Source organism: Barbus barbus (genome assembly GCF_936440315.1).
Source record: "Barbus barbus genome assembly, chromosome: 3".
Lineage (NCBI taxonomy): Eukaryota > Metazoa > Chordata > Actinopteri > Cypriniformes > Cyprinidae > Barbus > Barbus barbus.
This window is the reverse complement of record NC_136731.1, coordinates 43,399,284-43,470,020: the sequence shown is the minus strand read 5'-3', so window position 1 is coordinate 43,470,020 and position 70,737 is coordinate 43,399,284. Positions and strand designations below refer to the sequence as shown.

Genomic DNA, 70,737 nt, shown 5'->3' with positions numbered 1-70,737 from the left:
TCCGCCGCGTTCCCACCGCGGTCCGTGACCGTCGTGAATCTTCTCACAGATTACTTCTAAACTCGACATTTTTCACGTTAAATGACATGAAATTGTGTCAAGGGATTATTCTGGAGGCGTTGTATCAGTTTAAAGCTACTAACAGGTTAAAACGATCTGAATTGAAACGCGCGCTGTGTGACAGAAACGATGCGCGAGGGCGTTGGCGCGCCAGTCTGACCAATCAGAGCGAGGTCTTGAGACCCGTTAACCAATCAGAGCGAGGTCTTGAGACCCGTTAACCAATCAGAGCGAGGTCTTGACACCCGTTAACCAATCAGAGCGAGGTCTTGACACCCGTTAACCAATCATATCGAACTATGGACAAATACATGTTTGAAACGTGCATTTGGGTGAATAGTGTAAAAATAACCATGTACATTTTGGGGTGAGATAAACTAAAACAAAATAATGTTATTTAAGTAATAAAATGTATAATTTAGTTTTTTTTTTTTTATGACACGTACATTAAGATGGTTTCAGCGTATATAAGAGGAAAACATGAGTATTTTTCACTCTCAGAATGAACTGCCTCCATAAATTCATACTTTATACTTCTCATAAATAAACAGAGAACATTCAATCAAACCATCATCATCTATCGGACTGTGCATGAACTGTTTATTGTAAATATCATTCATAAAGTGCTTGGCATTAATCCAACTTTGCATCATATTGTTGTCGGTTTTAAAAGTAATAAACTACTTTAGACTGCTGTTCAATGCTGTTCCCATTTAATCCCACGGAAAAAAACGTTTTCATTTAAAAGCTCTAAAATCCTCACTGACTGGTGTTTTAGTGCACTTCCTCCAAATATGGGGGAAAAATAAAGGGTCTTGATTACATATGTGCAGTTTCACATGATTAGTGCAAATTGTGACATGACCAGAGCAGTTTACTTCCTGTTTGCACCTTGAGCTGATGATGACTGCATCAATAAAGCTCCAAAACAAAAGGCTGGTAAAGTATGTTAACATAAAGATATCACAAAGATTTTTGGTACACGTGATCTTTAGGGTGTCTAGTATTAATATATGCTTTCGCATATATTCAGTTTGGTTGTGTGTGGTCATAGAGTGAGTAAACATGTTGATGGTGGGATAACAACTTAGGATACAATATAAATCCAATGGCAGTTTCTAGTGAAAATGACAATAAAATAATGCAATGACAAACTATTGCACTAAATTAAAAATTTAAATGTTACAAAAAATGTACAATATTGATGTTGTAATACTGGTAGCACTAATATCAAATTTTGATGTAATATTGTACAAAAAAGTAACAATTTTGAAATGCGGTGATGGTTGTATTATTTAGTCTTTTGCCTAATAGTAAGCCTAGAATGTGATTAAACAGTTTAAAATAGCTGGGCTAAGATATATAAAAAAATTTATGACTGCAGAAATATGTTAATTCAGTTCTCACCTTATCCCACCGAGCATAACACAACTCCCCCCCCCCCCCCCCCCCCCCCCCCCCCCCAAAAAATACTAATGACGCATCATTTGGGTATTTTCATCAGAAAAATTTGGGATTAAAGGGTTAAAGATTTCACTTTATCTAAAACTCAGGTAAATAATGAGGAGAATAACAACGTGCATTAAACGGTAAAACTGCTTGCACTACAAACCAGTGTGTTCATTAAAATAACATGATAAGACAGACCAATTTTCAATATCAAGCAGCAAAACAAACAGTTTTTACAGCTAAAAATAGCCTGACGCGGATGAGACCGGAAACTAGATCCATAAACTTTACAAACGGCCACGCCCATTTTTAGGCTCACCTTTATAAAGGTGTCTAGACAGAGACTTTGGCAAAGGAGCATCAGTAAAATTCACACAGACAGTCATGATCACGACTAAGATTTCTGCTCTGCTTTGTGTTGTCCTTCTTTAGCCTTCACTTCGAGCAGGTAAAATAAATGATTCACCTTTTCTGTGTTTACCAGAGAGATCGAAAGTGAAAGTAACACGTTTTCAATCGATCTGAAACGGCATACTAACAACAGAATTCAAATGTGATTACAAATGTATGCTAACATCGTACATGAATTATTTAGATAAGATGTTTCAGAGAATCACAGGTCTGGCTTGATGGTCTATTTTTTTCTGCTGAAATCAAACTGTGTTTAATGAGCTTCACACACTTGATGTTTTATCTCCTTCACTCACCTTTAAACTTGTCAACAGCTTTACATTCGTATTGCATTGCTCTTCATTGCAGAGAAACACTCGCTGTATTACATTTACACGGCTTTGTCCAAACCTGTCGATCTTCCGGGCATCTATCAGTTCACTGCTATGGGTCTGCTAGACGACAGACAGATCGACTATTACAATAGTGAGGACCAGAAGAAGATTCCCAAACAGACCTGGATGAAGGAGAAACTGCAGGAGGATTACTGGGAAAGAGGAACCCAGTCCAGAAAGAGCAAAGAACAGTGGTTTAATGTGAATATCGACATTCTGATGAAACGCATGAGACACAATGAATCAGGTGAAGTACAGTCAAAATAATCTGCATGTGTAAAATCACCATATTATTATATTTTCATTATTGTTAAAACATTTTGATCCATCTCCATTTCAGATCTTCATGTTCTTCAGTGGAGAACTGGTTGTGAAGTTGAGCAGCAGGGAGATGAAGTGAAGTTTTCCAAAGGCATTAATGAGTACAGCTATGATGGAGATAACTTTCTGTCGTTTGATGATAAAGAGTCTCAGTGGATCGCCCCAGTTGTAGAAGCTCTACCAACCAAGAGAAAATGGGATAATGTGCCGATTCTAAACCAGTACACCAAAGGCTACCTGGAGAAAGAGTGTGTGGACTGGCTCAACAAATTCAGAGCATATGCAGACGAGGAGCTCAGAAACGGCTGTGAGTAAATGTGTTTGTTTGATGATGTCCTGCTGACATAGAGAGAAAACTGACTGATGAACCGTTTCTTGTGTCTTCAGCTCCTCCAAGAGTTCATGCATTTGCAATTAGGTCAATCAAAGACAAATCCAAGCTGAAACTCACCTGTATGGCAACTGGTTTCTACCCCAAAGACATGACACTGCTCATTAGGAAATATTGCTTATTTCTGCCTGACGATGAGATTGAATCCACAGGAATCAGACCAAACCATGATGGGACCTTCCAGATTAGGAAGAGTGTGGAGATCCAGGAGGATCAAATATCAGTATATGATTGTTTTGTCGCTCACAGAACCCTCAAAGAACCAATTATCATCATATGGGGTAATTAAAGCTCTTTTTTATTTTTTTTTGCTATTGAGATCCTTAATTAAAACTACTTTTTGCATTTGTTTAGATGCTCCTCCTCACTATGTCTGCCTATTACCAGTGACTGCTACAGGTTTGATTACAGCAGTAATTGTAGGTGTGTTTTTGCTGGCAGTTGTTCATCTGGTTTGCATCTTTAAGAAGACGGGGATTATTTGTGAGTAGTGACTGATTATGATGAGCCTCTTTTCATTTTTTTTTGCCGTAAAGGAATAATTCAACCTGGGGGTCTTTGATTTGAGTCCCAGCTGAGCCTTTCTGTGTGATGATTGCATGTTCTCCGAGTTATTTACATTAAAATAAAAATAGAGTGCAAAGAGTATACAAAAATTGCTATATCTATCACATCCATTTGAAAAACAATAGTTGATTAATTTTGGTGTTTCACACTGACTTCATTTATATAATTATGAAATATTAATTGCAATCATTCTTCATAGTATCAACTGATGTCTGTCTGTTATGGGATTTATTTATTCTTAAATGCTGCTTCTTTGTTTTTGTTGTATCCAGCTGCGACAGAGGTTTGCAACCAGTATTTTATAAACAGTTTCATTTTCTGAAACGTCGCCGGTAGAAAAACAACATACAAGTTATGACAGTGATGATCTCAGGTGCTGATTATGTGCTTTATTTAAAAGTTAAAAGCCTCTTTTGTGAGTTTGAATATCATTTTGTTTGACCTGTATAGAAAAATGTATTTACCTCAAACTATGAGCTCTATGTGAACAAACATGTGTTTACAAATTCCTTGGTGATGGAACTGTATCAAAGATGGTGCAGTATGATAATGTCTGTGCTTATCTATAAATGAAATGCTCCTGTATGAGTTTTGCACTTGACAGATGAACAGGCTACACACTACCTACAGTATGTCTTGTTTGTAAACACTTTGAGAACAAATAAAAACAACTAGTTAACAAACTGTTTATTTTGAATGATCATAAATTGACAATTGTTGTTTTAAAATGTAATTACTCTAGGCTGTGTGGTGATGGACATTTATTCATCTGATTCAAGCAACTTTTCTGTTCATTCACTGTAAAAATAAATTCCGTAAAATTTACGGTAAAAAAACGGTTACCGGAAATTCTACCGTAAAAAATAACATTTTAACAACATTTTATGTAACATTTAAAATAAATTTACAGTTTTAAGTTTAATTACAATACCGTAAATAATAAAACCTTTTAAATAATGCAGTGTCATTCACACAAGCACTAAACACCATCATGGTGAGACTCATTAAACTGAAATATACAATAAACATTAATTTGATGTAACATACAACCCGAATAAACATAACTGATAAGAAAAAACTAAGAAAAAACATCAAATTCAAACGAAATTTTAAATGCAACGCAGGGAATTCTGGGAACGTCAGTTTATGGTTTTTCCCTGTACATTTTACAGGAACTTACCGTTAACCATTAAACAGGTTTTTACTGTAGCATTTTCACAGTTTTTTTATCGTTAAAATCACCGTAATTTTTTACAGTGTAATGATAATATAAATAATGACTTAATAATTGTAAAATAGTATGCAGTGAACATTTTTTTGGCGTAAGATTACACTGGGTCGGGGCTTCCGGTTAAGATGGCGGAGTGAGCGGTTGCATATTTTTCCCTCTCCCGTCTCACATTTCGATTACTTCACCCACGCTCGACCAGCTTTATTCAAAATAGCACCTAAAGTCATTTCAGTTAATCAACCATGCCCAAGCCCTCTAAACAGAGCAAGACGGACAATCCTCGGGGCTTTATCGAGGATATTTCGGATACTAGCGATGCTAGCGCTAGCAACGATCCCATGGCTAGCCGTGAAGGCTTGCCATCTGGATTTACACAGGAAGCCTTGTTCAAACATATCTCGGACATTGTTTCGCAGGAAGGTCGGCGCACTCAAAAGATGCTGGATGATTCTTTAGCCAAGCTGGAATCTGGTCTAAATGCAAAAGTCGACAACATCATTAAACGCATTGACGAGATCGCTACGGTTACCGACTCCCTCGTGGCCCGCCAATCAGAAGCTGAGACTCGCATCTCCGCTTTGGAGGACGACATTACACCGCTTAAAGTAAAGCTGGCCGAGCTTGGAAAGCTCAATACTGCACTTTCGGAGAAGGTTACGGATCTAGAGGGTCGTTCCAGGCGAGATAACATCAGGATTCTTAACCTCAAGGAATCAGTTGAAGGATCCGATCCTATTCAATTCTTTGAATCTTTCATCCCTAAGTTGCTTGATCTATCGGTTCCTACAATCGCTATCGATCGTGCTCACCGAGGATCTGGTGCTCCGGTGGCAGGGTGGCCGCGCCCTGTTATCGTTAAGATTCATCGCTCCAGGGATGTCACTACAATCCTGTCTACGGCCAGACGCAGGGGTCAACTTTCTTTCGAGGACCAGTCTATCCGAATCGCTCCAGACATTTCACCTACAGTTCGTGCCGCAAGGAGAGCTTTCAACCCGATTTGTGCTGAACTTATTAAAAAGGGCATCCATTTCCAGATGATCTTTCCTGCTGTGCTGGTCTTTAAGATGAACGGCGTGCAGAAATCTTTTAAGGATCCGAAAGAGGCCGAAAAGTTTTTAGGACGGTAACATGCGTTCATATCTGCCTTAGCTCATGTTGAGGGCTGTTTTTGTTGTTTTGTGCAAATTTATGGTCGAAGATTTATTCATTTTGGTTTTATTGTCATTGGGTGTTCAGTATATTTATCTGGGAGAGTGTTTTTATGTTTTTGCTCTTCGCCGTGAAGCTCTGTTGTTTTATTAAGCTAGGATATTCACTACACCCTTTGGGGGTTTGTTTCTTTTCGCCTCTTTTTTAGATCCTAGTTTTTCTTTGGCTTTTTCAGGGGTTATAGTCATGGGTACGTCCATTCTTCTCCTTGTTCGATTTCGGTATAGTTCTAACACCGGTTTTTCCAAGCCTGGCCAGTATTTAATTCCTTCTTATCCTTTATGTACTTTGAGTTTCTTTTTTCGTTTTGAGATAATCTTCCTTTCTTTGCTTGCCCAATTTTTTACCTTTTTATTATATTATGATGACTGATGGTGTTAATCTGAATGTTCTTAGCCTTAATACAAGGGGCCTGAATAACCCAGCGAAACGTGTTGCTATTCTAGAATTTTTGCGGAAAAAAAAAATTAATATAGCCCTGTTGCAGGAGACACATTTATTAAAGAGAGATTCCAATCGTATGTCGAATCGTTTTTTTCGTGTTATAGCTTGCTCTTCAGCATCAAACAAATCTAAGGGTGTAGCGATTTTATGCCAACGCAATCTTCACTTTAAGCTGCTGGACACCTGGGCGGATGACAAGGGGAGAATAGCGGTTGCGAAAATTAATATTGGAAACTGAGATGTTGCCTTGATTTCACTTTATGCTCCTAACTCGTTCGAGAAGAAATTTTATGATCAGATTACCAAAACTTTGCTGGAGCTTCCCAGCTTTAAATTCTTAATTGGCGCTGATTTTAATGCTGTTGTTAACCATCTGGTCGATCGGTCAGGTCACTCTGAAAATTTAGAACAAAAGTATGCATCTGAAGCTCTACGCTCCTGGATCGGTGACACCGGTGTGGTTGATCTTTGGCGTATGTTAAATCCGGATGTCGAAGATTTCACTCATTTATCATCTAGGCATAAATCTTTCTCTCGTATTGATTTTATTTTCTCTTCTAGGGGTTTGTTTCACAATATAGCTATGGTTAGTCTATTGCCGTTGGCATTATCTGATCATAAGGCTGTGATTGCTTCTGTGTCGATAAACTCTAAGCGGGCTAGAGCCCCTAGATGGCGCTTTAATACCACCCTTCTTCGTGATGAAGCATTTAAAACTGAGTTTTTGAACCAATTATCAGTCTTTGTGGATATAAATAAAGGCTCAGTTGAGGACCCCAGGATCCTGTGGGACTCTATTAAAGGGTTCATCAGGAATTTTACGGTGTGTTTTGCCTCTAACTTAAATAAAGCCCGTTCGTCTAGAGTAAACAGCTTAGAATCTAAATTTATGGTGCTGGATGGGCTTTTACAACAAAATTATAGTGACGATATCAAGCTTCAATTTGACGTTGTAAAGAAAGAGTTAAATTCCATTTTAAAACAACGAGCGGAGTTTCTTATACATAGAACTAGACAATTTTATTACTTTAATGGTGCCAGGCCTAGCCGTTTACTCGCCCTCAGATTGCGGGCCAGTGAACAGTTCTCTGATATCAGCTCAATTAAATCAAGAGATGGTAGTATTCTGAGTGAACCTTCACAGGTTAATGCCACCTTTCGCGATTTTTACGCTGAGTTATATAGCTCAGAAGTACCGCACAATCAGACAGCTTATGATAGCTTTTTAGAAGATCTTCAGCTTCCTAAACTGTCTGAAGTTGATTCTGCAAATTTAGATAACCCTATTACAGTTGATGAGCTCAAGGAGGCGGTCTCGGCTATGTGTATAGGCAAATCCCCTGGGCTGGATGGAATTCCCCCAGAGTTCTATGTAACCTTTTGGGACAGTTTAGGCCCCTTATTATTTGACATGATACGAACTGCGCTCGAAAGAGGCTCCTTTTCGAGAGATATAAATATTGCGGTAATTTCACTTTTGCTTAAAAAGGATAAAGACCCTAATGACTGCTCTAGCTATAGACCTCTGTCCCTTCTTAATGCTGATTTAAAAATTTACGCTAAAGTGCTTGCTCTTAGACTTCAACCATTTTTATCTAAGCTAGTTAACAGTGACCAGACAGGTTTTATAAAATCTAGATTAGCATCTGATAATGTTAGACGGTTACTTCACATAATTCATGGCTCATCCTCACTGGCTTCGCCTACTGCTATTCTCTCCTTAGACGCTATGAAGGCCTTTGATCGTCTGGAGTGGTCTTATCTGTGGTCCGTTCTCGAGACAATGGCTCTGGGTCCTCATTTTATCCGCATGATTAGAGTTTTGTACGCTAATCCCACAGCCATGGTACTGACAGGCAAAACCTGTTCTTCTTTGTTTGTAGTAGCCAGGGGTTCTCGTCAAGGGTGTCCCCTAAGTCCTTTTCTTTTTGCTCTATCGCTGGAGCCATTAGCACAGTCAATCCGTACTGATAAAAATATTGCCCCCATCTCAATACAGGGAACTAATTATCATATTTCATTATATGCTGATGACGTTCTTCTCTATCTAGGTAACCCGTCTCAATCCTTACCCAACATTTTGAATAAGTTTGACCGTTTTGGTAAGATTTCGGGTTATAAAATAAATTGGAACAAATCAGCTCTTCTCCCTCTGAACGGCGCGCTGAAGAGCACGGCGCTACCCGCAGACATTCCTATGGTTAAACAGTTTAAATATCTAGGCATCACGATTGGAGATTCCCTGCAATTTATTAGTAAGAACAACTATAATGGCATTCTTTCAAAAATTTTGTCTAACCTGGAAAATTGGTCTTCACTCTCTAATTCTCTTAGAGCACGTATTTCAATTATTAAGATGAATGTTCTCCCCCGCATTAACTTTGTGAGTTCTATGCTCCCGCTGGCTCCCCCTTGTCGTTTCTGGGATAGATTGCAGAGCTTAATAACCAAATTTGTATGGAACGGCAAACGACCACGCCTTAGAATTTCTATTTTACAGAGAAATAAACTCTCTGGTGGGCTTGCTCTTCCTAATTTCAAGTTATATCATTGGGCTTTTGCGCTTCGTCCCTTGATGAGCTGGTATGATGCTGAAGAGGATATTTCTTGGCTTTCTCTGGAGAGAAACTTAGTGCTTCCGCTCAAACTGAATGAAGTTTTATTCGCCAATAAACCTTCAAATAAATGTAAAATACGCTTTGGTCCCCTAATATCTTACGCTATATCAGTTTGGAGAACGGTGGAAAAAGCGTGTGGCATCCTCTCTAACTGGAATCCCTACTCTCCTATTTTTAATAATCACAAACTGCTCGTTGGGAAGAATCCTATTCATTTCGGTCAGTGCAGGCATTGGTATGATAAGGGGATTCATTCACTGGGTGATATTATGGGTGACAAGGGCCTACTTAGCTTTGAAGAACTCCGCTCTCAATTCAACCTGCAGAGTTCTACATTTTTCTTTTATTTACAGTTGAGGGCTGCCATGAAGACTTATGGGGTCCCTTGGTCGGCCTCTCTGAAAGATCATCCTTTATTAAGAGTACTATGTTGTTCCCTAGGAAAGAGAGGTTTAGTTTCTAAGTTATACCGGTTTTTTTTTGGATAAAGTATTTCCTCCTTTGATACTGGATGCCTCTTGGCGAACTGATATTCCGAACCTCTCCCCGGACTTTAAGTGGGATCATGTTTGGTCTATGGTATCCCAAGCTTCTAGGAACCCGGACCATCAACAAATTAATTTCAACTTTATCCACAAGACTTACATGACACCGCGCAGACTATATTGTATGAAGCTGAAACCTGATCCATATTGTACGTTTTGTAATACGGGTGAATTGGGTACATTTTTTCATATGATTTGGGAATGCCCGGGGGTTTCTAACTTCTGGAACATGGTTGGTGAGAATCTGTCCACCTTACTTAATATTTCGGTGCCTTCCTCCCCTTCTGTTCTGATCTTAAACGATCTATCTGATATTCCACATAAAATTCAGAAGCGGGTATTTTTAGCAGGGCTAACAGCGGCCAAGAAGTTGGTTGCAACGAGGTGGAAACCTCCACACTCGCTCAATAAAAGACACTGGGTTCTCACTTTTATGGATGTTGTATATATGGAGTTGTCCACTGCACGCATCCATGGGGCAAGGGAAGATTCCATCAGTTTCTGGGCTCAGATTTTGGAGAAACTAAAAAACATGCTGTCTTAAACTGAAGGAGTTTCAACTTTTTTATTATACGCTGGTCTTGGGCTTTGGCTTGGTGGGTTTTTTTTTTGTTGTTTGTTTTTTTTCCTCTAGTATTACTTCAGGATGGTTTGACGGTTTTATAGCTTTTTAAGGTTCTCTATGGTTATATTTATGCTATCTGTATAATCTATGATACACTCTGAAGTATGCTTGATGTTATTTTAATTTCTTTTATGTTCCTTTTGTATGTTTTAATAATAATTGTCAATAAAAAATTGTTCAAAAAAAAAAAAGATTACACTGGGTCAGGCAATTTAGTCATTCGCCGCATCAAAAAAGCCTGAAGTTGCTCTGTTTTTAATTGTTCATGTTGCATCTTACTGTTTTGTCAGTGCTTTCAGACATATTTGCACTATATTATATTGCATATATTAATTTGCTCGTTCACTAGTAGTGGTATGCAACATATTTTATGTTCACCTGCAGTGTTGGGCTAGTTACTCAAAGAATATTACTCATTACTAGTTACTCCTTTCAAAAGTAATATTGTTACTTATTACTTTCTAGCAACAGTAATTAGTTACACTACTAGTTACATTACTTTTTCTTCACACCCCACAGAAGTTGTAACTGTGTATCTTCCACATAAAATTCTTCTAGAATGTTACTAACAACATATTTCTTCCTCATCATTCGACCAAAATCCACTTTGGATCGCAGTCAGAAGTTATTATAAACACTCAATAGTGATCGATAATGACATTCAAGTAGAAGTGGTGTATTAATCTCATTAATTGTCACGTGTAGCTTGAAGCTCATTGTAATTTCTCCTTTACCCATTTATAATTATATTTCATTATGTATTTGATAAAATCACATAAGTTTGTAAGAAACGGTTTAGTTTTACAAAAAGATGTTGAATTATAGTACTATAATGTAGCACATGCTGATCAGAGGGATGTGGGTGGGATGTAATGCCAGAGTAAAGTAATACACAACAGTGTTCAGATCATCTTTTTTCCTGACAAAATCGATATAATGCAATATTTCTATTTTGAATGTAAGCTTTTCCATATTCCAAGCTTGCCTGCTGCACCGGGGACACCACATGCATGTGCAAGTCCTGAAAATTATGAAAATTAATCTAGGAATTATTTGAATGTTGGATTTTAATGGCGCGCGTGCACATGAATGTGTGACATCAGCGGCGAACAGCCAATCACAACACAGAGCAAGTGTGATTCACTTCTTGCGAGAGAGCCAATTTTGATCCAGTTTCAGTTTGAAATTTCTAACCCGGAACATAACCTGCCCCGGAGCAGTGTAAGTTACTATGGCAAAGAGCACAGCTAAACGCCAAGCCACTTTCATGGTACCTAAAAACCCAAGATTGGTGAAAACTAAACTGAAACTTACCTGGCTAGCCAGCTAAACCGGCTTCATGATACAGGCCCCAGATAAACTTTTACCCAGTGGGCATCTGCTAGCTGGGATATGATAATATCCCTACCTGCTACAGATTTACCTTTTACAAGGCTTGGTCTAACATAAATATTCATAAGCTGAGTACAAAACAAAAAACATTGAGAGGAAATGGCACAGCCTTGTCTGATGCCATGTTTAAAATAAAACCTAGAAGATGAACCTCCTTTAACAGAACTGTTTGCATTCTTCTATGCATTGTTTGCATAGCTTTAGAGAAGAACTCTCCAAACCCATTTTTTTAAGGCAGCGGCTATTAGCACTAAGTGTAAATAGCAGTATTTTTTTTTTAACGATATGCTATTAAGTGCAAATAGCTACAGATTCTATTTACACTATGTTAAAATAGCAAGATTTTCTGCTATTTATACTACTTATTGCAAATAGTGGCAATTATCAGCACCTCATTATTGAAGTACATTATTAGATTAGATTAGATTCAACTTTATTGTCATTTATGCAGAGTACAAATACAGAGCTAATGAAATGCAGTTAGCATCTAACCAGAAGTGCAAGAATATAGTGTTTTATATACATATAAGTGCAGAGTAAATGAAGATATGATTTACAGAATGTACAGTGGAATTGTTATATACAGTATTGAACGGAGTATATACAGAATATAAAATAGGAATGCAATGTAGGGATTGTATGTACATTATGAACAGAGCAATGTGGGATTATATATACACATTATGAACAGCAGAGACGTGAGAACAGTGGTAATAAATAAATAAATAAATACAGCTGGATGAGTGTGTGCAAGTATTGATAGAACAATGTATTCTATGCAAAATAACAGTAGTGCAATATTTTATAGAAATAGTTTACTGTGCTTTGTGCAGTAACAACAGTTTATATTGTAATAACTTTAACAATGTGCAGTCTGTGCAAAATATGAGTAGTGCAAATGCATGTGTGTAAAGAACTGTGACCAGTGCAGTAATAAGCAGGTGCAGGTTAGATTGGTGGTGTGGCGTTCAGAAGTGTCACAGCCTCGGGGAAGAAGCTCTTCCTGAGCCTACTAGTGCGAGAGCGTAGGCACCTGTAACGCCTGCCGGATGGAAGGAGGGTGAAAAGTCCATGGTTGGGGTGAGAGGCATCCTTGATGATGTTTCTTGCCCTGCCCAGACAGCGCTTATGATAAATGTTCTCAATGGAAGTTAACTGGGTGCCGGTGATCCGTTGAGCAGTTTTCACCACCCGCTGGAGTGCTTTGCGGTCAGATGCGGAGCAATTGCTGTACCATACTGAGATGCAGTTCGTGAGTATGCTCTCAATGGTACAGCGGTAGAATTCCACAAGGATCCTGGGATTCAGGTGAACTTTCTTAAGGCTCCTTAAGAAGTAAAGGCGCTGCTGTGCCTTTTTGACCAGAGTGGAGGTGTTATGGGACCAGGTGAGGTCATCAGAGATGTGGATGCCAAGGAACTTGAAACTCGACACACGCTCCACTACAGCTCCGTTGATGTAGATGGGTGTGTGTGCATGACTCCTAGTCCGCCTGAAGTCCACAATGATCTCCTTTGTCTTCTGGGTGTTTAGTTCTAGATTGTTGGTGGCACACCACACAGCCAGGTGCTGCACCTCATCCCTGTAGGCTGATTCATCGTCATCCTTGATCAGACCTACCACCGTGGTGTCATCTGCAAATTTGATTATGGTGTTGGAGCCATAAACAGGAACACAGTCATGGGTGAAGAGGGAGTACAGGAGAGGGCTCAGTACGCAGCCCTGTGGCACGCCGGTGTTCAGGGTGATGATGGAGGAGGAGAGGTTATCTAACTTAACGGACTGAGGTCTGTTAGTCAGAAAATCTAGAATCCAATTTCAGATGGGTGTGCTGATTCCAAGCTGGCTGAGCTTGGAGATCAGCTTGGAGGGGATTACAGTATTGAATGCAGAACTGAAATCTATGAACAGCATTCTCACATGTGTGTTTTGACTGTCCAGGTGGGTGAGGGCAGAGTGAAGTGCTGTTGAGATGGCGTCCTCTGTTGGCCTATTGTGGCGATAGGCAAATTGGAATGGGTCTAGTGTAGCAGGGAGACAGGATTTTAGGTGGGATGCAACTAGTTTCTCAAAACACTTGGCAATGATGGGGGTGAGTGCAACAGGATGGAAGTCGTTAGGGACCGAGGCAGTGGAGTGTTCCGGTACTGGTACGATGGTGGAGGTTTTGAAGATAGTGGGGACAGTTGTTTGGGCCAGGGACAGATTGAAAATGTCCGTGAAGACCTCAGCTAGCTGCTCCGCACAGGCTTTAAGCACACGACCAGGTATTCCGTCAGGGCCAGCTGCCTTCCGTGCATTCACCTTACGCAGAGTGGAGTAAACATCTGATGTGGAGAGTGTGAGAGGCAGTTCACTGGGTTGATGCTCAGCTTTGAGTGAGATCTCCTTATTATTTTGATCAAAACGAGCATAAAAGTGGTTGAGCTCGTCTGGGAGGGAGGCAGAGCTGGAGGGGGGCACAGAGTTAGGTGGTTTGTCATCTGTGATAGATTGTATGCCTTGCCACATACGCCGGGGGTCTGAAGAATTGAAGTGATCTTCAATCTTCTGTTTGTGTGTGAGTTTGGCCTGGCAGATACCCTTCCTCAGGTTGGCTCTGGCTGAGCTGTAAGCCTCCTGGTCTCCAGACCTGAAGGCTGCATCTCTTGCTTTGAGCAGGAGGCGAACCTCTCTGTTCATCCAGGGCTTCTGATTGGGGAAAATTTTTATTTTTTTGTGTGTGGTCACTCTGTCATGGAGCACATTAACAGTTGTGTGAGCAGAGTTGGTGTAAGTGTCAATGTTAATCTGAGAGTTTGTGGTGGCCTGGGCAGCAAACTCACTCCAGTCTGTGTGTTGGAATTGATGTTGAAGAGTGGAGTCAGCACCTTCCAGCCAGATTTTAACAGTCCTTATTGTAGGTTTCACACGTTTGATGACTGGGGTATACTTGGGGAGCAGGAACAAAGAGAGGTGATCAGACGGGGGAGGGGTGTGACTTTGTAGGCATCACTCACATTAGTGTAAACGTGGTCCAATGTTTTATGTCCCCTTGTAGTGCAGGAGACATTTTGATGAAATTTAGGGAGAACAGATCTAAAAGTGCAGTGATTGAAGTCCCCAGCAACATTATTTATAACGTTATAAAACAGTATGCAATAATAATGTATTGAGTGTAAATTATAGTTTTAGCTCAAATTATTAAATGGATGCCACCTTATTTGGACAAAAGCCCTCCTTACACCTAGCTCTACCCGATACTTTTATTTTCAACTTTTTGATTATTTCCTTCATTTTATTGAAAATAAATAAATGCCTTTCTGATGCGATATGAGATTTGAAAAGGGAGAAAAAAAGTTTGCAGCAAAAAGCATACGCCACTGAAACAGATGCTGAATGAGCGTCTTTTTTCAGTGTTGACTATCCCAATCACACGTTAGTGGGTGGAGTCAGTGTACATAGCCTTTGCCAAAAAGATGGGTTATTTGCATTTAGTTTTCTTAATGACCTACATCAAAAGCATGCTCCACTGTGTTGAAGGCTTTATAATAAAAATTTAAGAGAGGTTGGGTTCAGTCTTGCTTTTTTTTTTTCAAGATCAGCGCAGTCGGTGGAGAGCAACTGCGCTCGACTGCAGAATCCGACACGTGCGCCTTGCGCTCGCGAGCAAACAAGCCTGTTGACTGCCTATACTCTCTCTCTTTGTATTACTAGGCTTGTTTGAGATGAGCAAAATCTGCGCAGAACCGATCACCGGTGATCAGCGCGAGATGCATCTTGCGCTGCAAAGACTGCAAAGTCTTTGCAAAGATTGCAAAGACTGCTCGATCCTGCAGGTTTGCACTACACAACATCAGAAAGATCAGGCCCTTTCTGACAGAGCACGCTGCGCAACTTCTTGTCCAGGCCCTTGTTGTTTCTAGACTGGACTACTGCAATGCTCTTCTGGCTGGTCTGCCATCAAACGCAATCAAACCTTTCAGAATGCAGCGGCACGACTGATCTTCAACGAGCCCAAAAGAGCACATGTTACACCTCTCTTCATCTCCTTGCACTGCCTACCAGTGGCAGCTCGCATCCAGTTCAAGTCACTGATGCTTGCGTACAGATCTACCACAGGCTCTGCACCCTCCTACTTCCACTCACTATTACGCACCTACATCCCCTCCAGAAGTTTGAGATCTGCTAGTGAGCGACGCCTTGTGGTACCATCACAGAGAGGCTCAAAATCACTCTCCAGAACATTCTCGTTCACCATTCCTGGCTGGTGGAATAATCTTCCCACCCCTATCCGGAACGCCGGATCCCTGGCAACCTTCAAGCAACAACTGAAAACTCATCTCTTTCGGCAGTACTTGACTTCATCCTAAACTCAAAAAAAAAAAAAAAACTTTCCCTCTATCTTTCTCTCCACCTACTAGCTTGTACTTATTTGAACAATGACTGAGACTTGGTGTTACGAACACTTCCTCTGTCTGACTGCCTCTTCAAGATGAATCGCTTTTTGTATTCCCCAATTGTAAGTCGCTTTGGATAAAAGCGTCTGCCAAATGACTAAATGTAAATGTAAATGTAATGCATGCCGGTTAGAAATGTGTCCGAGTGCGGTCCGCCTTGCTCTGATGTCATGCTGACGTATGTCAAAAATCTCTCGCGAGCGCAAGGCGCACGTGTCGGATTCTGCAGTCGAGTGCAGTTGCTCTCCACCAACTGCGCTGATCAAAAGCATCATGGGAAACGACTTGCTGACGACACAGCTTAATGCTCATTGGCTGCGAATGTCATCTGATATTTTTTCCCCTTAATCCTAAGAAGTCCATTAGCTATAGCCTAATACTATTTACTTTTTCTATAGTACTTTATTAGTAATTAGGACATGTGCTTTATTTATTTACCCTTTTATTTTTATTTTCTTGGTTTGAAGTCCTGTTTGTTGTACTTTTCTCTTTATGTATTGTATGCTGGTGTTAATTTTGTACATTTACATTTTTGTACAACATTATTCCATTAAATAAATTAGTCAATCCATCAATACATGCATGCATAGGCTACATCTAATGTGACGGTTTTGCAATTAGACCTCATGTTTGTGTGTTTTTATCTGAGATCTTTATCTGGGTATGTCTTATTTCAGGAGTGGAGTAAACAAAGCCCACACATGCATGATAATTTCTTAATTTAAAATGTGTTTTTGTTTCATATTAATTTTGAATACTAATTTGCTGTACACACTTTTCCTAATCATTAAACATGAAATTCAAATTTACATTAAGGTGACAAACAATTGTGCAATATATTTATATGGAATATGTTTCATGTAAAAATTTAGATTTTTTGGGGGGGGTAAACTGTCCCTTAAGTAGGATACACATAATTAGGTTAATCAGCTGTGCCATATCCCACTCTGAAATGTTTAACCCATAATTAGGGATAACAGTGTAAATTTAGTGCAGCATCTGTGTGCTCCTCATTTCTCATTAAGGCTTTGATTATAAAAGGCATCCACAAAGTGCGATAACGAACGCGAACGCGATCTCTTCCATTGCTGACGTTTGCAGTCCAACAACACAACGAGATTCAGGAAGTGTCCGGCTTGCCTGCACTTTTTTCACTCCTCCCCTCACTGCAGCCGCCTACTCTCGACTAAATTACAGGCGAGTCAAGGCGCATCTCAAACAAGAGGGGGGGGTTTCAAGATGGCGGAGTGAGTGGTAGCACTTTTGCAGGCTCCGGTAAAAAGTTTATTTTTAGTCCTTGAAATGTAATAAACTAGTGTAACAACCTCTTTACTAAACCGATATTTAACGTAGTGGCAACATTTTATTTGTTTTTTGGAATCATGTCCGACCACAACTACAATTTGGCTGCTCTCCACGAGGCATGTGACGATTTGGACATTGAGGGAGAAATGGAAGCAGAGCAACATTCATCCAAAGAAGACAAAATTAACAAAGAACATACGCCGATAAAACAGCCAAATCCAAAGAAACAGAGAAAACAAAGTGAAATTGAGGACGTGAATACTGGCGCTGCAATTCTTCATGCAGTACAAGCTCTGACCAGAAAAATGGACGAGCAGACAGAACTTTTGAAAAGTTTCGACAGACGTATTGAAGCTAACACAACCGCAAACAAAAAAAACCGAGAAGAAATCTGCGCGCTTCAAAAACAAATAGGAGGCCTTCAGAGAGAAAACAGCTTGTTAAAAGAAGCATGTGCAGAGCAAACCCGATATAAAAGAAGGTGGAATCTGAGGATGATTGGTCTCCCTGAAAAGGATGGAGAGGACACGAGAGAAGTTGTCATCGGGATACTGACAAGAGTTGTTCCAATGTCTGTGGAGCGGCTGCGAGACACCGTAGACACCGTTCACCGGCTGGGAAGGAAAGGCGATGCCGCTACCTCAAATAACACACCGAGAGCGATCATCATTCAGTTCGGGATGAGAACGGTGCGGGATGAAGTGTGGAAGAAGTCGAAGGATGCGAGAGTGTGTAGAGACATGCACATACGTTTCAAAGAAGACTTCTCGAAAGAAGACCGGGAGGCGCGTGCAAAGCTGTGGCCTCTGGTCCAAGAAGCCAGAAAGACGGGTAAAAGGGCATTCTTAAAGGAAGGATATGCGCTGATCGATAACCGGAGAGTGGACCCCAATTGATCACTTGTTTTGCTTTCATTTGAATGGCTGTCAGAAACTCAGCCTGCACTCACGTTTGACTGAGAAATTTATTTTTTATTGTTGGTTGACATAAATGCTCCGATATGTAAGTATCAACACTACCCGCACTTTGTTTGTTAATGCATCACCGAACATTCGGGGTTGAATAAGTCGATGTTATGATCGGAGCATGATAACCTACGTTGATGACTCCAAATTTTTATTTTTATTTTATTTTTATTTTTTTGCACGCCAGCATATGGCAGATACTGATTGCTTACTTTGAATACCTGTTAAATGTTTTTAAAGCTGGTCATAATGTGAAAATTTTATTTTATTTTTATTTTTTTATTTTATTTTATTTATTATATTTTTTTTGGTAGTCTACTAACAATAGCTTTATGGCTGCCAAAATTAAAAAAAACACAACAAAGAAGACGAAGTTGATTCCATATCTAAATAGACCTTTGTTACAATAGCTGTTCGGTTTGTAGTTTTCCTTTACTTCCTCTATAGTGTATAGAGGATTAGTTACACTAAACATGTAGATTTAGGACTAATGACTCATTCCTGCGCATCGTTAACACTCTTTTGCGCACTGTTTATAGGTTATCTACTATCACCTAAATGTTTTCCTTTATTTCTTTAAATACTAGGGGGTTGAAAGATAATGTAAAACGTAAGGCTATTTTTCTTTTCTGTAAGGAGCAAAGGGCTAATTGTGTTTTTTTGCAAGAAACCCACTCAGATGAAGCTGACATAAAATTTTGGAAGTTGCAATGGGGAGACTCTATCTTTTTCAGTCATGGAACATCACGCTCGGCAGGAGTTATGATTTTGTTAAATAGATTTCCTGGGAAAATTATTGACCATAAAAGTGACCCTACCGGCTATTGGATAATGGTCGCAACAGAAATTAATGGTATAAACTACATTTTATTATGTGTGTATGGTTATACACACAAAGGCTAATTTAATAGATTATTGGAGAATGAAAAACCCAACCAGAAAACAATTTACCTGGTTTAACTCATCTAATAATGGCCAGTGCTCAAGATTGGATTATTGGTTAATCTCAGACAATTTAATTAATGAGGTAAATAGATGTGAAATTTCAGCATCACCCCTAACTGATCATTGTGTAATATCTCTGACACTTTCTACAGGCAGAAGAGAGAATTGCATAAACCCCATATGGAAATTCAATAATACCCTCTTGGAAGATACTGAGTTTTGTTATGAAGTTAAACAACTGGTTAAAGAAGTAGGTGAATTGGAAGTGTGTTTTCTGAGTGAATGGGAATGGTTCAAATTTAAAGTGAAGCAGATAGCTATTAAGAGAAGTAAGCAATTATCAACACTCAAAAAGATAAGACAAAGGGACATCACCAGTCACATTAATAGGTTGTGCTGTAAAAATGATTTGACACTGGAAGAGCAGACTGAATTAAACAATCTACAGTCCCATCTTGATAATATATATTTGGAAAAGGCCAGGGGAGCATTTATTCGTTCAAGGGCTCGTTGGATCGAAGAAGGGGAAAAAAACTCTTCCTATTTTTTTAGTCTGGAAAAACAAAGACAGACGAAGAAAAAAATTCGGAAGTTAAATATAAATGATGTTATTGTTGAAAATCAAGAACAAGTAAACGAAAAAATTCAAGCTTTTTATAGTAATTTGTATAAATCCCTTTTTTCTAAAGAAGATTGTTGTTTTTTCTTAAATAGGATTCAGGGGTTTAAAAAGACAATGGATGATCATTTTAAACAGTCTATGGAAGATGAGCTAAGAATTGAGGAACTAGACTTGGCAGTTCGACAGATGTCTAAGGGGAAATCACCTGGAATAGATGGGATAACCGTGGAGTTTTTACTTTTCTTTTGGAGTGATATCAGGGAAATGCTCTATAATGCCTATTTAGATTGTATCTCAAAAGGTAATCTTTCTCCCACTATGAAACATGGTCTCATCACTCTAATTCCCAAACCCAACAAAGATAATCTGTTATTGGATAATTGGAGACCAATTACCTTGTTATGTAACGATTATAAATTATTGGCACTTGTCTATGCTAATCGTCTGAATGAGGGATTATCACATATTATTGATGAGTGTCAATCAGCTTTCATGAGGGGTAGAAATATACATAATCATACCAGATTGCTTCTTGACATGCTTGATTATCGAGATCTCATTGATACAGATGCCTTTATTTTATTTCTCGATTTTTACAAGGCATTTGACACTGTTGAACATGCCTTTTTATTTGAAGTCTTAGGTTTTTTAGGTTTTGGGAACAATTTTTGTAAAATAATTAAGATGTTTTATACTGACATATATAGTTCTGTGTCCCTGAATCCTGGTATGACTCCTAGGTTTGAGGTGCTCCGCGGTATTAGACAAGGGTGCCCGATTTCTCCCAAACTGTTTATTCTAGCCACCCAATCACTTATCATGTGCATTAATCACAACCCCGATTTGCATGGGATCTCTATATTTGACAAAGAATTTAAAATTAGTCAGTTTGCAGATGACACAGCAATCCTTTTAAAGAATAAATTCATGGTTGATGTTGCCCTTGATTCAGTCTCGATGTTCTCTAAAGCGTCAGGATTAACTCTCAATGTTAAAAAATGTGAGCTACTTCCCATTCACTCGTCATCGGATTCCATCATCTCTTCAATCGAGGTTAAATCTGAAGTGAAATATCTAGGAATAGTTTTATCTAAAAATGCTATCAGAAGGGAAGATGTTAATTTTTCTGACCGATTAATAGATATGAAGAAATCTTTGAGTCGATGGCTTACCAGAGACCTCACTATCTTTGGTAGAGTTACTCTATCTAAAGCAGAAGGTATTTCCAAAGTAATTTATCCGTGTCACTCCCTGTATGTTTCTTCCGGTAATATAAAGAAAGTCAACTCAATTATTTTCCAATTCCTGTGGAAAAATAAAACCCATTATATAAGGAAATCTCAGCTGGTTAAAGAGTATGATATGGGTGGTATCAAAGCCTTGGACTTTGAATCAATGTTTGGGACCTTTAAGATTAACTGGTTGAGAACATATCTATCACAATCAGATTCTATGTGGTTTCACATTCCTAGACATCTATTTAAAAAAGTAGGAGGGCTTGATTTTCTTTTGCAATGTGATTTTGAGGTGACCAAAATTCCTGTTAAATTATCAAACTTCCACAAACAAATTCTCCAATATTGGAAAATGATATTCACCCATAACTTTTCTCCACATGGATCCACCTTATGGAACAATAGGGTCATTATTATCAACAGAAAATCATTGTTCAGGTATGATTGGTATGAAAATGGCGTTGTGTTTGTGAATGATATTATAGATGATAATGGTAACTTCTTTGAATATAAAGCTTTCTTAGACAAATATAATTTAAAATGTACGAATAGAGAATACAGCAAGATCTGTAAAGCAATACCTGTACCATTATTACAGTTAATTCAAAGCACATTGTTATATTCAATAGTAAGACCCTTACCAACTTTACCAAATTTAGTTATTAATGACTGTAGTTTAGTTGACTATAAATGTAATAATAAATATATTAATGGTGTTTTGAAATCTAAATTGTTTTTTGATTATGACAGAGGATTGTGTGTACAGGTTCCGAATATGGTTGCATTGTCCATAGAAAAAACACATTTTAAATTCATCAAATGGCCCATTTCCCCAAAAGTCAAAGAGACTCACTTTAAAATAATTCATAAGATATATCCGGTTGCTGATTTTCTTAGAAAAAGATTCAAATTTGTTGTAGACCCCTGTGTTTTTTGTGAGATGGCTGATGAGACTCTGGAACACATGTTCTTCTTTTGCCCCGTGGTCAATAGTTTTTGGTCCGAGTTACATAATTGACTGTCACTTAAGATTGATAATATCCCTAACCTCACCTTGTCACACATCCTCTTTTATATGGATAATGTAGATTCATCAGTATCAGATTTAGTCAATATGATTATTCTTATGGGTAAATATCATATTCATTGCAGTAAGTGGAGATGTTCTAAGCCTTCCTTTGTTTGGTTTATAAATGATTTTAAATTGTTTTTTACCTCACTGAAAAAGATCAAATCTACTAAAATTGCAAGGAAAATGTGTAGTGACATATCTAGGAAACTACTGTTTTGATTAATCTCCCCTTGTGTGTGTGTGCAGCTCCAAATGGTAATTTTCTTTTCTTTAGCCTTTTTGCCTGTGACTTGTCTATTTTGAAGTAGCTCCCCCTTGTTCTTTTGTTTTCTGTTGTTTTCTGCTTGGTTAGTACTGTTTGTATAGTGACAACATTTGTATATTGGTATGTATATTCTCTTTCCCCTACGAGAGTTTTGTATGTTGTTGTTTTTGTCAATAAAAAAAAAAAAAAAAAAAAAAAAAAAGCATCTCAAACAAGCCTAATGTAGTCTTGCTTCACCACTTCCGCTCAGATACGGATGATGTCGTCGTTCTATTTTCTTATTGGTTAAAAACCATCCGTCATTTTGTTTGCAACCGGTTTTCTGCTGCTGGCAGTTTCTGCGTCCGGACCGTGAAGGAACGACGTAAACACCATAAAATTCACACATGGCTTTTAAATAATGGGCACATGTGTCGCGAAACTCTTTGCTCTACTTTGTGTTTTTCTTCTTTATAGGACTTCGCCTTTAATTCAAGCAGGTAAAGGAAACAATCAGAAAAGAAAGTGAAAGTAACTTTTGAATTTGAACATTTGTATGCCCATGGATATTCTAGAATATTCTTTATATTCTAGTCAAAATCTCAAATCTGAAATCGCATATGATAAATAAAGGTGTTGGTAACTAGGCTGCTGCCATGTTGATCAAAATTTACGTTAAGTCTCCCAGAGAACGTATAGATCCATAAGATTCAGTATATTTGGGTGTTGCTGAAACTTGAGACTTCATCCATATGTTTTAACTGTTTTCTCGTTCAGAAATGTAACACTCATCGCATCTAAAACTGTGTGTAGTTGTTTAATTCTTATTTTATTTCTCTTCATTGCAGAGAAACACTCGCTGTATTACATTTACACGGCTTTGTCCAAACCTGTCGATCTGCCGGGCATCTATCAGTTCACTGCTATGGGTCTGCTAGACGACAGACAGATCGACTATTACAATAGTGAGGACCAGAAGAAGATTCCCAAACAGACCTGGATGAAGGAGAAACTGCAGGAGGATTACTGGGAAGAAGACACCCAGTCCAGAAAGAGCAAAGAACAGTGGTTGAATGAGAATATCGACTCTCTGATGAAATGCATGAGACACAATGAATCAGGTGAAGTACATTCATACAATTTAACTTGAACCTACATGAATTCATCATATTATATCTTCATTATTGTTTTCTCACCAACATTTTGATTCATCTCCATTTCAGATCTTCATGTTCTTCAGTGGCGACATGGTTGTGAAATTGAGCAGCAGGGAGATGAAACAAAACACATTAATGAGTACTGCTATGATGGAGAGGACTATGTGTCTTTTGATTATAAAGAGTCTCATTGGGTTGCCCCAGTTGACACTGATTTAATATCCAAGTGGAAATGGAATAATGTGCCGATCTTAAAACAACACACCACAAGCTACCTGAAAATGGATTGTGTGGACTGGCTCAAGAAATTCAGAGAATATGCAGATGAGGAGATCAGAAAAGCTTGTGAGTAAATGTACAGTATTTATATTTGTTGTTTATCTGCTGATGATTGATAAACAAATTCCTGTTTTCAGCTCCTCCAGATGTTTGCGCATTTGCAAGGAAATCCAGGGTTCTACGCCAAAGACATGATGATGACCATGAGGAAATATCGCACACCTCTGCCTGAAGATAAGATTAAGTCCACAGGAATCCAACCAAACCATGATGGGACCTTCCAGATGCAGAGCAGTGTGGAGATTAGTGAGGATGAAAAAGCAGAATATGATTGTTTTGTGTCCCACAGAACCCTTACAGACCCAATTATCACCAAATGGGGTAATCAAAGCAGTTACATGTACAGAAAGATCACTTGATGAATTAAAAATAAATTTAAGTTGTGAATTTCCATTTTCCCCATTTTTTGTGAATTTTTATAGATGGAAAATGCCTGGACTGCTCACGAGACACTGTCAGAGTTAAGATTGCAGCAGGGATTGGAGGTTTCCTTCTGGTATTGGGTGCTTTAGTAGTATACATCACAAAAAAGAACTGGAATAATGGTGAGTAGTCACTAATTAAGGATGATCCACACATTCTTGTTTTTGGTTTTTAATCGTAATTGCTTGAGACATTGGGATAGACTCCAGCATTCCTGTTACTTTACATAGGACAAGCAGTATAGAGAATGAATAATTTGCCCAAATATTTACTCCTAAAAGTTTGCTTTTAAGTTCCACTGGGGAAAAAATACAACATACAGGTTTGAAACATGGCAACATTTAAATTTTTGAGTGAGTTATTGCTTCAATGAAAAATATATGACTAAAATACAGGGGCCAAGCACACCAGAGGCAAAATGTGGAGTATAGCATGACGCTGAGCATTAACTAATTATTTAGTAACGGCAGCAATGAATAATTAGACATTTTAAGATAATTTTATTAAAAAAGGTTGGAAATCATAAATACAGTAACTTATAATATGATTTAATGGTTTAGAACTTTTGACCAATTTTAAATTAATGTGGTGTGTTCTGTGTCAGGTGACAATGACACACATAAAGTTTGGTGTCAGTATGTCAAAGCTTTGCAGTTACAGCCTCAGCACATTTGTTAATGCAGTAAATGAGTGTCTAGTGTTCTGGGAATCGAGGCTTTCTCTGATTGGCCAGCTATCCAGAGCGTTATGATTGGCCGAATACCTCAAGCGTGAGACGGAAATGTTACGCCCCTTACCGTATTGTGATGCTGTGTCCTGTCGCGACGACACAAAAACAATAAAACCCATTATAGTGTTGTCACGGTATCAAAATTTCTGTATTCGGTACTGATACCAGTGAAAATCCACGGTTCTCGGTACCAATTTCGGTACCAAAGAAAAACACAAAAACATGCCAATTAAAAAACACACTATTTTTATTAATAATTTTTCAAGCAAAAATAAAATGTACAAAAATCAGTGCCATTCTTTATACTTATTTAAAATTTTGTTTCAAGTTTTTCTGCAAGTAATAAAAGTATGAAAAACAGTAAACAAGTTTCACCCAAATTTAATTTGTCTTTCAATAAATGAAATTTAAAGACATTTTATTTTTTGGTAAATAAAGGGGATTTACTATTAAAATTAAAACATGGAAGAAATATTGTGAGATTATTTCTTAAAAATAAAGTTTTATTTCATTAAACAGTAATGGTAGTATCACATACATTCTACTAATAATAGTAATATATTTGTGGCACAATGTCTTTTAAGTAAAAGCAAACTTTTATTTTGACGGGTTGCCTTGAATACCTTTAAATTGACACTGGTTTTACTCAAATTAAATGGTAAAATGCTTGTGAAGTAACTCTCAGAAGAACAGTTCTGGAGTTGTTGTTTGTGTATTTATGTCCTCATTGAGACAGAAGATGCTGAAATCACTGCGAGCGTCACACGCACTTCAGTCTATGTTGTAAACAAAACCACGCGTCTCTGCTATTCATTCATTCACACAGAGACACAGATCATGCAGGATTCATATTTGAATCGACTTTTGCGGCTTAATATTTACAGATACTAGTCCATATGTCGATTTGATTTAAGTGTAAAGACCTACTTTTGATTAATTCATCTAAACTTTGACAAATTCCGTGACATTCCGTGTTAAACTGTAAATTCCGTTTTTATAACTGGAATCCGAGATTCCGTCCACGTTTTCTGCATCGCGGAAATCATAGGGCCGTACGGGTCAAGAAACAGGTACTTGAAAAAACCTGGTACCGTGGCATTTTCATTTTTTTAGTACCGACTTGGTACCGAAGTACTGGGTCTTTTGACAACACTAACCCATTATAAACGAGGCATTTGTTGCATTCAATGAGGACATAATTACTGATTATAATTACTCATACGGTTGCTTTACGCATTGTGCCGCGTAAACATAACACCATGTCTGCATGGTAGAAACGACAAACAACAAGCTCTACTCTATATTGCTCAAAACTCGCGTTTGAATAGTCAGTAGCAAATTCTTTAAATATCGAAATGTACTTACAGGCTGTGAGACAGAAGCACCAGACTGTCCTTGCAAAGTTGGAAATGCCTCACTTTATAGTGTTCACATCACAGCCATTCATAGTGTTCACATTGTAGGCTATTCTCCCAGGTTCAGGAAACAGTCCTCCGTAAAATGCACTGCACACACTCAAATATTTGTGTTGTACTGTTTTGGAACAGTGTTGTAAATATAACTTAACCACTGATTTCTAGTTGTGTACAAACAAAGTACTTTCCCTTTCACAACGAAGCACAGCGTTTCCAAAACATGGCGCTGGCAGCAGCAACAATACTACAGTGAGAATAATATTTCCCCCTTCTTTCTTTGCGTATACATTTGGTTGATGTTATGCAACTCTTCCCACATCGTGATGTAGACATGTGGGGGCGTGTTTAAATGAGCTGTTTTAGGGGGGCGTGGTAAACTCTTAACTTTTATAAAGAATATCTCTTTGGTTTTGAGACTTTAGTCTTTGCAACTTTACAGATCGTATCTATGCACAAACAGCTTGTAACACTCCAAAGAGAAAGGAAAACATGAAGTCGCATCATATGACCCCTTTAAGATGATCTGATTCAAAATCAAACCACCGGTCTAGGAGGAGTTAGAAAAGGAGATTTTTAAAGTAAATCAAAATGGCAGACTGGAAACTTTTTTAGTACCTTCAGGACATGGTGTCAAAAACATGTACTGAGTTTCACCAGTGCATTAATAAAATACAGCAGTAAAGGGAAAATTAGTCCATGTTTTACTCCCCCCTCAAGGCATCCTATGTGTATATGACTTTCTTCTTTCAGACAAATCTGTAACTTCAAACTGTAATTTCAAAATCGATACAAGCATGATCCGTTAAAGGGGCAGGAGAAATGGTACAGGAACTAATAAAGGAAATTAGCCAGTCAGATATAAGCCAGAGGTCTATTCTAGATTTTTGTGACATGCTTAAAACCATGTAAATTAAACCATGTCTGCTTTAAACCATGTAAATGAGGAGACATTATTTCCATGGACGTGTCTGTAAACATCTAGCAAATCAAGGTTGCTACAAAGATCACTTATAACTAAATTGACATTGAGTCTCGGGGGGGGGGGGGGGGGGGGGGGGGGGATCTATATGAGTGCCGATCAGGGGCCTCATTGAAATCTACCTGGACACCTAAAAACTTTAACATTGTTTAATTTGTATCTTTGTTCTATATATTTATTTGTGCTATTTACACAGTTTCAAACAGGGCCCACAGGTACACCCTGCCCCAGGGCCCCGCAAACCCCACCTACGACCCTGACCCTCAAGGAGCAGACACCCCTGTTTTAGGTAATAGTTATTTATACATTTGTGCAAATAATATTTTTTAAACAAATGTCTCACGCCCTTTAGTAGTGTAGAGATTGTTGATTTTCTTTTTATTGATAACAGTTAAACACACTAACTCTCTGGACTCTGAACATGACTAGATATTTATTCACCTTTGTTAAATGTGTACAAAATATTTTGTCTGAGAATAGTCAGCACCAACAGTAATTCACGAGTTCGCCCTTGCGTATAATGAACAGAGTTTAAGGTTTATGCGTATTTGGCGTGCTGTCCGGGGAGAGGGCTCCGAGCTCTGTGAATTACTCCCGAACCCGGGGCACTCCTCCTGTCTGGGGAGAGGGGTCCGAGCTCGGCATTTAGCCCGGACCCAGAGCGCTCCCCCCCGAGCTCCTCCCCACGCTGGGGTAGGAGCGGGCTGATGGTGAGGAGTTGGGGTGGAGGTGGGATGCTGGAAACTGTAGAGAGAATGAAGGTAAGATGGCTTGGTCTATTTATAGAAGTTCTCTCTCGGCTGATGGGATAGACTGAGTGATTGCTGATGGTGAATTGGCCGTGTTAATTATCCGCGCGTGCTCCTCCCGAAATTTGTTAATAAAACATCACGATGTGAGAACAGTTTTTCAGATTAAAAAAATGCATCACCGGATCATTTATTTGCCTGGAATGTTGGTGAATACTTATTTAACAGGTTAATTTATGCAATGAATTGCACTTTCTCCTACAGACCAAGAAACTGATAGTGAAACACCAAACAGCAGTGCCACAAGCTCAATGGAGCCCATTCTCCAAAAGGTATTTCAAATGGAATTGCAGTGCTGTTTAGACACATTTATTCTTTTTTCACAAGTTCTACATTGAAGACAGGGACTATTCTGCTTAAGTCAAGCTGATTCCACGTTTATGAGTCAAGGACAGCAAAATGCTTAGCCTTTTAATGGGGTATTAAACTAGTAGATAGGAAACCAGGTGCAGAGCTATTGTTTGAATAGTTGTGAGTTATGAAAATGATGCATGCCATTGAAAAGATTGTAAATTTATCCCTAAAAGCATTGTTTTCATTTTTGTTACGTTTAATATGGTTGCAAACCTGAGATGAGTTTGATGAGTCGCAAGTCCCATTAAACTCTATTGGTAATGACATAACTTGTGACCATAGTTGCTTTTGGGAAATGTACCTCTGACCAAGGTCTTTAGGGCCAGGATATGGGTAGCAATAATGTACCACTCACCCGGTAATATGACTCGTTTTAATATTTAACAGCTTCCAGAGATAAATAACAATAATTTCTGTCTGTTTTCCAGAATGAGGCCTCCAGTGGTGACAAACCAAAAGATAAGCATTTAGAAATTAAGCTGAGCAAGAGACCTGTTAAACAGCCACAGCTTTAAAGCACATTCAAAATTATTAATGCAAACACATTTAATTATGTACACCTAATAACCACTTAGTAAATTGACGTGCACAATATGAAACAAGAGTGCAACATGGGTATAAAAAGTGCATTCTGAAGGTTTCTTTAGAGCTATGTAATTCACAAAATACATTTCACACTGTGCAGCTGGGAAAAATGATGCAAGTATTTCTTTGTCACTATTGTCTTTCTGCACACTTCTTGCAAATAACTGTTTTATTAATTTTTTTTTTAAATGAAACCATCTACATGTTACAGTTTTTGTTGCAGTTCTGGCACACTCATCCCAACATACTGTGCTATACACCACATACATTTTACATCATATGTTTTGCAATGCAGCGGACACACGTGACATTGCAGTGCCTTGCCATCACGAAAGTTGAATTATTACTGAGAAAACAATGTAATTGTAATGTAATAGTTTTTTTGTTTTTGTTTTCTAAAGTAACTATGCCTTTATTTTTCTGTTAAACTGATGTGTAATTTGTTCAGAGACTGGTATTCACAAACATAATGAAAATATTGTTAGATCTTTTACATTGGAATGTCCTTGCAAATGTTTTATATAGGTCTCTCTTAGAGGAGACTGAGAGACAGTAGCAGAACACAGATATGCAATATACATGGCAAACATTAATTACCCTAATTGTGAAACATTACACAAATTCAAACATGGAAGTGACAGTACAAGTGTCATTGAATATCATAGGCTGAAACAACAAGTTGTATGTATATAGATATAAATCTCTGTTGGCTGACTTCCTGATGGAGGCCTGTTTGGGGTGATACACATTGGTGCTATTTAATATGTAGTGCTGCAATAAAGTGTTTTATATATATAATTAAATTTAGTGCATTTTTTATTATCATACTACACATTATAAAAAAAACAACAGCAACATAGTCTAGAATATACTGAACACGTATAACACATAAGATCAGGCATCTTCCCTGTACCTGAAAACAACAGCTTTTCAATTGAATATTTCAGAATTTAAATCAGTTTTCTATTATTATTGATTAATTTATATTGCATATACAGTAACATCAGCAAGAAGAAAAATTACAATAATCAAAAATGTATAATAGTATTAAGTCATTAAAACAATGAAAACAGGTCATGTGACAATTAACCACATCACAGAACCCTTTGAACATGTGAATGTTTTGTTAAAATATTCTTAATTATTATCAGAGCTGGACAGAAGTGTAAAAAGTACTCACAAATTTTACTCGAGTGAAAGAACAGATACTCAGTGAAAATTATACTCATTTAAAAGTACAAGTATTTGGCCAAAAACATACTTGAGTAAAAGTAAAAAAGTACAACTTTAAATTGTACTCAAGTATTAAAAAAGTAGAAGTAAAAGTAAAAGTAGAAGTAAAAATAGTTTAATTTAGCTCCAAGGGAATCATTTATGATTTTATAGGGATTTGAACAGAATCAGTGTTACGGCGATTCAGTATAACAAACTCTGGATATTAAAATCCAAAATATATTGACAACACTATTAAATAGCACAGTAACAAAATCGGCAGATTAAGACATTAACTTGTGAGCAGGAAACACAAGATACTTCTCTTTTAAAATATAAATCAGATTTTATTTATATAAAGACATAAACTAATCTAACACATGAACACAAGCATTCACACATTCACACGTTGCAGAAAGAGAGAAAGAGAGGAAAGGATGAGTGATGAAGATGCGAAATCCCAAGTTTACAGCAATATGTTCAATTGCATAGACCTTAAGAACATCAATCACTTATTTAACCCTTCGCTTTGAGTTTCTCAATGAGGCTAAAATTTATATTAAATGCACCTGATTCAGTTAGAACTTGGAGGCGTTACTTGCTTGCATTGCCTGTGTTAAGGGGTTTCCTTTGTGTCGTCGTTGCAGACAAGGGGTTCCCCGAAGTTGCTGATTGGCTGAGAGTTCAGTATTCTTTGAAGTGATGTCTTGGGCGTTGGTTGAGGATGCGGAGTTGAAGTCTAGTCGAAGTTTGAAGCGAGTGCAGTCGGAGCTGGACTTTGTAGCAAACTTACATTAGAACACGAAATTTCACGGAAAGAAAAGAAACTAAAGTAAAAGAATAAAATAAAAGGATGTAATGAGACTAAGTTGTTTCCCTTCTCATTATGGCACGTGGGCCAGAGCAGAAGAGGAGAGAGAGAGGGACGAGAGAGGAGACCAAGAAAGTGTAAAAGATCTAAGAGAGAGAATTTTACGATGTCCTGAGTTTTTAAACTCGGCTTCTAGACCGTCCCATCTGGATGTCTTGACCAATTAGATACTGTCCTTGCTTGGGGTATTGCTTTGTTTCTCCACCCCTCTTACAGGCTTTACTTTACAGGCTCTTGCAAAGTAAACCTTTTGATTTCCATAAGACTATGATGCATTAGACAAAGAATTGATTGGAAGAAACATTTAAAGCATGCATTTTCAAACTCATAGATACTAAACATGAATTGGAATCCCTCAGCTATTCAATAATGATTAAAAAGACATACTGAGTAATTAAAACAAGGATATTCAAATGATCAAATGGGTTACATACACAATATGCAGTTATGCATAGAAATTATTAGTTTCATTAAAATTGAAAATGAAAGTCTTTATGTGGTTCTATGGAGAACGAAGGCATGTTCTTTAGACAAAGGAATGTTGGTTGGTCTGTCTTCTATGTGGGGGAGAATTCAGTCTAAGGAAGCTTGTGAATTCAATCGTGGAACACGTGATGGCCATCTCTTTGACAATCAGTCTTGATTATTTGCAACAAATTTGACAGTCTCCTTCTTGAATTGGAATTATCAATAAGTGTTCTTTTGTCTCAGTGTTGCAAGTTGTTTGGTGAAAGAGGTTCGCTAAGTTAGGATTGCTTGCTTCATAGATTTATGACGTCCTGTTCCTTACGGCCTCTCTGCATTCCAGCTCCTCAGGTTTCAGTGTTCTGATGCATCTTAAAATTGTCTGATTCAGTCTCTGATATCCTACATCTATATAAAACTTTCATTTATCAGATGAACACAAACTAAGAGTTAAAATAAAATCATCTCTCTTTGTATAATGCAAGTGTAGGGGACATCCAAAAATGAATGTGACAGCAACTCATACAACCCCTGTTAATGAATCAGTGTCTTCTTAAATGAAACGATAAATACCAAAAATACAAATGCCAATATTTTAAACTTGACCGTCATGTTCACTTTTTTGTATAAGATTCTTCCCTTCAATGAGAGATCATCACGCTGGAGCCACATATTTATTTTTTTCTGAGTACTCTCAGTTAATGGATTAAAATTTAAGGAGCTTCTTTCTAATTAATTTTTTGTTATAATAACACCTAAATAAGATACTTGATCTTTGATTTGAATATTACATATTTCTGACAAATGACATTCTTTGATGGACATCAGTTCACACTTTGAGAGGTTCAAGAACATGCCTGATGCTTTGGAGAACTGCTGGATATACTTTAATGCTAAAGGAACTTGATTAGCATCTTGCAAAAAAAAGAGTGGTATCATCAGCAGCTGACTGATGAGTATCTGTTTGTCAGCAATAGAGATAACATGAAGACCACTATTAGAAATATAAGAAGTGAATATCTGGGAAACTAGTCAAAATAAATAAGGGCATTCCAGCAAATCACTATAATCCAATAAGTCTAAAACTAATCTAATATTATTCATTATATGTCGGTCCCTCATAAATCCAGACTGAGTCTCATCTATAACAATATCTAAACAATCTTTAAGTCTTTTAGCAAATATTATGGCAAAAATGTTATAGTCATTGTTAAGGAGTGTGATGGGTCGCCAGTTGTCTAAATTGATAAGATCTTTCTTAGGTTTAGGATTTAAAGTTATGATAACTTGCATCAATGTAGGAGGTAAAGCCTCTTTTTCAATGCTTTCTCTAAAAACCTGAGTTAAAAAGGGAGTAAGTTCATCAGCTCAGCTGTGAGTCCATCACACCCTGGGGACTTATTGTTTTTCAAACTCTTAATTGCTCTTTGTACTTCCTCAGGAGAAACAATGCTATCACAAAAAAATCTATCACTTTCAGATATAACCTTAACATAATTAACCGAGTCAAGAAATGAGGACGTTGTCTGCTCTGAATACCTTGAACTATAACGATTCTTATAAAAATTGGCCACTGTAGTTTGCTATTTCCTTTGGATCTTTAACCATTTTGCCATCAACACAAAGTTGTTCAATTGTTGAGAGGGTAAAATTATGCTTTTCTAGCTTAAAGAAATATGCAGAATTGAGTTCTCCCTCTTCGAGCCATTTTTTCCTGGATCTTATATAAGCACCCTTTGGTAAGTACAATTCATCCATTTTCATTTGCAAATCTGCAATTTCAGATTTTTCCTCTAGAGACATGCAATCAAACTTTTTAGACTGAGATAATTTCATGATTAGTTTGTCTTCAAGAACCCTTCTTTTTTTGGCTAAAAGTGTTCCAACTTTTCTTAAATAAACACCTGTCTCAAACTTAAAAAGCTCTAATTGGTGCCAAAAGAATTTTGAATTGTGGCTGTTTTCCAATATCTAGCAATTAAATCTTTAATTTTATCCTTTACATCTGGTAATTCTAACTGTGAACTGTTCAGTTTCCACAAAGAAGCTCTGCACTGGCCTGTTACCTAATCTGCCATTAAAGGGGTATTAATAAAGATAGTTTTGTGGACGGTCAACGGGGTACATTGATTGCCGACATTCAGAACAAAATTTGACATACATTTTGATATGAGCCGATAATCAATATGAGATTGTCTTGAACCACTTTTATTGGCCCAAGTAAACTCTAAATTGTTAGGGAATCTCTCTCCAAATGTCCACCAATTCAAACTTGTCTATTAGGTCTAATAGTGCAGGACTAGAACAAGCAGTCCTTTTTGGAGGATATCTGTCCAAAGAATTATTAAATGACACATTAAAGTCTCCTCCTAGAATGAAAAATGCATTAGGAAATTTATTAGACCAATATGTAAGCTTCTCATCTACTTTGTCAAAAAAATTTAATTATCCGAAGAATTATTGTACCCATATATATTTCCGAGAATTACAGTTTGTTGGTTAAGTGAAAGTTTTAGAGAGAGAACTGTTTGATGAACCTATGCCTGTGTTTTCAGCTCCTCCAGAGGTTCATATTTTTGCAAAAAGGTCCAAAACCAAGCTGAAATTAACCTGTATGGCAACCGGTTTCTACCCCAAAGACACAGTGTTGCTCATTAGAAAAGATTGCACATCTCTGCCTGAAGATGAGGTTGAATCCACAGGAATCAGACCAAACCATGATGGATCCTACCAGATGAGCAAGAGTGTGGAGATCCAGGAGGATGAAAAAGCATAATATGATTGTTTTCTTGCTCAGAGAACCCTCCGGGAATCAATGATCTCTTTTTGGGGTAATTAGAGCAGATACACATACAGACAGAAACATCACTTGATACCGGAATAAAAATAAATGATGAATATAACCCCCCCCCTCTTTTTTTTTTTTTTGCTTGTGATATTCTTAATGAATTATAACTATTTTTAAATTTATACAGACAGAAACTGGACTGCTCACCATAGATTGACCTAGTTATGATTGCAGCAGTGACAGGAGCTGTGCTTGTGCTGCTTATAGTCGCTGGTGTAGTGGTTTACATCTTAAAGAAGAAAGGGATTATTGGTGAGTATAGTGACTGATGGTGATCCTCATATTCTCGATTTCTCATGACAAGTAATGAATGAATGAACCTAAAAAGAAAGTTCTGCCATCATTTACTCCCCATCCTGTCATTGCAAACCCTTTCAAAACCTAATTCAAACTTTGGTTAGTCGTCCAAACACAAGTTAAGATATTTTTTTATGAAACCTTCACTTTATGTGTTGAACTGATTTAATTAAAGCTTTAAATCACGTTGGTTGACACACAAACATATTCATACGGTAAACACAGAAGCTAATGCTAAACTAGCCATGAAAGAACTATCTTCTGTTGTTAATAAGCTGCAAAAAACACACCCGGATGGAGTTTTTATTATTGCTGGTGATTTCAATCATGCCAGTCTGAGAACTACTCTCCCCAAATTTTATCAAAACGTTGCTTGTCCTACAAGAGGAGACAATACTCTTGATCATGTTTATACAAACATCCCTGATGCTTACAGAGCAACTCCCCTCCCCCACGTTGGACAATCTGATCACCTCTCCCTGTTTCTGCTACCCAAATACACCCCCATCATCAAACGTGTGAAACCCACATTGAGGACTGTTAAGGTTTGGCTAGAAGAAGCAGACTCCTCACTACAGCAGTAGTTCCTGAACACAGATTGGAATTTGTTTGCTTCTCGGGCCACACTGGACTCCCACACAGATGTTAACACCTACACCAGCTCTGTTCTACATCATATCAACAGATGTGTTGACAAGGTAACCACCCATAAAGTAATTAAACTGTACCCCAATCAGAAACCCTGGATGAACAAGGAAGTCCAGATCCTGCTGAAGGCACGTGACGCCGCCTTCAAATCTGGCGACCGTGAAACCTACAGCTTATCCAGGTCCAATCTGAAGAGGGGAATTCAATCAGCTAAATACAATTACCAACTGCGCATTGAGGACAGATTTAAAAACAATGATCCTCGGCGAATGTGGACAGGCATCCATGCCCTCACAGACTATAAACCAGCAAACATTACACCCCCAAACAGCAATGCCACCCTCCCTGATGAATTGAACAACTTTTATGCTCACTTTGATCGTGGAAACACAGAACCAACCATCAAAGCTGTGCTCACACCTAACGACCTGCCGCTCACACTTTCCACCTGTGACGTGTGCGCCACCTTGCGTAAGGTAAACTCACACAAAGCTGCCGGCCCTGATGGCATCCCTGGCCGAGTGCTTAGGGCCTGTGCAGAACAGCTGGCTGAGGTCTTCACCAACATTTTCAACCTCTCTTTGGCCCAAGCCATTGTTCCCAACTGCTTCAAAACAGCCACCATTGTACCTGTACCAAAACATACTGGTGCAGTGGCCCTCAATGACTTCCGACCAGTTGCTCTTACTCCCATCATTGCAAAATGTTTTGAGAGGCTGGTTCTTTCCCACCTGAAAACATGCTTGCCCCAACACTGGACCCATACCAGTTCGCCTACAAATCCAACAGGTCGACTGAGGATGCCATTGCCTCAGCTCTCCACTCTGCCCTGACGCACCTAGACAGAACCAACACATATGTCAGGATGCTATTCATTGATTTCAGTTTCGCCTTCAATACAGTGATCCCATCCACACTGATCTCCAAGCTCACTGATCTTGGTATCAGCCCCTCCCTCTGTAACTGGACATTGGACTTTCTCACCAACAGACCATAGTCTGTTAGGATCAATAACCATACCTCCTCCATCCTCACCCTAAACACTGGGGTACCACAGGGCTGTGTGGTGAGCCCAATCCTCTACTCCCTTTTCACCCATGACTGCATACCTGTATATGGCTCTAACTCCATAATCAAGTTTCCAGATGACACCACGGTGGTAGGCCTGATCAGCTGCAATGATGAGACGGCCTACAGGGATGAGGTCCAGCATCTAGCAACGTGGTGTGCCAACAACAACCTTGCACTCAACACCCAAAAGACCAAAGAGCTGATTGTAGACCACCGGCGGACTAAGAAGGACCACACACACACTCCCATCTACATTGATGGGGCCGAAGTGGAGCGTGTGGCGAGCTTCAAGTTCCTTGGTGTCCATCTCTCTGAGGATCTCTCCTGGACCCTCAATACCTCCACCCTGATCAAAAAGGCACGACTGTGCCTTTACTTCCTTAGGAAACTAAGGGAAGCTGAACTTTTACCGTTGCACTGTTGAAAGCATACTCACAAACTGCATCACAGTGTGGTACGGCAACTGCACTGTTTCGGACCAGAAAGCCCTCCAGCGGGTGGTGAAAACTGTCCAATACACCACTGGTGTCGTGCTCAGTGTTGGGTGTAACGCGTTACTGTAATTAAATTACTTATCCACTGAAAAAGTAAAGTAAGGGATTACTGTTAATTTTTAGGTAATTTAATTACAGTTACTTATAAAGTACTTGCGTTACATACAGTAAATAATTTCAACAGTTCTAAAAGCAATATTGAATTTGAAATCTAAATTTACCGTCTAAAGATATTGAATGCAGCGGCTTTAACCCTCCGCGTGCGTTCACTTTCAGATTTTCCTGATTCACAGAGAAACCTTAAATACTCAAATCAGGGCCGGCACCAAGAGGGGGCATTCGCGGGCAGAGTTACGGTGCCCCCCACTTTCCATCCTCTCCCCTTCTTTCTTGCTGAACGTGATCGTTTCGAAAGCGAAAGTGAAACCGGTAAAACAGCGCACATAAGAAAGCGATTGCACGCTTTAGCGAGCGTCAGAAACTGCACGCAATCACAGATTGCACGCTTCCCATCCCACCCCGAACCCCCACCACCACCACCCACCACACACACAAAACGTGATTTGTGCCCCCCCCCCCCCCAGAAATTCAAATGCCCCTCTGATGGAGGTGCCCTGGCGCCGGCTCTGACTCAGATACATATAAGACTAAAATCAATAGAATCTAAAAATCTTGAAGTGTCTACTTGACACTTGAACGAATTCAAATTAAAAACTAATGTTTCTGATTATGCAATCCGTATGAAACTAAAGCAAGGTACAGTCTTTCCCGTGTCTGAGCTCATTATATGCAGTCACCTGCGCGCATATGCCCTCACCTAGATACAAAAAAAGTAAAATATTAAGAAAAAAAAAATCATTTTTGAAAGAAGACCTGCTATGAGAAATTTACCTCATAAGAACAGCGCGATCTGACATTATTCAGCAGAGAAGATCATTTCTGTAATTTATTCTTTCCTATATTAGTTAACGTGTTATTTTGACATAAACCTGTACAGATTTTACTAGTTGGGCTTTTCCTGAACATCTTGCCAAACTGAAATGTATTGTTTAACTTTTAAGCCTTTTTGTTATTCAGATATTTTGCAGAGTATTTCTATTTGTTAACCAAAGGTGGTTACATTTTTTTCATAAAAATGTTTAAGTATTACAGTTGTTTTAAAGCTAAAAGGCTAAACTATTCTACGTTTGACTCGAATTGAAAGAATATAGAGTTTAATTTCTATTAAGGTTTGGGATTTTAAGATGTAGCCTAATTAGCGATTTGAATAATTAAGTTACTTATTGAGTAACTAAGTTACTTTTCAGATAGAATAATTAGTAAAGTAATTTAAATACAATATTGATGAAGTAATTAGTAACTGTAATTAATAACTTTTTGAAAGTAACTTACCCAACACTGGTGTCCTGCTACCCTCCATCAAAGACATTTACCACAAACGCTGCCTAAGGAGAGTGAAAAGTATCATCAAAGACTCTTCTCACCCCCGTCACAGACTGTTCACTCCTCTCCCATCTGGGAGACGTTATAGGAGTCTTCGCTGTCGCACCAACAGACTCAGGAACAGTTTCTTTCCCTCAGCTGTCAGCCTACTGAGCTCCAATTTCAGGCGCTGAACACTACATCCAAGATGGACCACCTAATGGTTAAAAAAAAAACAAAAAAAAAACTGCACTGTTCAACAACCTGTCTGCACTCCTCACTCACAATGTTCTTTTATTTCCTGCTATTTTGCACATTTCTGATATTTGCACATTCCCTTGCATATTTCTACCTCCGGATGCCGTGAAGGTCATTGGCCATATATGCTACTTACATACCTCTCTTTATAATGCACCTTCTGTTAATATTTCCTTGCAACCTAAATTGTATGTACAGTCATTTGTACTGAGTTAGTCTCTGCCCATCTACCTCATAACTTGCACTTTATGTCATAAAACGTAATGTATATACACATTTTTCATATCTATGTATATACTTTGTTATTTGCACTTCTGGTTAGATGCTAACTGCATTTCATTGGCTCTGTACTTGTACTCTGCACAGTGACAATAAAGTTGAATCTAATCTAATCTAATCTAATCTAATCTAATCTAATCTAATTTTGTGTGACACATTTTAGAACAAACCTCATTGGTTCTCGTCTGTGCATGCTGCATGTAAACCAACCAACAAACAATCCTCCATGTTTACCATATGTGAAGCTCTCTGTGTTTATATGTGAAGAAAATTAAAAAAATCTGTTCATCATATAAAGTGACCGTATCTCTTCACAAGACTTGAATTAAACCACTCAATCTTCAATGGAGGGACTAACCTCTGCGGTTTCATTACAAATGTGTTCATTAGTGTTTGAAAGACTAACCTTATGCGTTTGTAACAGCATCAAATTAGAAAATAATGACAGAATTGAGATTTTTGTGTGAACTGTCCCTTTAGATCAGCGGTCAAGTCACCTATATTTCTGTAGTGATTTATTTAATAAAATTTGTTTGAAAGCTGCTTCACAATATTAAACATCTATGATGCAAATTTCAAATATGAGGCAAACCCAAAATCTGACATAAAGCAGCTCTACAGAAGATAATAATGTTGTTAGTAAACTCCTCTCAGTTACAAGTATGGTTCATAAATGTCTCTGTGATTTAGTTTAAGGCCAGATAAAACAGCAGTGACGTTCTCAACAGCGCTGACTAACACAAGAAACACTGTGCAATGAAAAATCACGTTAGAAAGCTTTTACATGGATTTACTGTAGTAACACTAGCTGCACCATGTTATTGTGGCATGAAAAGTGGGATATGCATATGGAATTTTATTATATCATTAATGAGGGCATGTATTAAATGTATCAAAGAAGTAATGGTTGTCGTTCCGACAAAAATATTAATTTAAAACCACAATTAATTTTCATTCAGGAGAAGAAATCTACCTTTAAACTTGAAAGAAATTAGGATTTGACAGTTATCGTGATCATTATCATGCAGTTTTGACTGATACAAACAATTTTATTGTGATCATTTTTTGGCAGTATTACCCAGCCTTAGACAAACCCCAATTAAACACACCTCAGTGTCTTCAGGATCACTAGAAACGTCAGGCAAGTGTGTTGAAACTTGATATCTCATATCCTGCTGCAAAACATGACAGTTTCCTTTTAGACTGAATATTGATTTTGGGCATGACTGGGATGCACCAGTGAATGGTGGGATATTTTGCTATTAAAATGACTGAAGAACAGCACAAGAACTCTATTTTGTCTGGTTCCTCGGTATCAACTGATTGAGTTTTAAATTTTGCGAAGTACATTTCTTCTGTAAAACACTTAAGTGTGGATGGAGAGTGATTTGAAATGAAAACGCTCTTTTTGAATATAGTAGCTCAAGAGAATGCTGGAGTTTCTCAGAAAAAAAGGGATATATAATCACAATATCTAATCAGTATTATGCATAATGTAGATTATGTTGATTTGTTTTTTTTATCCAATGATCCAGAGTTAATCAGACACTAGCTCATCTGACTCTGAACATGACTCCTATTTAGATATTAATTCAGCTGTATTAAATATTGAATATAATTTCTGAGAATAGCACTGCACTGCCTTTGTGCTTGATATTATTGTGGTTATTATTGTGATATTATTGTGGTTTAGGACAAGCCACTGAATTGAATGCAACTGCAGCTAATTCTGAAGAATCCTAGCTAAACAGATGCTATCTTAAGCAATTGATTTAACCATTTATCAGGCAGTTTTGGAGTGGATTTATGCCAAAGCACTATAGATGCACATTTCACTGTTTCTCCAACAGGACAGATGACAACCGCTGATCTGTGGATCTTCAAAATGTGGTAAGTATATTGAAAATCAGTGAGTTTTGACACACTTCTGTTTCTCCACAGGCTATAGTGCAGCACAAGTTAAATATAATTTACTTTACTGCGTCCAATAAATAATTCAGTGACTCTTTATGTCTGTGTTTCAGTATTAGGACTCCAGTGGTCTACAGAAACAAAATCACCACTTCAAACACAAGAGGTCAAATCTGATCCAAAGTTAGAGGAGGATTTGTAATGAAAGATTGGTGGTAATTGTCATTGTCAACACTAATAATCCTGACAAACATTATATTTTGGGGAGTTGGCTTGTAAATGGTTGAATTATATTCTCTCCGTTTCGGCCTCATGGTTCATGTAATCTTTTTGTTTTATTCAAGTAAGTTTAATTGTTATTTTGCTACATGTAGAGACATACAAAGGAACGACATGAGCCTCACAGGACCACGGTGCTGCATATAGACAAAGAATAATATATAGTATATGTTTACAGTATATGTATTACGTACTTACGTAAGGTGTTTACACATGTAACAACACTACAGGAAAAAGTGCAGTAAGAAACATTCAGGGCAAATGGAAACAGTGCAGCATTAATAAGACAGAAGCACTTTGCTCGAGCCATTGATGTTTTTATACCAAGTGCTCAAAGTAAAATATGTTTATATGAATAGAGCTGGGCCCTGTACCATGAAGCTGGTTTATCGGGGTTTTCCAATCTTACTATTATTCTACCTCTAAAGAGCCAGACTGGACACACTTACAGCATTTCTAATATTATGGCAATAAAAATAAACCAGAGCCTACTTGGGAAATGATCGCACATGTACTCTATAAAATATTGCCTAATGTACTCTTGAATGTCTTAATCTGTGACATACTGTTTCTGTATATACATTTGTTGATGAATTTTGTTCTTTTACACTGACTTCATTTATATAATTACAAAATGAACATTGTAATTGGATCAAATGAATTTATGGTATCAGCGGATGTCTGTCAGTATTTCTGCAACATCAAGGCTAGAAGGACAGCATGCAGACTATGACAGATCTCAGGTGCTGACTGTGCTTTAATATTAGAAGTGTCTGTGAGTTTGAATATCATTTTATGTGACCTTTAGCTGTAAAAAAAAAAAATTGAATTGAAATTTTTTTTTAAGGTTAGTGGTTGCAATCCATTTATTTTAGCTACATTTAAATACATTTAGTTGACTAATGTTTTTTTTTTTAATGTAGCAAAATTGCTAAAATTAATTAACCACTTACATTTAAAAAAAATAGCATAATTGTTTTTCAGTGCGGTTAAATGACCTCAAATGATTAACTCTGTGAATAAACAAGTGTTTACGAATTGCTTGTTCCTGAAAGAGTTTTGCACTTGATTGCTGAATACACACTACCTACAGCAGCCGGAAACATTTAGAGAACAAATAACATATATATATATATATATTTTTTTTTTTTTTGGTGCATTATTTGTGTGTTGTTTTGTATTGTTTTTTTGTGTGTGCTATTGGGTCCCCCTTGAAAATGAGATGTAGCATCTCAAGGGGCTTTCCCTTAATAAATTCAAATATAAAATGAGCCAACCAAGAAACCTACTTGGCAGAAGAATTCATATTTATTTATTTGTTTTATATTAACTTTTTAAAATTATTAATTGAACATTGAACTGTTAGGCATATTGTTGTCAACATCTAACTTACTATAACTTTGTGAAAGAATTGTTTAATGCATAAATATATGATCATTTATTCACTGAACACTGACAGACTGAAACACTTTATGTAGGTTAAGTCTCTCCACTTCTGTTTTCTGATTGGTTAAAACATCCGCATTTTCTGTGACTGTAGTTTCTGTTGCTGAGAGCGTTTTTTTGAGAGCAAGGATTTAAAAAGTAGTAATTAGTCATATTTACTCATTTAAAGGCTTTCAGTCATGGGAACGAGAGTGGCGACGAAGATCTTTGCTCTGCTTTGTGTGTTTCTTCTTTATGGCGCTCCGCCTCTACTTCAAGCAGGTAAATGATTTCAAGTTTCTGCAGAATAACGCAACTGAAAGTAACGAGATTTAAAAAAAAAATGCATTGCAATGCAATAACGGAAGTAATTCAGTTTGAGAACAAATGCATGCTAACTTCGTATGCAAAAAAAAAAAAAAAAGTATAATAGGCTATAGATAGTTCCAGCCTTTTTTCTTTTCTAACATATACTAAACTTCCAGTTATAAGATTGCAGATGTTTTGAGTGTTTTGTGCGGGAGCCGGCGCAGGGTAATACAAAAACGCACACAATGAATGCCAACTGTAGAAAGCAAAAGACGGATTGACGATTTATTTATTTGTTTTATGTCCAAAAAGAGGACATGTCCTGAAAAAAAGAAGGAAATGTAGAGAAATCTAGTAAATATGAATTCAATCTTATTTAATCCTCCATATGATGGTCCATGTTCTTAGGTTATTAATTAAACAAATAAAAACAAGATCTTCCATCTTGCATCTTCCATGGGTGTGCTGGATGATTAGGGTGAAGTCAGCTAAAATGGGCCACGGTTTGGTAAATTACTTATAGTACCATCAAATAAGCTATGCATGAGATCTAATGACATTGTTATAAATTAGCATGGGTCTCTTAAATATATTTATATTTTTTAAATGTGAAAAAGTATAAAAGTTTTAAAGTTATGAGAGTATGAGCAGGTACCTTCTTGAACCACGGCACAATATTCAGGTAAAATGGGCCAGCTGTTCAGTTAAAATGGGCCAATATAAAAAGAGAACAACCCAGGTAATTTCAGCTTAAATCATTTTATTTTTAACAATAAATTGACACTATTGTCACCATACATGTATTTTATAAAATAGAAAATTTAATGAATATTTAATTAAACGATGCAATTAAAAATGAACTGATCACGTTGTATAGATGTGTGTTTCTGTGCATTGGTGTCTTTTGTGTGCATGTGTATGCTTGTATTTTTTTTAAAAGACTGTTAAGATTTTGTATGGATACATATCTACAGTGAGCCTATAAACCTATTTTCACCCTCAATTTCTCTGTGTGTGTGTATGCAGCCCATTTAGCTGAAAATTGTGGCCCATTTCTACCTAAAATGACCTTTTTCACAAAAATCAAAGTTTCTTTTATAAATTAAACTTTTTTTTTAATTATTATTTGAAAGAGCATGTCAAAACATTGTTCATAAACCTTTGCATTGTTGGTAAGCTTACTTATAATTGCTTTAGTACCCTTTTTACTGATGAATGAAATTTTCTATGTCAGGCTCAATTACCTTACAATTTCTCTGACAAACAACTCAGGCACGTTAAAAAACTCAGACCAATAAAAATGATTTTTACATGTAGCAACAATGCAAAATCAGTTATTGTGATTTTCTGTAAAAAATTAAAGAGATATGATGCTACAACCTTATTTGTCCCATTTTACCTGATAGCCCATTTTAGCTGATTTCACCCTGCTGGCATACAGAGGGGTAATGTAATGATATCGGAGCAAAGAGGTTAGAGAACATCTGAAGAACATTAGTTCTCTCATCTAAAGTAGGCCTACTGCTACAATGTAGGCTACTGTCATTACACTGTAGGGTAGAGCGGGGGGGGGGGGGGGGGGGGGGGGGTGGGGGGAAATACCCCTATTAAGGACTGTGTAATTTATTTTCTCTAAAACAAATGTTAAATTTGTTCAGAAAAGTTATAATAGTTTTAGTGACACTGACATAAATTATAAACCAAGTATGAAAAATGTTTCATGTTATTAGATTTTTAACAAAAATTTAATTTGTACCATGTTTTACCCTGTAAACTGTAGGTCAGCTTCCTGTATGGTCATTCCATGCACAGAACATACACACAATTGGAGCGTATGAGAAAACAGGTCTTTTAAAGGTCAGACAAAAAAAAAAAAAAAAAAAAAAGGTTTTTGATCAGAACACTGGTTTGGGAAATTGAATCAGATGTAGAAAAACTGTCACTGCTTTCTCCTTCACTTTACTCACCTTTAAACCAGTGAATAGTTTTACATATTTTATTGCTCTTCATTGCAGAGAAACACTCGCTGTATTACATTTACACGGCTTTGTCCAAACCTGTCGATCTGCCGGGCATCTATCAGTTCACTGCTATGGGTCTGCTAGACGACAGACAGATCGACTATTACAATAGTGAGGACCAGAAGAAGATTCCCAAACAGACCTGGATGAAGGAGAAACTGCAGGAGGATTACTGGGAAAGAGGAACCCAGTCCAGAAAGAGCAAAGAACAGTGGTTTAATGTGAATATCGACATTCTGATGAAACGCATGAGACACAATGAATCAGGTGAAGTACAGTCAAAATAATCTGCATGTGTAAAATCACCATATTATTATATTTTCATTATTTTTAAAAACATTTTGATCCATCTCCATTTCAGATCTTCATGTTCTTCAGTGGAGAACTGGTTGTGAAGTTGAGCAGCAGGGAGATGAAGTGAAGTTTTCCAAAGGCATTAATGAGTACAGCTATGATGGAGATAACTTTCTGTCGTTTGATGATAAAGAGTCTCAGTGGATCGCCCCAGTTGTAGAAGCTCTACCAACCAAGAGAAAATGGGACAATGTGCCGATTCTAAACCAATACATCAAAGGTTACCTGGAGAAAGAGTGTGTGGACTGGCTCAACAAATTCAGAGAATATGCAGACGAGGAGATCAGAAATGGCTGTGAGTAAATTAATTTATATTTGATGCACTGCTGCAGATGGAACTAATTGATAAACTGATTCCTGTGTTTTCAGCTCCTCCAGATGTTCATGTTTTTGCAAGGAAATCCAGTGATGAATCCAAGCTGAAACTCACCTGTATGGCCACTGGATTCTACCCCAGAGATGTGATGATGACCATTAGGAAATCTCACACATCTCTGCCTGAAGATGAGATTGAATCCACAGGAATCAGACCAAACCATGATGGATCCTACCAGATGAGGAAGAGTGTGGAGATCAACAAGGATGAAGAAGCACAATATGATTGTTTTGTGACCCACAAGAGCATGAAAGAACCAATTATCATCAAATGGGGTAGGCCACCTGAAAGCATTAATTCAATTATGATATGCATCATAAAGCTTTTCAGATATTAACCAGAATTCAAACATTATTAATGTGGTTTTCCAGGACAACAGGAGGAAACTAGTGAATCAGTCACTGTCGCTTATCCTGAAGTACCCATGCTTGAGAAAGACTCTGCTGGTATGTTTCATCTATTGCTTTGTTACCAGGCAAATCTCAGATTTGAGTTTTAACTCTTCATTGTTTCTCCAACAGGACGAGAGAATGCTGGCGAAGCACCAGACAGCAGAGCGGCCGTCTTCATATTTTCTCTCTCTCTCATATTTCATTTCATCTGGATATTTTGAAGCACTTCCTCAATGGACTCAAAGACACCTTACAGCATCATCAGCAGATTGTTCATTTATTTTCTAATACATTATAATCAATTTAGACTGACTATATTAATATTGATTAAACAGACTATAACTAATCTCACTAATTTCATTTTGGCCTATACATGGTTTCACTAAGGGCGTTTACCTTTGTAAGACAAACTGAGTATTATTATTTCTTCCCACTGTCAGAATATGATCAAATTGAATAACTAATGTCTGCTATACTCTTTAATTATTTAAATTTTTGAATTACTATATTTGTAAACATTTTGAGAACAGCAAATAAAACCATCATCTAACAAACTATATCTTTGTGGAAGAATAGTTCATTGTAAATATATCATTGATTAATGTCCTTATGAACACTGAACTGTTTGATAATAAACCGCTTTTGTGTTGCTTCACCACTTTCTGCCCAGACGCAGATCAAATTTCAATGATGACGTCATCGTATTATTTTCTGATTGGTTAAAACGTCATCCGCTATTTTCTGCAGCTGCTATTCTGCTGGAATGCGTTCAGCGAAATAAAATCAGTCAAATTCACATCGTTCAACATGCAAACTAGCGTCACAACGAAGATCTTTGCTCTGTTTAGTGTGTTTCTTCTTTACGGGACTTTGCCTTCACTTCAAGCAGGTATGGTTAAAAGCATCTGCGTTTATCAGAGAACGAAAGTGAAAGTAACGAGTACGCGTCGTGATTTAAAACATTTATGGCGACAGAAATGAAATGTGATAAATGCATGCGAAAATCATACGAAATATAAAAGTAATACGAGTTTTGTCAACTAAAAACTCTTTAACTACCATCTAAACAAGACTTTAGAGGCATCAAATCACCAAAGACTTAGATCCTACTGGATAAGCAGATGCATTTGGACAAAATAAACTGAAAAATGGAAATTCATCAAAAGAATGCGTTTCCCAAAAGCATTGCTGGCTAACTGGGTTATTCTTCATTTGTGGTGGCAAGTGGTGTCCCTCTATTTTACAACAGTTGAAATAAACTTTAAATACCAATAAATTATAAAATGTTTGTATTCTGTAGGGTAAACACAACTTGTGCACTGTTAATAGTTAATTATTATTATTTTTTTTAATACATATTTAATTGAGTTTTAGAGATTGCATTAGTTACAAAATATGGATGTTCCCACCTTACATTTAGAGAGGTATCATGGCATGGAATTGCAACAATATAACATTTTTAACACAAAGTGGTTATATTGTGAATAAAGATTTGATTTAACATGTACAATTTTATTAAAAAATACATATTTTGTTTTATTTTTGTGTCACACTTTATTAGTGTCTGTGGTGTTATGTTGATAACTTGCAGATTTGACATATTTTAATCAAAATTTGAATAATTACATAGTTTTTCCACTTTTTCCATTAAACACTATTTCAAAAATGTCCCCTGATCTTGAAATCATCATGATGGCAGCCTCCATTTTAGAAAAGTCTGGATTTAGGTCGATTTTACAGTCTTTTCTGGTAACACCACAGAGCCTGTGTAGTAACTTGCAATATAAAGTCTGTGGTGTTACTTCAAAATGACAAAGACATGGCTGTGTCTCCAGTGTTTGATTGAAATTATTAAAAAATTAAAATATTCTTAAGCTTTCATTTGAATGGATATAGCATATTAAACTAATTTTAAATGCAGAAATATACTTTATTAGAAAAAAACAAACAAGCCTTTTTACAAATTCTGCCTCTCATTTTCCACCCCAATTGAAGAATGACCCAAGTATGGTCGTTAGTTGCATTGAACTCTTATAAGGAAGATTTTTACTTGTTTGTTTTTAGTATTGTGTTCATATTTGGAATGTTGGCTAAAATGTCTCTCCAAGCATTACAGGTGTATATATTATGACTGTTTACCTGCTTTTTCATTCAATTTCATCACAAAACTGTGTATAGTTGTTTATTGTATTGCTCTTCATTGCAGAGAAACACTCGCTGTATTACATTTACACGGCTTTGTCCAAACCTGTCGATCTGCCGGGCATCTATCAGTTCACTGCTATGGGTCTGCTAGACGACAGACAGATCGACTATTACAATAGTGAGGACCAGAAGAAGATTCCCAAACAGACCTGGATGAAGGAGAAACTGCAGGAGGATTACTGGGAAAGAGGAACCCAGTCCAGAAAGAGCAAAGAACAGTGGTTTAATGTGAATATCGACATTCTGATGAAACGCATGGGACACAATGAATCAGGTGAAGTACAGTCAAAATAATCTGCATGTGTAAAATCACCATATTATTATATTTTCATTATTGTTAAAACATTTTGATCCATCTCCATTTCAGATCTTCATGTTCTTCAGTGGAGAACTGGTTGTGAAGTTGAGCAGCAGGGAGATGAAGTGAAGTTTTCCAAAGGCATTAATGAGTACAGCTATGATGGAGATAACTTTCTGTCGTTTGATGATAAAGAGTCTCAGTGGATCGCCCCAGTTGCTGCAGCTCTACCAACCAAGAGAAAATGGGACAATGTGCCGATTCTAAACCAATACACCAAAGGTTACCTGGAGAAAGAGTGTGTGGACTGGCTCAACAAATTCAGAGAATATGCAGACGAGGAGCTCAGAAACGGCTGTGAGTAAATTAATGTGTATATGTTTGATACACTGCTGCAGATGGAACTTATTGATAAACTGATTCCTGTGTTTTCAGCTCCTCCAGATGTTCACGTGTTTGCAAGGAAATCCAGTGATGAATCCAAGCTGAAACTCACCTGTATGGCCACTGGATTCTACCCCAGAGATGTGATGATGACCATTAGGAAATCTCACACATCTCTGCCTGAAGATGAGATTGAATCCACAGGAATCAGACCAAACCATGATGGATCCTACCAGATGAGGAAGAGTGTGGAGATCAACAAGGATGAAGAAGCACAATATGATTGTTTTGTGTCCCACAGAAACTTCAAATCAATTATCATAAAACTGGGTAGGTAAACTGAAAGCATTAAATCATTAGTTAAAGCACAAGTATCGTAATGACCTTGAGTTGTCATTCAGAGTTCAAACATGCAGATAGTTTTCCATCTTTACTCGTGTGTATGAAATATTATGACCTAACACTTTGAGATTAAATGCGTATTTCATTTTCATTTCATTATTTATTTATAAAGCACATTTAAAAACAACCCAAGGTTGACCAAAGTGCAAGGTTTCAGATGATCAATAATATCTTTACAGGTCTGAAGGGTAATTAAATCAAACATGCTCCAAATAGAAGAGCACCTAGTTATTTCAGAAAGAGCATGAGAAGTCACCAATGATTGTGGTCTTGACCATGTTGTCTTCTCAACAAAAAACGACAAAGTTTTGGACATAGGAGATCAGACACATCAGGATGTAAAACAGCGTCTACAGTTGAAAATAAAACTTTTGGTCTATGGTGATTTTTTGAGACCATTTCAGAAAGAAATTTAAATTTAGCAGACTTAGCTGCTTTCTGGAAAACAGAGAGAGACTTCCTTAAAATGTCATAGGACACCTGCAACCTGTCCTTATTCCATTTGCGTTCTGTTCGACTACATTTTTGTTGAAGTGAATGAATGTTGTTAACGATGCTCAGGCAGGTGTTACTAAAAAACTTAAAATATGCATCAGCATCAGAGCTTTCTGAGAACCGGTTTGTGATTGACAGTTCATCAGTTGATTATTATTGTGTATCATTGTTGTGTTTTCCAGGACAAGCTACTCAATCATTGAATGCTGAAACACCTGCTGGTATGTTTTTATTATTTACCTGCAAATTTCAAGTAGATTCAAACCACATCAATTTGACATTTCACTGTTTCTCCAGCAGGACGAGAGAGAGCTGGTGCAACATCAGATAGCAGTGTGACTGGCTCTCTGGAGAAAGTCATTCAGAATGGTAACTCTATTTTAAATTAAATATCAGTTTGTTTCTGTTTCTACATCGGAGAAATCTCATTTACATTCAGGGCAGCTTACAAGAGTGTTTTCATGTTTTTGTGCATTTCATGCATGTTTTCATGCAGAAGGTTGTGTGCCACTGTGCTTGTGTGCATCACGTATATGATGTATACACTGACCAGCCATAAAATTAAAACAACCTGCTTAAATTGCACAAAATCTCATGTTAACCTTGAGTACCTACAGTATAGAGTGGTATAGCATCCTTCATATCTCCATAGAGCCTTTAGTTTGATCAGATTTATAAAAGACAGACACTGCTTTACGCTTCTCTCTGAAAATAGCCGAGCTCCTGGAGGCACGCTGCGGGTGGAGCTAACGAGTCACAAGCATCTATGCACCGATTGCCAACAAAACACAGGAATTTGATGCAGATTTACTTACCGCCTGCGGTTCCTTATTTATGACTGGGATCTTTAATCGCTGGGGCCGCTCCATCTTTCAGTATCAAACGATGTGCAAAACCAATGTCAAACTGGACCTTGTTTATAAAGCATTCGTCACTGAAATGACAGCAACAAACAAACAAACACACTTGCAAAACTCTGTTGCTGCCCTGGAAAACAAACTGCATCCACTGGTCCCATAATGCTTGATTCTTTGGAAAGCTGAACAACGTTAACTTTCCCTCACAACCAAAAACACAGTCCTGTGCAGTGCTGCCGACAACTTCCGTAACCTGAATGAAGCGTGTTGATGGGAGCACTCTGGGAGAAGGACCCATACAAGGACTTCCGCTCTTCATGACGTCATGAAGGGCCATGCTCAAAAAACAAACAAAAAAAACCTTTCAGAAACTTTTATATGTAACGGAGGCCAGCTAGTAGGTGCTGTGCAGGTAAACCTCACTCCCCTGATCTCAAGAGACGCACTAGCGACTGACGCTAGTGGCTGCAGTCTCTAGCCTCCATTTTAGTCCCCCCGCCTCCCACGCTGGAGATCTGGGTTTGAGACCCACTCGGAGCAGGTGAGTGGGACCCGTTACATATGAATCCAGAAGGAGTATATTTGGCACAGAATTACTACATCATATGTCCAAATCGTTGTTTGAAACTTTGGCCATGTTTAGCATAAGAATCCAACTCTTTAACAGTGTAAATATCTCAGAAATGCATGACGGTCCCCCTGCTGCATTATAGCATTGACTGCAGAAGATCTCTGAACTTGTCCTTTGGTTTCAAAGACACTGAGATATTAGTAGCAGATCCTTAAACGTCCTTTGAGTTGAATTGTGAGGCCTCCATGGATCAGATTTTTTTGGTCCAGCATGTCCCAAAAATGCTCAATTTCATTCTCTTCCATTTTGTTTCCGTGTTGCATTCAGTGTTTTTTTTTTTTTTTCATGGATCCCTTCGACTCCTGATTTCCTCCTGCTCCAAAGATCTCTCGAGGGCCATACAAGACTGTTCCTGGAGATAGCTAATTTCACCAGCTACCTGGACGATGCGCTTTGTGCGTTCTATGACGCTAGCCTGAACACTGCTTGCAGAGCGCCGTCGTCCGAAGATGGCCCTCGGGAGGATTTCGATGCCTTTGTTGAGTAGATATTGGCTAGAAACGGATCTCCGTTCACCATCTGCCCTGAGGATGATCTCGCCAATTCCACTCTGGACCCAGAGTCCAGCCCACCATCGCCCCGCTGCACGGAGCCTAAGCCAGAGCCCACCAATGACGGAGAGCCCAAGCCCGCCGCGACCGACGAGCCATCACCGCACAGAGTGACAGAGCAGAGGATCGCTGCAGAGCCGGAGCTGCATATGACGTCAGACCAGGTGCGAGAGCTGTCTAACATGCCCCCCACGAGAGCTCCGCCCACTGCGCCATGGCTGAGGCTGAGTTTAATGTGGATCTGGAACTGTTGTTCCTGATTGCAGCCCTGCTAGCCTGAAGGCTCAAAAATTCCTGCCCGCCCGCCCACTCCTGCCTCCTCAACCGCTGTCGTTTGGCAGTCCATCTGCTCTCTGAATATATTGCAGGAGCAGGTGGGTGTGGAATATAACATTGCGGGAGAGGGACTAAAAAAACAGTCTCATAGACCTCTACCAGGGATTCTCCATCCACGCCAACGATGGAGACTGGCAGATCTGCAGAGCTTGCACCGTACAGATGGTGGGCTGAGGACTCTTTTTTCACCCGCTGTTCGCTCAGACTAATTTTCTTTGCGACCGGAACTTTCCCGCAAAATGTAGGTCTGGTTTCCAGAGTCTCACATTTAAATTTCCGCTACTAAGACAGAAATGGGCTAACAAATAAAAGTGTAGTCTGCACAAAATTTTATTTGTAATTTTATTTGTCTTGTCAAGACACAAATTTTTTTTAACATTTTGCTGTCAACAGTAGGAAAAAAGTGTCACAAAAAAATAAAAATGTAGGTTGCACAAAAATTGAAGCTATTTATTTTTATTCGTCTTTTCAATATACAATATATTTAACATTTTGCAGTTAACACAGTAGCCTAGGAAAAGTGTCGGAGAGAAAAAAAAATGTAGGTTGTACAAAAATAGTATCCTATTTATTTTCATTCGTCTTGTCAAAATACAAAATTCGTTTGACATTTTGCAGTTAACACAGTAGGAAAACTGTCGCAGAGAAAAATAAATAACTAAATATGACATCTGTCATTTAAAATTATAGGCTAAGCAAAATATAAACAAAACCGAGTTGAACATCCTTCAGAGACAGCGCATCCACACTTTGTTCCATTATTGAGCTCTGTCACTCATCAACAACCTGCCTGTTCTGTCTGAGGGCCGTTTATTTACCACCGGTACAGCCTGCTCTGAGGACTATTATGCACAAGCTGAATACAGACCCCGCAAACAAAATGCATGATGCAAAAAGCAGCGGCCCTGCGTGTGGCACGTGCATAACAGTCCTGAGTGCAGGCTGTACTGGTGTTCAATAAGAATGCGTAGGCTAAAGCGCAGATATGCTGTTCTGAAAGGAAGTCAGGAACAGAATATTGTTAGACCCCCCGCTCTCGTTCAAATTTCACCAGAATTACCGACCGCTACTGCCTTTTATTCGGAAATTTAATCCCGCGTCGCAAGAAATCTCGTCGAGTCCCGTGGGAGAGCCGCAGGAATGCAGACCTCTAATCCCCAGACTCCGCACCGGCCTGTCGACCCAGAGCCCTCCGCATTGCAGGCGATCCCACCCACCCGACACACAGCTTCTTCAGTCTGCTGCCATCAGGGAGGAGACTGCGGAGTCTCCAGGCGAGGACCAGCAGACTGAAGGACAGCTTCATACATCAGGCTGTCAGGAAGCTGAACTCCCTCCCGTCCTTGCCCCCCCTCCCCTCTTTCATCCCCATTTAACACAGCAACACACTAGGAAATCTGACTCTGTGACCCCCCCCCCCCCACCGACCAACAAACTGTGACCGGCACCTGTCACTTGTGCAGCACTGGCTGATCACTACCCATCCAACATTGACTGCAAATTACCTCTTCGGATAGTCTGACAAAAACTATCCGAACAGTCACTTCAACTTGTCACTTTAACAGACTGATAAGCTCTTCTTGCACTACACTCATAACAAAACAAAACATCTGCACAGTTTTGTTTTTGTACATTCAACTGGTTTGCACTCCATCTATTCTGCCATGTGCCTTATGCACTTTATCTATCTCTCTTTTTTTATTTTTCTACAATGTCCTCAGACTGATAAGCTCTTTTGCACTACAAATATATCTACACAGTGTTGTTTATTTAACTGGTTTTGCACTCTATCTGCCAGGCGCCTTATGCCACTTTATCGATCTAATTCTTATTTTTTTCTACAATATCCTCATTTGTATATTTGTATAGTTGTATGTACACATGTTTAAACTGTATTTATCTGTATCTGAACGTGTTTAATGTTAACTGTATGCACCAAGGGTCTGAGAGTAACGCAATTTCAATTCTCTGTATGTATGTGCTGTACATGTGGAAGAATTGACAATAAAGCTGACTTGACTTGACTTGACTGTATTACTAATAAATAGCAGATTACACAATTGTCAAAATAATTAGTAGATTGCTTGATTAGCAAAATAATAATTATTTAAGCCCTAGATTAGTTAAAACATTTCAGAATACAACTACATTTTTGTACTTTTTGTGATTTGACAATTTCCTAAAGTATTAATACAAGTATCTGTATTTTGTCTCATCTCGTGAGATAAGTGAATTGTCACACCCATAGTGGCATTAAGTGGTGATATAGCTCATCATTTTCCAAGTGTATGGTATAGCTTTCATTCTTCAGGTCAATCATATATTCATGAAAAAAAAAAAAAGCAGTTTGAAAAAGGAAAGCAATAACTTTGCCATAGTATCCTTTCAAATTTGAAAGTCATTGCATTCTTAGCATGTGCTGCACTTTATTTGTGCCAGTTTGTTTTATTAGTCTATTTATTAGAATTTGAAAGATAATAACAACATTGTGGGATATCACAATAAAGTGAGATCTGATTTTACTCAATGAAAACCAAAACAGTAGTGCTTGAAAAGTCCTTGAAAAATTCTGGAATTAAATTTTGCAGTATCTGTACGAACCCTGTTTAAGTTATCTGTTCTTGGAGCATTTTAATGTTTTTTTGTTGTTGTTGTTAACTGAACTGAACTGTAGTTTTCTGTAGTAAACTGTCTTTTGTATATTAACTATTTTATATTAATTTTCTAGTATTTTACCATTATTTCTTTTGAATGAAACAATTTCGGAAATTTCATGTTTTAGATTGTAGGTCATCTTGTACCCTGTCAAGGACAAAGCAACCAGCAAAACTTGATATCAAAAGCATCCTAAATGTTACATGTGTTTGCACCATATTGTAGAGAGTAACCTTTCTTGGTATTGCTGTTTCAAATAGCCCACCATAATCTGTAGTCTCAGCCTGTCAAGGGCTATTGGCAATGGCAGATACAATACGTTACTAGTTAGTTTCAAGGAAAATCATTTTCAAATAATGTTCTTTTTTTGTTGTTCGCCAAATAACTCCGTGTATATGTCCACCCCCCAACCCCCGGAAAAAAGTTCAGGCTCAGGATTTTTTTTTTTTTTACTTTAACCCCTGTTAAATATTTCACATGCTTTTGAAAATCCAGCGTTTAGTTGACCCTGATAAGTGTTCGTCGTCACATTTGTAAACACGACGGCTTTCTTCTTTTGTGAGGGGTTTTGGCACCATGGCATCTTTGTTTCCCGGCAGACCGAAAATAAACACGATACTCGCGTCTCCCAGAAATACAGTTTAATTCAAACAGTCAGATTTTGACATTCCTGAAGTGTTTCCAGAAAAATATGCCATATGCATCAGACGTTTAGCCAACGTTTCGTGGGCATGACGTCTGAGGCTGAGACTAGGTAGGTACTAACCACTGCGAACTGGGAACAGCCCACAAGACTTTTGAAGACGTTCTGGTCCAATCGTCCAGCCATCACTATCTGGCCCTTGTCAAAGGGCCAGATAGTGATGCACTCAGATCTTTACACGTGCCCATTTTTCCTGCTTCCAACATATGAAATTCAAGAACTGACAGTTTCCTTATGGCCTAATACATTCCACCCCTCGATTGGTCCCTCTGTAATGATATGATCAGTTATTCACTTCAGCTGTCAGTGGTTTTAATGTTGTGGCTGATCAGTAAAGCTAAACCAGCATGAAAGTTTTTTGTTGTTGTTTTGTATATTTCAGATTTTTCTTTAAAGGGTTACTCCACCCCAAAATGAAAATTTTGCCATTAATCACTTACCCCCATGTCGTTCCAAAACTGTAAAAGCTTAGTTCATCTTTGAAACACAATTTAAGATATTTTTGATGCTTTCTGACAGCTCTCTGACCCTTCCATAGACAGCAATGCAATTAACACGATCAACGTCCAGTAACACAGCAAGGATATCGGTAAAATAATCCATGTGACATCAGGGGTTCAACCGTAATTTTACTAAGCTACGAGAATAGTTTTTGTACAGAAAGAAAACAAAAATAACGACTTTATTCATAAATTAGTCCCCGTCACCGTAGTGCCATTTTGGAGAGTATCCACTGCACGTAAACAGCAAATGCTGTTTCTGTGTCAGCCGCACCACACGGGTACACTGATTTTTGTTTTCTTTGTGTAAAAAAAGTATTCTCGTCGCTTCATAAAATTCAGATTGAACCACTAATGGCAGATTGTCTTTCATACTTTTCTGGGCCTTGACAGTGTTAATTACTTGGCAGTCAATGGGACAGTCACAAGCCTCCCGGTTTTCATCCAAAATATTTCAATTCTGTTCCGAAGACGAATTAAGCTTTTACGGGTTTGGAACAATATGGGGGTAAGTGATTAATGACAACATTTTCATTTTGTTGTGGAGTAACCTTTAACCTTATCACTCAATTACCTCTGTTTTCGAATTTTTCAATACAATTACATTAACAGGGTTTATAGCATGCTTTTCTTGGCTTGAAATCCAGCCAATAAGTTTTCCAGTAGAGTATCTTGTTTGGTCCCATTAGGATTGCTTTTGCATTTGGGATTTTGTGATTATCATTACAGATTCAGTCTATATGGCTCTTTCTGTAGCTGAAATCTTTAATGAGCTTCACCCACATAGTGTTTTACATGCTTTCTCATTCAGATTGATCACATTTACACTGGTGAATAGTTGTTTAATTCACATTTTATTGCTCTTCATTGCAGAGAAACACTCGCTGTATTACATTTACACGGCTTTGTCCAAACCTGTCGATCTTCCGGGCATCTATCAGTTCACTGCTATGGGTCTGCTAGACGACAGACAGATCGACTATTACAATAGTGAGGAACAGAAGAAGATTCCCAAACAGACCTGGATGAAGGAGAAACTGCAGGAGGATTACTGGGAAAGAGGAACCCAGTCCAGAAAGAGCAAAGAACAGTGGTTTAATGTGAATATCGACATTCTGATGAAACGCATGGGACACAATGAATCAGGTGAAGTACAGTCATACAAAATAATCTGCATGTGTAAAATCACCATATTATTATATTTTCATTATTGTTAAAACATTTTGATCCATCTCCATTTCAGATCTTCATGTTCTTCAGTGGAGAACTGGTTGTGAAGTTGAGCAGCAGGGAGATGAAGTGAAGTTTTCCAAAGGCATTAATGAGTACAGCTATGATGGAGATAACTTTCTGTCGTTTGATGATAAAGAGTCTCAGTGGATCGCCCCAGTTGCTGTAGCTCTACCAACCAAGAGAAAATGGGATAATGTGCCGATTCTAAACCAATACATCAAAGGTTACCTGGAGAAAGAGTGTGTGGACTGGCTCAACAAATTCACAGAATATGCAGACGAGGAGCTCAGAAATGGCTGTGAGTAAATTAATGTGTATATATTTGATGCACTGCTGCAGATGGAACTTATTCATAAACTGATTGTTGTGTTTTCAGCTCCTCCAGATGTTCATGTTTTTGCAAGGAAATCCAGTGATGAATCCAAGCTGAAACTCACCTGTATGGCCACTGGATTCTACCCCAGAGATGTGATGATGACCATTAGGAAATCTCACACATCTCTGCCTGAAGATGAGATTGAATCCACAGGAATCAGACCAAACCATGATGGATCCTACCAGATGAGGAAGAGTGTGGAGATCAACAAGGATGAAGAAGCAGAATATGATTGTTTTGTGTCCCACAGAAACTTCAAATCAATTATCATAAAACTGGGTAGGTAAACTGAAAGCATTAAATCATTAGTTAAAGCATAAGTATCGTAATGACCTTGAGTTGTCATTCAGAGTTCAAACATGCAGATAGTTTTCCATCTTTACTTGTGTGTATGAAATATTAGGACCTGACACTTTGAGATTAAATGTGTATTTCATTTTCATTTCATTATTTATTTATAAAGCACATTTAAAAACAACCCAAGGTTGACCAAAGTTGCTGTACGGATAAGGAAGCTCAAATAATAATAAAAAAGAATCTATAAAATGTTAAATTAGAATAATACATTAAAAACCCAGACTAAGAAAATGTCTTTTAAGTTTTGATATAAAAGAGGAGAGTGATGACACCATTCGGATGGATACCAGGAGGCTATTCCAGAGTTTGGGGCCCGCTATCGCAAAAGCATGGCCTCCACAATGTTTTAACCTTGATCGACGAACAGAAAGCACTCCAAGGTTGCTAGATCTAAGTGTCCTGGACAGATTATGACAACGTAAGAGATTAGATAAATAAGTTGGAGCTAGGTCGTGTAATGCTTTTAAAACACAAACTACAGTTTTAAATTCTATTCTCTGTTTGACTGGTACGCAGTGCAGAGAAGTTAAAATGGGAGAAATGCGATTGAACTTGCGACCACCAGTCAGCAGCCTGGCTGAAGCATTTTGAACCATTTTGAACCATTTGAAGGCGTCCAATCGATGATTGGTTTGTTCCATATTAGAGTGAATTGCAGTAGTCAAGGCGTGAAGTAATAAATTCATGGATGACTTTCAAAATTCTTTAGAGAAAGAAAATGTTTAACTTTTTACGAGACGTCGTAAATGGTAAAAACAGGATTTAACAGAATTAATCTGTTTATCAAACTTGAGACCTGAATCAAACAACACTCCTAGATTTTTCACACATGGAGAGACATAAGAAGTTAAGTCGCCAAGGTCAAGATCACCCAAGTCATAAAAATCACTTCGACCAAACAGTACTGTTTCGGTTTTATTCTCATTTAAGGCCAGAAAATTGTGAGTAAACCATAATTTTTCTTCCTGTAAACACACCAGCAGGACCTCTATTGATCTTGAATCATTATGTTTAAAGGGCAGGTACAATTGGGTGTCATCAGCCTATAAGTGAAAAGATACTCCATATTTTAAAAAGATGGAGCCCAATGGCAGCAGGTATAATGAGAACAATGTTGGAGCAAGAATAGATCCCTGCAGAACACCACAGGAGAGATGTGCTGCTGAGGAAGTGTGTTTTCCAATACATACAGAAAACTTCTTATTCGTTAAAAAGGAATTAAACCAATTTAAAACGGATCAACCATTTCGAAAGCTGAGCTAAGATCTAAAAGGGCCAGAGCGACAGCACTCCCATTATCTGTAGCCAGCATAATCTCATTAGTAACTTTCAAAAGAGCAGATTCGGTACTGTGAAGTTTTCTGAATCCTGACTGAAAAGTCTCATATAATGAATTAGATTCCAGAAAAGAATGCAGTTGAGTAAATACAACCTTTTCTAAAATTTTTGAAATGAAAGGAAGATTAGAAATTGGTCTGAAATTAACTAAATCAGACACATCAAGATTTCGTTTCTTCAAAAGAGGAGTGACTGCAGCATGTTTTAGGCAGTCAGAGACCGTACCAGTACTCAAACACATGTTTATAAAAACAGGAGATCAGGCCCTATAGTATCAACAATTTGCTTAAAACCGTGTGATGGAATATTATCATAAGGACGAAAAGTAGGTTTCAACTGATCAATAATACCTTTACAGGTCTGAAGGGTAATTAAATCAAACATGCTCCAAATAGAAGAGCACCTAGTTATTTCAGAAAGAGCATGAGACGTCACCAGTGATTGTGGTCTTGACCATGTTGTCTTCTCAACAAAAAACGACATAGGAGATAAGACACATCAGGATGTAAAACAGCGTCTACAGTTGAAAATAAAACTTTTGGTCTATGGTGATTTTTTGAGACCATTTCAGAAAGAAATTTAAATTTAGCAGACTTAGCTGCTTTCTGGAAAACAGAGAGAGACGCCCTTAAAATGTCATAGGACACCTGCAACCTGTCCTTATTCCATTTGCGTTCTGCTCGTCTACATGTTTGTTGAAGTGGATGAATGTTGTTAACGATGCTCAGGCAGGTGTTACTAAAAAACTTAAAATATGCATCAGCATCAGATCTTTCTGAGAACCGGTTTGTGATTGACAGTTCATCAGTTGATTATTATTGTGTATCCTTGTTGCGTTTTCCAGGACAAGCTACTCAATCATTGAATGCTGAAACACCTGCTGGTATGTTTTTATTATTTACCTGCAAATTTCAAGTAGATTCAAACCACATCAATTTGATATTTCACTGTTTCTCCAGCAGGACGAGAGAGAGCTGGTGCAACATCAGATAGCAGTGTGACTGTCTCTCTGGAGAAAGTCATTCAGAATGGTAACTCTATTTTAAATTAAATATCAGTTTGTTTCTGTTTCTACATCTGAGAAATCTAATTTACATTCAGGGCAGCTTACAAGGGTGTCTTGAGTTTCCAGGCTTGATCCACAACATTAAAACCACCTGTTTAATATCATGTCGCTCCCCCGGTGCATTGAGGCACTGACTCCACAAAACCTCTCAACTTGTCCTTTGGTTTTCCAAGACACCAAGACATTAGTAACAGATCCTTTAAGTCCTGCAAGTTGAAAGGTGGGGCCTCCATAGATTGGTCAATCACGTCCCATAGATGCTCAATGGGATTGAAATCTGGGTTAATTTTAGGCCAAGGCAACATCTTGAACTTATCATCATGTGAAGATTTCCTGCTTCCAACACATAAAATTCTAGAACTGTCTTACTGCTTAATATAGCCTACCTCTTGATGGGTGCCACTGTAATGATGTAATCAGTTATTCACTTCAGCTGTCAGTGGTTTTAATATTGTGGCTGATCAGTGTAGCTGGATTACCAATAAAGATAAACCAGCATGAACGTTTTATTTATTTTTTTGTGTCCTTTTTGTATTCTTTTTGATTTTCTTTAGCCTTGTCATCCAATTACTTCTGTTTTCAAATAAAAAAGTTTAAGGAGAATTACATAAACTAGGATTCTTTTCTTAGACTGAATTCAAATTTAGTTTTGCAGTCTTGATTGATCCCATTAGGATTGCTTTGGGATCGTCATAAATCATTATATTTGGTTCTTTCTGTTGCTGTAATATTTTGAGACTGTTTAATGACCTTCACCTGCACAATTACCTGTTTTCTCCTTCACTTTGATTAAACCAGTGAATAGTTATTTTTATTCAATATTGTATTGCTCTTCATTGCAGAGAAACACTCGCTGTATTACATTTACACGGCTTTGTCCAAACCTGTCGATCTGCCGGGCATCTATCAGTTCACTGCTATGGGTCTGCTAGACGACAGACAGATCGACTATTACAATAGTGAGGACCAGAAGAAGATTCCCAAACAGACCTGGATGAAGGAGAAACTGCAGGAGGATTACTGGGAAAGAGGAACCCAGTCCAGAAAGAGCAAAGAACAGTGGTTTAATGTGAATATCGACATTCTGATGAAACGCATGGGACACAATGAATCAGGTGAAGTACAGTCATACAGATTAAACTGCATATGTTCAGTCTATCCTTTAGGCAAGCAGTTGCTCCTTTCTCTTGGAAGTGTCTACAGTGATCCCAATTTATAAATCTGGAGATAAATCAAATTTGAGCAATTACAGTCCTATTAGAATTGTCAATATTATCTAAGGTTGCAGAAATTAAGGTTGTAATATCTAAGTTTGTAGAAAAAGGGTAGCTAAGCTTCTAATTAAACATCTAAATAATGGCTATACTTCTTGTTTTGTAAAAAAACGTTACATACTGGAGCTGAAGGCATTTGATGCTGTGTTGACCATCAGTTTCTTTTATCTAAACTAAAACTAATTTTCCATAAGAGGCATTACTGGATAAAGTCATATTCCTCAAATAGGAAGCAATACGTGAGTGTATTGATGGCACAAAATCTTCTTACCTGATTCGCGCTACAGGTGTTCCAAGGCTCTATCGTGGGACCAGTTTCATTTTCAGTTCATAATAATGATTTATCTGAAATGTCTAAAATATTCAGGTGTATGTAGATGATGTACTAACTTGCAACCAATGCAAATAACTTAGAGCAATTTGGCTTATTAAGTCGGGTTTACTGTTGAATAAGAAAACTGTGCGTTACAAAACAATTAGTAGAGATGAGGTGAGGAGCTTGAAACTGTTAATGAGTTGACATTTTTTGGGGTCATTTTTTGGATTCGACTTCCAGTATTTGTTTATTTGTCTCTTATATAGTGTTTTATGCATTGTTTGTTTGTGGTCATTTTGCTTCCTGTTCGTTTCAGATCTTCATGTTCTTCAGTGGAGACACGGTTGTGAAGTTGAGCAACAGGGAGATGAAGTGAAGTTTTCCAAAGGCATTAGCGAGTACAGCTATGATGGAGAGGACTTTCTGTCTTTTGATATTAAAGAGGTTCAGTGGGTTGTCTCAGTTGACGCAGCTCTACCAACCAAGAGAAAATGGGACAATGTGCCGATCCTAAACCAATACACCAAAGGCTACCTGGAGAAAGAGTGTGTGGACTGGCTCAACAAATTCAGAGAATATGGACTATATGAGCTCAGACACGGCTGTGAGTAAATGTTTTTGGATTTATTTGATGATCTGCAGCTGTTATAAGGATGAGACTGATAAATTGATTTATGTGTTTTCAGCTTCTCCAACAGTTCATGTGTTTGCAAAAAGGTCTATCAAAGACAAATCCAAGCTGAAACTCACCTGTATGGCCACTGGATTCTCCCCCAGAGATGTGATGATGACCATTAGGAAATCTCACACATCTCTGCCTGATGATGAGATTGAATCCACAGGAATCAGACCAAACCATGATGGGACCTTCCAGATGAGGAAGAGTGTGGAGACCCAGGAGAATGAAAAAGCAGAATATGATTGTTTTGTGTCCCACAGAGCCCCCAAAGAAACAATTATCGTCACTTGGGGTAATTAAAGCAGTGTAGTGAAAGAAATATCACTTAATATTGGACTAAAAAAGCTGTGCATGTTTTTGCTTGTGATATCCTTAAAACTCTTTCTATATATATATATATATTTTTTTTTATATATATAGATGGAAAATAGGCTACTCTCCTGTGATGATTGGAATTAAACCTGTTTCACACTGGAAGCCTTAATGCGAGTGTAAGCAGTGGAAATCAGTTCAGCTTGCTTTTTAAGCTCTACTTTAAATCATTTTAACATGCTTTTGCGTTGTTTGTGATTCCAGTCTATTGCATGTTTTTTGTTTGTTAGTTTGTTTTACACAAGCTACATGCACCTAAATAATCAATAATCATAAATAATAATGTTACTCCTGTCCTGTAGCTCCGTTGATATTAATGCAGTGGCTTTCTGAACGCAGCATAGATGCACTGTGCATGCATTGACATTTTGTTCAGAATAAATATAATGCACATGTAAATGAATATGTGGATTAGATTGCAAAGGGCTCATATAAACAGAATTTTCAGAATCTGAAATTGGATTGGATTCATTCGGATTGACAAGGAGTAATGCATGTAAATATACTGACAGTGTTAGTCAGGCTTTTAAAACATTTTTGTCATTCTATATTCATCTTGATAACAAAACAAATCACAGTTATTTTAAAAGGATCATGAATTGAATTTTTTATAATAAATTGTGCACTTATAATGTAATATTTTTACATTAAACACATAATTTAGAAATAAATGGCTATGTTCTACTCTGTTTTTGACCCTCTGGTTTTAACACACCATAAGGGCACGTCTCCTTTAAGACTTCGGTGTAACCGCAGCCCGTGACCGTGAATCTTGGCACAGGTTACATCTAATCTCCACATATTTACACATCTACACATGACTTATTGCACTAATGAATGTTACTAAATAATAAATAAAACTGAAAAGAAGTTTTGAGAGAATATTATAGTAGGCTGAATAACATGTTTGTGTCCAAGTGCTTTTAGATAATTCTTACTTTTACATTAGTATTAATACTATTAGTATTCGCAAAGTATTTGTTGGTGTGTCTAATGTCATGCTGTTTAGTTTTCAAAGCAGAAACCCACTAAAACCAAATTAAGAAGAACTTTTTTATATATAACACTTTATACAGATTGTTTCAAAGCAGCTTTACATGGATAAATAGAGGGAAAAAAGTATCTGTAATCCAAAGATCTAACCAGTCTTATACACAGTACTATGTTGATTTCTTTTTCTTTTTTTTACAGGGAATGAGTGACATTTTAAACAGACACTATCTCTTATTATATGCTGAGTTTATTAAATGTGCTTGTAGTTGTACTTCTAGAAGAATGTTCATTTGAGCAATTTAAGGAGTTTAAAGCAACGTACTTATTCACTCAGCACTGAACTATTCATCATAGTTTTTTTTTTTTTAAACAGCAATAAACCACTCTAGGCTGTGCACAATGGGTTTCACTGACTGGCAAAAACTCTATATATTGCTTGCTTCACTACTTCTGTACTGATGACATCATCGCTCTGTTTTCTTATTGGTTGAAACAACATGGTTGTTTTTTTCTTGCTTCCAGGTTTCCGAATATGAAAGCACCATTAGTTGTGTAAAGTGACTTCCAGTCTAAACATCAATGGCTGAAGCAACATCACTTTAGCGTCCCTCATTGCTCAAATAATAAGCAATGGCAACTGTATTTGATATTTCATGCATTTCCAAGCAGAGGTGTAAAATACTTGAGTAATTTTACTTGATTACTTTACTTAATTATTATTTTGGGGAATTTTTTCTTTATTCAAGAACAATTTAAACTGACTACTTGTACTTTTACTTGATAATATTTCTGAAGAAAAAAACAGTACTTTTTACTCCTTACAATTTTATTTCAACTTAAAAAGTACATTACATTTTTATTTTAAGCACACAGTTCTACTTCAGTTATGACTTTCATCGGGTAAATGTCTGGCTTCAAAAGTTCACCATCAAATCTGAGGAAGCATGTTGTGGCAGCAAAGTTGTGTTTTCCCCCCCAAAAAAGTTTATTCATTATTCTTTCTGTTTTGATAGAGCCATTAGCTGTGTAATATTTTGGCTGGATGCACAAGATTGAGTGCAAATAAAATCAGTGATGAAGATTTAAATATAATAATTTTGTGGGATTTTTTTTTTTATTAAATGTTACAAATCTCCAAAAAAGTGTTTAAATGAACATTGTGTGTTTACTTAATTGTGATTCATGTTGTGATGTTCTTAGCAGGTAATGGATAAGTTGTTTTAATGTCATTATGTGACACATTGAGGAGGAATTTGGACTCTCAATTAATATTTTTTTTATCTTAATAATTACACGATTTTCTCATTAATTCATATAATTAGTCACAAATTATTATGTAGCAATATTTTCTGAGAAAAAGCCCAAATAGAAATGCCTCAAATAAACAATTAAAAGATGAATTATCCTTTTAGACAGTGACATAGACAACACACAAAAGTGGGCTTTCAAAACGTTAATGTTGTATGTTTTAATTATATGACTCTCCTCATTAATTCAACCCATTCTTGCATTCGGTCTAGAATATGTTTCTAACCTCTGCATCACATTTTTATTAAAAGTGATAGTTTTGACACCCAAAAAAGTTTATTGTTTTAAGTTTGTCCAAGGGGACAGGACCACTTCAGGAACAACACAAAGGGAACACGGCGGTCAAGTTTAAAATATTGATTCATTAACAGGGGTTGTATGAGTTACTGTCATTCACTTTGTGTCGTTTTTGGATGTCCCATACTTGTCTTATAAGAAGAGAGATGATTTAGTTTAGATGATTTAGATCTTAGTTTGTGTTCATCTGATAGATACAAGTCATATATATATGTGTGTGTGTGTGTGTGTTCCACTGTGCTGAATTTTAATTATCGCTTCACTAGATATGTGTTTGACCTGTGCCATTGCATTTTGTTTCGTTTCTCCCATTAACCAAACTTCTGTATGTCTTAAAAAAAAAACTTAAAAAAAAACTTTTACTCAAGTATGCTTTTGGCCAGATACTTGTACTTTTAATTGAGTAACATTTTCACTGAGTAACCGTACTTTCACTTGAGTAAAATTTTTGTACACTTGTTACACCTCTGTTTCCAAGCGATGGACATGAGAGAAAGAAGTGGGTGTATGTTATTCGTCACATAAAAGGTAGTGCATTTGTTTGTGTGAACTACCTAATTTTGTGACCCTAGAGTAGGTGCTGTATTGAGCTAAACTGACTTACTCCTAAACCCAATTCTGACCCTAAACCTGCCCTCAACTACAGCGCCTATAGGGTCACAGAATTCATTGCAACACCACACTTTACCAACACTGATTACAGTGCCACCACCGGTTGTAAGCGTCTCAGAAAAGCACCAGTTTTGTTCTGATTTATTTTTTGAATGATTCTGATTTTATTGCATTCAGTGTAAACGGAGACTGATAACGTATTGATGTTATGGTAGATGAGGCTCGTGCAGTGCAGCCTGTCTAAGTGAAAGAGAGAGACTCGTGCGGAAATAAAAACAAATGAGTGGAATATATACATATAAGATAACTCAGAGAAAGTTACAGAAGCAGTAGAAAGTGTGCTTACATCTGTTCATCATATAAAGAAATCATGTCACTTCAGAAGCCTTAGACTGAACCGTTCTAATAATATGGATTTGTTTTTTGATTTCTTTACAAGGGTAAGTAAATGGCCATTTTCATTCTGGGGTGAACTAACCCTTCAAGGCAGGTGTGTTGAGGCAAGTTGGAGCTAAACTCTGAAGGACACTGGCCCTCCAGGACCGAGTCTGGTGACCCCTGTTCTAGTTTAACAGGTTTTTAATTTCTTATCTAAAGTAACCTGAAATTACTGTGGCTTCTTGCGCTTCCTCATCAGCCTTTAACAGTTAAACCTGTTCTCATACTCTACATGTGTATGAAACATTCTCTATCTATTCTACATGAATTATAAACCAAGTATGAAAAATGTCCAGAGTTTTCATGTTATTAGATTTTTAACAAAAATTAAATTTGTAACAAGGGGTGCGTTTTACCCTGTAAACTGTAGGTCAGCTTCCCGTATGGTCATTCCATGCACAGAACAAAACATACACACAATTGGAGCGTATGAGAAAACAGGTCTTTTAAAGGTCAGACAAAGAAATAAGTCTTTGTTCAGAGCACTGGTTTGGGAAATTGAATCAGATATAGTGTTATAAATCAAGAAAAACTGTCACTGCTTTCTCCTTCACTTTACTCACCTTTAAACCAGTGAATAATTTTACATATTTTATTGCTCTTCATTGTAGAGAAACACTCGCTGTATTTACAGGTATTCCAACATGATAACGACCCCAAACACACCTCCAAGACCACCACTGCCTTGCTAAAGAAGCTGAGGGTAAAGGTGATGGACTGGCCAAGCATGTCTCCAGACCTAAACCCTATTGAGCATCTGTGGGGTCTCTAACATCCACCAGCTCCGTGATGTCATCATGGAGGAGTGGAAGAGGACTCCAGTGGTAACCTGTGAAGCTCTGGTGAACTCCATGCCCAAGAGGGTTAAGGCAGTGCTGGAAATGAATGGTGGCCACACAAAATATTGACACTTTGGGCCCAATTTGGACATTTTCACTTAGGGATGTACTCACTTTTGTGGCCAGCGGTTTAGACATTAATGGCTGTGTGTTGAGTTATTTTGAGGGAACAGCAAATTTACCCTGTTATTCAAGCTGTACACTCACTACATCACATTATAGCAAAGTGTCATTTCTTCAGTGTTGTCACATGAAAAGATGTGTTTTACAAATATCTTAATTCAAACTGGTATAATTTTTTATAAAAGGTGCTAACAATTTCTTTAACTTAGGGTCCTCACATACTGTAAGGTGTTATTAATACATAATGCAACAATGATTTTCTCTTAAAATTATTATAATTTTTTTTGTCATTTGCACTATTAAGCAAGTTTGTAGTTAATGTTTGCATACTTGTTTATCAGAGTTGGTGAAGAACTGTGTGAAGAAAAATAAAATCAAGGTAAATGTCACTTTAAAGGAACGTTATTATACTTTTGTTAAATTATTCAGATATTCTCAAACTATTCATAATATTGTGTGTATTTAGGGTGACATTTATGAGTGTGACATGCAGCCATCATGCATTAGTGAGAGAATCAAGAGACCTGTTCTGACAGGGATTTTGTACGTTTCAGACGGTTAGTTTAGTGTGGTTTAGCAGCGGCGGTCACTGTTTTATCTCTATAGCAACTGCAGCTTAGACGCACATGGCCGCTAGCTCTGCTCAGCAGTAAAACCACTTCCTGTTCGTGTTTTAACAAGCCATTTCTCATCATGAGTGCTGTATGTGGCTTTATAGGCCTAGATGTGTCTGGTCTGTGGGACTGTTGTTCCAATTCCTGTTGCAATGGCAGGTCAAAGGTTGTTTAATGAATTATTTAATTATTCACAAAGCTCTATTCGCTCCTGTCCAAAGAAATGAAATAAGAAACAGTTGCAAATGCAGTTGGAGGAGTGTGTGTGGGCAATGAAATCTCTGTGGGTTTGAGTGTGCGTGGAAGTTCATTGTTGTTTTTAGCCTGTGAGACGACTTGTCTGCAGAAACCACAAAACACTTCCCCAGATGACAACAGGACACTTACAGTTACACTTTAACAAGAGAGCAGGCTAACCCTCACTAGTCTCACCCTTTCTCTCGCTATAGGTCTACAGATTAACCAGTAATCTCTACTCTCTGTAAAACAGTTTGAACAGATCATTCACTGGTTTATTTGATCTCGTTTAGACTGCTGTAATTCACTACACAATGGCATACGCCAATCCTCTTTAATGCATCTACAAACGGTTCAAAACGCTGCTGCAAGGATGTTGACAAGCAGACAGAGGTTCAAACACATTGAATTGTTTTTAAATTTTAACTACTGCTGTCAAACGATTAATTGCGATTAATCACATCCAAAAATAAGTTTTTGTTTACATAATCTGTGTATATTTATTATGTATATATAAATACACACACATACAGTATATATTTTGAAAATATTTCCATGTATTGCCATGTATATATTTATATTCATATAATTGATAATGTGTGTATATATATATATATATATATATATAACTTATAAACTTAATATATTTTCTTAAATATATACATGTGTGTGTATTTATATATACATAATAAATATACACAGAACACACACATATTATGTACACAAAAACTTATTTTTGGATGCGATTAATCGTTTGACAGAACTAATTTTAACTTTTGTTTTTAAATCTCAACATAATCAAGCACCATCATATCTTTCAAAGGCATCTTCATTCACAAACCAAACAGGTCCCTTGTTGTCTCCTCTCTGTTCCTAGAATACAGAAGTGATCGAGCCTTCGCTGTTGCTGATCTATTAAATTACCAGTTTCTGTTAGAACTGCATCCTCTTTAACCATTTTTAAGTAACATGTCTGCTTAAAAACACCCATAGTTGTATATATATAATAATTGTATCTTGTGCTTTAGCCTATTGTGTTTTCAAATGTGTCTAATTTCAGTTGTAGCCTATTGTAGCACTATTGATCAAGCGGGAGTTGTGGTGAAAGTACTTTAGTAAGAAAGAAAGAACAGTAATAGTTTGCATGAGATCCCACGCACCTTCATGAGAATGCATGCACAAAAACACATCACCCCTGAGCGCGCTACTCTGTAGCTGTTTGAGTTAATCACATTAATTTAACCTTAACTATAAATGAAAGTGTGTTAGTAGGCTAGCTGTGATCGCATGTCCTCGTCGCGTGCGCTAGACACAGTAAACACATCCTTCGCGTGCGCGCGCGCTGAGACCCTCGCGCTCGTGCATCCTCTCCATCCGCGTTATTAATAGAGTTCGTCCTAATGACGGGAATAGATGCGTTTCTGTGAAATTAGACTGATTTATAACGACAAGTTTAACTTGATGATTTGTGCTCGGCTCGAGGGAACATCGGAGGAGATCTGCGCTCGTTTCTGAAGGTAAAACTCTTCATCTCTCATTCATGATATACATAACGCTGATCAATAATATCATCTGATAGATACATAAATTAATAGTCGAGTTTTCCTACTATGTGGTTAGTCGGTTAATGTGTATGGTATATTTTGGTTGTTTATGTGAATAAACTGACTGTATTTAAATAGGGCTATTCTGTCGAGAAAGACACAAATATTCTAGTTTTAATGTAAATATTCAGACGATTCTTCTCATGTAAACAACATTAATTATAAAGTGCGTCAACATATCACATTTAACAGGAGAAAATGAAAATAAACAGTTAAAATCCCTCAAGTCTCATTACAAACTCATTTTAATGATTAGTGTGTGTGTGTGTGTGGTTTATGAGGACACAAATGTGTATAATGACATGGGTATGACAGAGGTATTACAATATGAAGGTGGTTTATGAGGACACTGCCTATGTCCCCGTAATTCAAACGGCTTAAAAAACATACTAAATGGTGTTTTTTTGAAAATCTAAAAATGCACAAAGTCTCCTGTGAGGGCTAAGTTTAGGTG

At 37.6% G+C, this 70,737-nt stretch overlaps 5 protein-coding genes across 7 annotated transcripts in view; 4 read left to right on the top strand and 1 right to left on the bottom strand.

The window, feature by feature from the left end:
- Window positions 1-69, bottom strand: part of mei1 (meiotic double-stranded break formation protein 1) — a gene marked incomplete at its 5' end in the record, with an annotated part of 29,422 nt that extends 29,353 nt beyond the window's left edge. The window contains one exon of the mRNA XM_079399859.1: window positions 1-69. This exon is cut by the window's left edge and continues 48 nt beyond it. Coding sequence (XP_079255985.1) covers window positions 1-69 — 69 coding nt within the window.
- Window positions 70-1,820: 1,751 nt separating this feature from the next.
- On the top strand, window positions 1,821-4,253 carry LOC306844893 (H-2 class I histocompatibility antigen, Q10 alpha chain-like). The gene is made up of 5 exons (XM_079377321.1): window positions 1,821-1,957; window positions 2,269-2,541; window positions 2,635-2,922; window positions 3,003-3,287; window positions 3,361-4,253. Exons 2-5 carry the CDS (start codon window positions 2,346-2,348, stop codon window positions 3,495-3,497), a joined length of 906 nt encoding a protein of 301 aa, XP_079233447.1. The 5' UTR covers window positions 1,821-1,957; window positions 2,269-2,345; the 3' UTR covers window positions 3,498-4,253.
- Window positions 4,254-22,794: 18,541 nt separating this feature from the next.
- On the top strand, window positions 22,795-30,057 carry LOC306844903 (H-2 class I histocompatibility antigen, alpha chain-like). The gene is made up of 8 exons (XM_079377331.1): window positions 22,795-22,967; window positions 23,316-23,588; window positions 23,691-23,969; window positions 24,041-24,284; window positions 24,386-24,508; window positions 27,707-27,799; window positions 28,524-28,591; window positions 29,102-30,057. Exons 3-8 carry the CDS (start codon window positions 23,943-23,945, stop codon window positions 29,186-29,188), a joined length of 642 nt encoding a protein of 213 aa, XP_079233457.1. The 5' UTR covers window positions 22,795-22,967; window positions 23,316-23,588; window positions 23,691-23,942; the 3' UTR covers window positions 29,189-30,057.
- A 12,786-nt stretch (window positions 30,058-42,843) lies between these two features.
- Window positions 42,844-46,746, top strand: LOC306845524 (H-2 class I histocompatibility antigen, Q10 alpha chain-like). The gene is made up of 6 exons (XM_079378387.1): window positions 42,844-43,020; window positions 45,063-45,335; window positions 45,430-45,717; window positions 45,792-46,073; window positions 46,170-46,244; window positions 46,320-46,746. The coding sequence occupies exons 1-6, from the start codon at window positions 42,939-42,941 to the stop codon at window positions 46,409-46,411; spliced, it is 1,092 nt and encodes a 363-aa protein (XP_079234513.1). The 5' UTR covers window positions 42,844-42,938; the 3' UTR covers window positions 46,412-46,746.
- Window positions 46,747-46,893: 147 nt separating this feature from the next.
- LOC306857473 (uncharacterized protein) lies at window positions 46,894-65,787 on the top strand. 3 transcript variants are annotated; one of them, XM_079397447.1, is made up of 15 exons: window positions 46,894-47,079; window positions 48,397-48,669; window positions 48,763-49,050; window positions 49,129-49,407; window positions 50,157-50,195; window positions 50,272-50,343; window positions 57,081-57,353; window positions 57,451-57,738; window positions 57,817-58,095; window positions 60,356-60,394; window positions 60,471-60,542; window positions 61,420-61,692; window positions 62,484-62,771; window positions 62,854-63,138; window positions 64,734-65,787. In XM_079397447.1, the coding sequence occupies exons 1-15, from the start codon at window positions 46,998-47,000 to the stop codon at window positions 64,745-64,747; spliced, it is 2,844 nt and encodes a 947-aa protein (XP_079253573.1). In that variant the 5' UTR covers window positions 46,894-46,997; the 3' UTR covers window positions 64,748-65,787. The 3 variants fall into 3 exon arrangements, with proteins under 3 accessions (XP_079253573.1, XP_079253574.1, XP_079253575.1); XM_079397448.1 differs by lacking the exon at window positions 64,734-65,787 and adding an exon at window positions 63,267-63,882 and having other exon boundaries at window positions 46,929-47,079; XM_079397449.1 differs by lacking the exon at window positions 64,734-65,787 and having other exon boundaries at window positions 46,929-47,079; window positions 62,854-63,258.
- Window positions 65,788-70,737: the final 4,950 nt, after the last annotated feature.

What these genes read in the sequence shown, in the direction of transcription:
- LOC306844893 (XM_079377321.1), top strand. Translation starts at nt 2,346, where the DNA reads ATGGGTCTGCTAGACGACAGACAGATCGACTATTACAATAGTGAGGAC. An exon ending in CGAGGAGCTCAGAAACGGCT is followed by an intron (nt 2,923 to 3,002) that starts GTGAGTAAATGT and finishes TTGTGTCTTCAG; the next exon opens with CTCCTCCAAGAGTTCATGCA. An exon ending in ACCAATTATCATCATATGGG is followed by an intron (nt 3,288 to 3,360) that starts GTAATTAAAGCT and finishes GCATTTGTTTAG; the next exon opens with ATGCTCCTCCTCACTATGTC.
- LOC306844903 (XM_079377331.1), top strand. Translation starts at nt 23,943, where the DNA reads ATGCAGATGAGGAGATCAGAAAAGCTT. An exon ending in CCCAATTATCACCAAATGGG is followed by an intron (nt 24,285 to 24,385) that starts GTAATCAAAGCA and finishes GAATTTTTATAG; the next exon opens with ATGGAAAATGCCTGGACTGC. An exon ending in AGCAGACACCCCTGTTTTAG is followed by an intron (nt 27,800 to 28,523) that starts GTAATAGTTATT and finishes TTTCTCCTACAG; the next exon opens with ACCAAGAAACTGATAGTGAA.
- LOC306845524 (XM_079378387.1), top strand. Translation starts at nt 42,939, where the DNA reads ATGGGAACGAGAGTGGCGACGAAGATCTTTGCTCTGCTTTGTGTGTTT. An exon ending in CATGAGACACAATGAATCAG is followed by an intron (nt 45,336 to 45,429) that starts GTGAAGTACAGT and finishes TCTCCATTTCAG; the next exon opens with ATCTTCATGTTCTTCAGTGG. An exon ending in GCTTGAGAAAGACTCTGCTG is followed by an intron (nt 46,245 to 46,319) that starts GTATGTTTCATC and finishes TTTCTCCAACAG; the next exon opens with GACGAGAGAATGCTGGCGAA.
- LOC306857473 (XM_079397447.1), top strand. Translation starts at nt 46,998, where the DNA reads ATGCAAACTAGCGTCACAACGAAGATCTTTGCTCTGTTTAGTGTGTTT. An exon ending in CATGGGACACAATGAATCAG is followed by an intron (nt 48,670 to 48,762) that starts GTGAAGTACAGT and finishes TCTCCATTTCAG; the next exon opens with ATCTTCATGTTCTTCAGTGG. An exon ending in GAATGCTGAAACACCTGCTG is followed by an intron (nt 60,395 to 60,470) that starts GTATGTTTTTAT and finishes CTGTTTCTCCAG; the next exon opens with CAGGACGAGAGAGAGCTGGT.